Source organism: Canis lupus, chromosome 5, assembly GCF_011100685.1.
Source record: "Canis lupus familiaris isolate Mischka breed German Shepherd chromosome 5, alternate assembly UU_Cfam_GSD_1.0, whole genome shotgun sequence".
NCBI lineage: Eukaryota > Metazoa > Chordata > Mammalia > Carnivora > Canidae > Canis > Canis lupus.
Genome location: NC_049226.1, coordinates 10,220,607 through 10,281,554, shown reverse-complemented (window position 1 = coordinate 10,281,554; position 60,948 = coordinate 10,220,607). Strand labels below are relative to the sequence as shown.

Sequence of the window (60,948 nt, the reverse complement as noted above, 5' to 3'; positions counted from 1 at the left end):
GTATTACACTTGAGAACAACTTTTTATAAAAGCATCCCAAACATTATCTTATTTACCAGTGATGCTGCAGCTCTTTATGAAGTAACTGTAGGGTAGTCAAATATCCTGCTCAATTGTATCATTTTCATGTGGTTCATGTTCTTTTGCCCAATCATTTAGAGTTGCCATTTTATGTCAATTTTTTCTTTGAAACATCTCTTCTTTCCTTTCATATTTTGTCCTTCTGTTTTGGGACATATAACATCTTGTAACTATGGATTTACATAATATTCTAGACACTCAGTTGTCCTTTGTCTCTTCCCTATTCAGACCATCCACCGCATTATTGTTATGTCAATATTCTTAGGATAGAATGCTGTGTTGATATAACAAGTTGCAGTGTTTACCTATATTTTTAAAATCTAGGACAGAAATATATATATCTTTAACACCCTTGTATTCCATTATCCATTCATTTAATGACATCAAACATTCATTTTCAAAATCCTCATATTTATTATTTGACTTAATTTTCATCAGTTCTATGATGCAAGGGAAAATGGCTACAATTGCAACTCTTAGGTCTGACTCCTAGTCCAGTGCTCTGTCCAGTAGACACAAATGGACTCATGAAGTGCAAACAAAAGGAGTCCTAGTGGGTAGACCCTTTATTTATTGGAGCTTAAGCTTCTATATAAAATACAGATTAAGTTTCATCAAGAAAGAAGGGAAAAGCCTCTGTAAACCCAGAAACTCATGTCATATTTTGGTAATATGGTAGAGATATAAAAAAAGAAAAGTAGACAAAAGACTGTTCATGAATCACCTCTGGATGTATGTAAGACTTCACTCCTTATTTTAGTGACAGAAACCGCTAAATGTTTTTTAAGCAGGGAAGGGAAACAGTTTTGCATGTTAGTAGTATCATACTTAAGTTGGTGTGGAGGATGGATGGAAAAATAATAAGGCTGAATTAAGGCAAGTCAGCGACCATTTGTTCTTTTTTTTAAGAGATTTTATTTATGTATTTGAGAGAGAGTGAGTGAGCAAGTGAGCACATATAAGGCAGGGGAGGGGCAAAGGGAGAGGGAGAAACAGATTCGCTGAGCACAGAATTTGAACCAGGCTTGACAACGGGCTCAATTCCAGGACCTTGAAATCATGGCCTGAGCCAAAGTCAGATGTTTAACCAATTGAGCCACCCAGACACCCAACCATCTGATTGTTCTAAGCAAGAGGCTGCATGCAGTGACAGTGGGGCTAGAAAGGAAGGAGACTCTCAAGATATCTTTGAAAAGTGGATTGTTTAGACATCGCGGAACTGAGGTGAGCAAAGTACAGGAGATTATGAGGATGAACAAAAATTTCTAGTTTGGATTATTAAATAGAAGGAGAAAAAAAAACAAAAAACAAAGAACAAAAAAAAAAAAAAAGAAGGAAGAGGACAGAACTCTAGAGATGGAGCTCACTAACCCTAGGTAACAATTCATAGCAATACAATTGGAACACATATGTCTTGGTAACATTCAAACTTTGTCTCCCCGTTTCTCTTTCTTATATATGTATTCTCTCTGGAATCAGTACATATACACTCACAGAATGGAAACTGTAGCTTCTATGAATCTCAATAATTTTCATTATTGTACAATCATTTATGGAAATGTCTGTTCCTGCCCTTCCCATTCTTGGCGTTAACCAAGTTCCAATTCTTTTCCCACTTCTTTTATTCAGCACACTGAGGAAACAGCCTAGGTCTGTTCACCTGTAAAGTGGCTTTCCAGGCACATAGTATTTGCCCATAAATATCCCAAAATCCTACAGTCACTGCTATTCCAAAGCTAAAAGAAGCTTTGTGATGCATGGACATGTGAGAACTTGCTTGAATCTGAAAGAATTATGGTGGGAAGGATTTGAAATAGAGATCATCTAACACCTTGTTCCTAAGGCTGTCTATAGACCAGCTGCATTGGAATAGCCTGAGGATTTATTGAAAATGCATAATCTTAAACCATACACTAGATTCGCTAATTTAGAATCTGTATTTGAACAAGATTCTTGGGTTATTCCTGTACACATTAAAGTTTGAGAAGCTTTTAACAAATATTGATATTTGACCTCAGACTTTAAAATTTAGATTTAATTGATATGGAGTGCACCCTGGGTATTGAGATTAAAAATAAAAATCTTTTGATGTACTGAAATGTGCATCTAAAATTGAGAAACACTAATGTAACTCAATCTTAAGTTCCTTTAATGAGAATTGAATCTAATATATTTAGCCATATTTTAGAGTTCCCCCTCTCTTGTGAACATCAAATTTACCATGATTCAAACTGAGACATTTTCAAATATTCCTGTTTGTGAGGGAAAAAAAGTGTGGAAATATATAAGAAAGAAAAAGGAATATGAAACATAGATGCCTAATAATAAAATATTTTCTTTAAATAAACAATTTAGCATGTGGGATTATTAATAACGAGGACCTCAAAAAGGCATGTATTACATCAATATTCGGAATTCTTGTCCCTTAACCCTCAAAATTGAATTGTACATTCATTTGACTTTTGAATCAAGGAGGTATATTGCCTACTCATGCATAAAAAAATATATTTTCTGCAAGGGAATAAATGGTTTAATTCATTATCTTAAAAGTTGTAACCCTATCCAGAATAAGATACCTTGTTAGAATGTGCCTGCATCCTCTAAATCCTGCTATTCACAGTATGGACTATAGACCAAAAGCCCTCACTAAGCATTTGTAAAAAAAAATGCAGAGTTTCTGCCCTTGTGTGACATTTTTGCTACTGAACAACTTCTCATCTTAACCTCAGTGTTCTATTGCCTGTACCATCAGGGCAGAAATGATTAAAATATTACATCATCTGCTTAAGAGGCAGATTGAGGAAGGAAAGTTGAAGTATACAGTGATCATAAGGCAAAACCTAAACTTTTAAAGAAAACTAACCCAATTGACCTATGTGTAAAAACATTCCTTTTTTTTTTAAATTAAAAACATTCCTTACATTGTACAACCAATACTGTCTACAGTGTCAGCCAGCTTTCGTAAATAGCAAATAGATTACAAATCCTCCAGGAAAGTGATAGTATAAATAAAGGGCAGAAGAGGAAGAGACCAGTTTCTGGAATAACCACGTGGAGAATCATTTTATGTACTTCCATCTAAAAACATACTTACCACTTTGGAGACAAAAAATGTAAAAGAAACTTCCTTATGTATGGTAGGGACTCAATTTGCTTGACATATTAAAAAAACAGAAATTAAGCTTTGCACAGTGGCAGTATCATAGCCAATGAAGTTTATCCAAGGCATGATTATTGCTAATTAAAAAAAAGGAAATTATAGTGGACCTTTTGGTAATAGAAGTAACAGATTTCTGAGTATGGCAAAAAGTTTTAAAAATCCTACTACGGACATTTTTGTAGAAAAGTCTTATCCTTCAGAAGCCACTGACCATGTCCAACCTTCCCAACAGGTATGTAATTTAAAAGAACCTACAAATTAGTCCATTATAAAACAAAGCAGAGAGCTCATTTGGAAGCACTGTTAGTAAGATATTTCGTACATAGTAGTAGAGAGTTTTTTTTAAGTTTTTTGAGTTAAGGCCTTTGAAGAACCTAACTACACTGGGATATAAATGTTTTGTTTTGTTTTCCAGAATAATCTTTAAAATGCCGTATAATTTATGGCTTAAGAATACACTGACAGACAAAAATGCTAACAGGAAACAATCATTGTATACAATTTACCACTGTCTCAAGCATTCTGCTACCTTTATCTCCATAGCAGTAGATATCTGGAGTGTATTTTTGGAAATTGTGGGGACTTTTGGATAATACAGTGATGGGGGCCCACTACTGGATGTCAACTAATCCATGGGACAGTTCTGTCCAATAATGAACAAAGAAGAAAAAAAAAAGCAGAATCTCAATCCCGGGATCCCTGGGTGGCGCAGCGGTTTGGCGCCTGCCTTTGGCCCAGGGCGCGGTCCTGGGGACCCGGGATCGAATCCCACGTCGGGCTCCCGGTGCATGGAGCCTGCTTCTCCCTCTGCCTGTGTCTCTGCCTCTCTCTCTCTCTCTCTCTGTGACTATCATAAATAAATTTAAAAAAATGAATCTCAATCCCACTCAGATCTGCTGGATCAGAATCTGCATTAAAAACAAGAACAACAACTCAGGTGATCCTATGAACAGATTTTTATCATAATTAATAAATTCAGAACTGATAAAGAATCCCTCTGGAAGGAAAAAATTAAAACAACTGGGAAATGCTAATGCAAGTGCTTCTTTTCTCAAAGGCTTCTTTCCTGAGACATGGAAATCCTCGAGAGTATTTGTCTCCACGTTATTTGGTGCCTGGCATGCCTGAATCTAGAACCAATCTTCAGAGCGCAGCAATCAGAACTTGACTTTTGAATCAAGTAAATATATTACCTACTTATGCATAAAATAGATTAAGCATATTTTCTGAAAGGAAATAAATGGTTTATTTTTTTAATGGTTTAATTCAATATTTTAAAATCTGTAGCCCTATCTAGCATTAGATACTTTGTCAGGATGTGCCTTGATCTTCTATCATATGGAGATGAGGTGTTTGCTATGCTGAAGCTGGAGACCTACAATTAGAGATGCTGGCCTGTGACACAAACCAGCTTTGAAGGTGGCTTTGAGACCAGAGGCTGTGCCTGCCCTCCCAGCACTAAAGATATGAGGAATGCTGCATCCCTAGGACTCCCAGCACCAGCATTAGAGCATCCTCTAAGAGCATGTTATAAATACAATTTGGCAATGAGGTTTCCAGAAAGAATAAAGGTGAGTGTGCTCATCTTACCCTTGTGATTCGAGACTACTGAAGTCTGGAAGTAATTACTTTGGAATTCAGGCCAATGTCCCTTCATACATTGATTGATTAATTGATTGATTTATAAAATGCTTTTTGCAATCCTCCTACACTGTGCCAAACATTGTGCTATTTACTTGGGATACAGACAAGGCTCAGTTTGATTTGCTCCATCTGATGTATAGCGTAATTCAGGTCTGAAAATGTGCTATTTAGAAATGACAGTTCTCTGAGCATTTCGTTGAAAGGTCCTATCAATTACAAAGAATTGGAAAGCTTCCATAATTATTTCAATTTTAATGAGATTTGAAAAGAGAAATAATATTTAACAGATAACAGAGAGACAAAGAGTTGGTGAAACCATTTCATGTGAAAAAATAGAAAATGAAAAGGTAGGCAGTTAAGAAAACATGACATATAAAAAAAAAAAAAAAAAAAAAAAAAAAAAAAAGAAAACATGACATATTCCAGGAACTGAAAGAAGCCAAGTGTTTTGTAGCAGAGGAAGATGATACTCAAGAACTAAGAGTGGAGAGGGGCAAAAGAGTGTGGATTTTTGTACTTTATTCTAAATTCAATTAAGAACATCTTTTCTCCAATGTCCCAGAATGCGGATCTTCATCTGGCTTATGGTTGAGTATATTTTATCACTAACAATAAATAGCTCATTCCCTTTCTAATAAATGTTAGAATAGTTTTTTTCTTACATTGGCTAAAGGGAATATTTCTAAATGTTTTAAACATATATACAAAATAAAATCTCTTCCCATTTGCTTTTCTTAGGATATATAAAGATGCCTGCAAGTGATCCCATTACCTTAAAATATTTCCCAAACTCTTGATAGCTACTGTATGCCTTCCTCATAAAGGACGTCCATAACTAATGCAGAACTACCGATAAAAGTGTAGCACAGTGCTTCCTAGCCTCATGCTACACAGAGAATATTTAATAGTGATGTGGCCTAATGGGGTAAGTGGATGAGACACTTTGTGGCTGTTGGTGACCAGCTAAGAGGCTCTGTAAGTCTTAGCTATCCCCACTAACCCAAGGGCTAAAACCTATACCTCAGGACCATTGTGATCATTTCAGGACAATCCAATTCTATGGAACTTGAGCTGCACAGGGGGAGCTCAGTTATAGATCTTATGTGGATTATTCATTCATTATCATAGTCTAGCAGTTTTATAAGTGAAATCAAAATCTCCCATTTCCTTTTTAAAAAAAGAACTTTATTTATTTGAGAGAGAGAGAAAGAGAGAATGAGCATGAGCAGGGTGGGCAAGGGTAAGAGGGAGAGGGAAAAGCAGACTCTCCACTGAGCAAGTGCCCTGGCTCCATTCCAGGACCCCAGGATCATAACCTGAGCTGAAGGCAGATGCTCAACTGACTGAATCACCCAGGTGCCCCTCCTGTCACCATTTGTATCATCCACTATTCTATGGGCTTTATTGATTTAATAAGAAATATGCCTATTTTATGTTTTCATAGGAATTATACTCAAACCATGTATCTCGTATGTGAAGAATTTTTTTAAACTGACATTAGAACTTAACAATTATTTTCTCCACCAAATTTTAACTTGTTTGTTTGGACTATTTTCAGTGTCTGGATGCATTGTCCTGGTAATCCTTTAGGGCAGAAGTTATAGTAATGTGGGAGTATTGTTAAACCACAGGATTTACATGATACCCTGGAGAATTAGGAATTTCTAAAACCTAGCTGAACTCACAAAAGAAAAATTCCAGAGTTTAATTTCATAGTGCTATTTCCAACTATCTTTTCCACCATGACTACTATAGTTCAAGTAAGTAAAAGAGTAGAAGGAAAAGCTTTCAATGTTTATGATGTTCAGTGGCCTTATCTCATTTTTTGTTACATGATTTACAATCTTAGTTAATTAGCTCTGACCAGACTTTGCCACTGTCATATAGGCTCAATTTTTAATAACCAAACTTGAATATAATAGAATATCAAGCCTCATATGCTTGATTTGTCCTTTTGTTTATAGGGAGCCATAGTTCGTTCACAAGCAAATATGTTTTTCAGAGCCTCATATTGAACCTATGGACATAAGGTTATGATAAATAAATAATGGAAAAATATTTTTAAATAAATAAAAATCAAACATACCTTAGGTTCATAACTCTGAATCAGAGAAACCATTCAAAATTTTTATTTCTCTCTGACTTCCCTCTGATTTTTATGGCCACATTATGCTTAATTATAGTGACTCTTAGACCTCCTTAAAATGAAATCTCTATACAATATTTCTCTACCTGTTAGCACAGGACTTTTGGGTCGTGTTAACAATCAATTTCATTCTTGATTAGAGGCTATTCCTCCCAATTTTATTTAATCTGTAAGTTAGATGATCACAAAATTTACATCTTAATCTTTAGAAAGTGTTGAGAAAATATGTGCCAGAATAGAAATTAGATTTTGAGTGCTATTAGACCAGGATATGCATCATTTTATTTTTTTACATTTCTATTACTCAGCTCAATGTCTGACATTTTGTTGTCTCTCAGTAATGCTTACTCAGTTAATTTTTTAAAGAAAAGAAAGGGGGGGGGAGGGGAGAAAGTCCTGAAGTTCTCTATTTAAACCAGTAGGCTGACTTCAATTTCTTTATCTAATTATTTCCAAACAATTACCAGAATTACTTTGAGAGTTTTGTTTTCTTCTAATCTTATTTTTAGAAAGTTCAGTTCTGTAAACTTTCTTACCCTCAGAAATTTTGACTCACAATGCCTAGGATAGAAGTAGAAATTCTGTATTAAACAAACAAAATCTCTCCAGATGAGTTGAGAGAATTTTGGAAGTTATGAATAAAGAGTTTTGAGAATATTTTTAAAGATCTAAAAGTGATTAAGAAAACATAAAAAAGAGGATCTAACTACCAGATATCAGAATGACAGAGAAGGGGGTGGTCACCACTTTAACTTTTTAATAAAAAGTAATTCCATTTATAATCTGGAAAGTTTATTTAATGTTCAAAGTTGTCAAGTCTAGAAATAGCAATATGAACAAATTATTTAGAGCTGTGGAGGTAAACTTTAGAAAAAACTTTATCAGTGCTCTTCTGTAGAAATTAGGTCATCTCTCAGGAACAGGGCTAACAAGGAAGGGTGGATCAAAGAACTCCTGTTTTTCATTATAATCACATTTACATTCATCATTTTTTATTTTTTTTTTACATTTTTTAAATTTATTTTTTATTGGTGTTCAATTAGAGATCTCTGTTCAACCATATTGAGAAATCTCTGAACATTCTGTGTTCAAATATGGTCATCTATATCTGACTATAGAGCAACCAGCCCACAGAACTCTGTTACCTATGACCTCACTATTATTATTACCTGTGTCAATTGCTTATATGAAATAACAATAAACCATGTCTTTGTCATATTCAAGTGAACAACTGAAGTATTGACCTTGATGCAAAATTCCTTTGACTTGGACAAGTTGGATTCCAGAAAGGAAGGCATTTACTGATCCAATATGTGTACATCAAGTGAACACAGATACAAGGAGGAAGGGATACAGAGCATGAAAGCTAGCACATTAAAATGTGCTTGAGTCTCTAGAGTTTTAAGAAAACATCAAAAATAGAATCTAACTACCAGATATCAGAATGAGAGAGAAGGGGGTATAATCTATTGAGAATCAGTATCTTGATTGTCTTCCAATATCAGACTAAACTGATATTTTCTATAAATCTATGAGATGACCAGAAGTAGCCAAATGATGAATTGGTGTGTTAATGTATTGATTATCTGTTTAGAAGTTATATCTAAGAAATGAAATATGTTGATCTATCCCTATATTTGGGAAGGATATCTTTACACTATTACTAGTCTTCTAATCCATACATATGGTAAATCTCTCTCCTTATTAAGATTTTCTCTTGTTTTTCTCAAAGTTATTTAAAAGTTTCAGTAAGTAAACATTGCACACATTTTGTTAGATCTGATGCTAAGTACTTGATGCTTACCTGTTGCTATTTTATGTGATTCTATTTTAAAATAACTGTTTTATTTGTTGCCTCTTTCAACAAATACACAGAAATACTAAATAGATGTAAAATTATATGCTCTGCAAACACTAGCCAAAAGTAAATCTCATGATAATGTATTAATATCAGATAAAGAAGACTATAACCAGGACACATTATTAAATATAAAAGGGGCCATTCCATAACAATACAGATTTTAATTTAAGTCCTGAAGGGAAATATAGACAAATCAGAAACTTTGGTGGGAGACACTGACACACTTATCTCAATAACTATTAGAATAACAGATAATAAAAAATCACTATGCATATATAAGAGCTAAACAGCATTGTTAATAAAGTGGATATAATTGAAATGATATGCATGATAGGACCTACAAAAAACAAACAACATATTTTAAAATGCATTGGGAATACTTATAAAAACTGACCTTATGGGGGACCTGGGTGGCTCAGTTGGTTAAGCATCCAACTCTTGATTTTGGCTCAGGTCATGATCTCAGGGGTGTGAGATCAAGCCCCACATTGGGTTCCACACTCAGCACTGAGCCTGCTTGAGATTCTCTCCCTCTCCCTCTGCATCTGCTCCTGCTCATGTGCTCTCTCTCTTTCAAAGAAAGAAGCAAATCTTAAAAAAAAAAAAACTGACTTTATGCTTCAATATAAAAAATTCTGAGCAATTTGCAATACTTTAGATCATTCACAGTATGCTCACTGACCACAATGAAATTAAGACAAAATAATTAAAAGTAGGGCTAGCTAAAAACAAACAAACAAACAAACAAACAAACAAACAAAAACAAGCCTAACTTCTGGAAAGGTGACAATTCACTTCTCCATAATCTTTGCGACAATGAAAAAATGAAATAGAAATTATATTTTAACTGGATGATACTGTAAATTTGATATATCAAAGCTTGTGAGATGCAGCTAAAATGGGGCTTAGAGAGAAATGTACAACTTAATATGTACATGTCAGAAAAAAAAAGCTGAAGATATTGATGCAAGCTTCCATTTCAAGAAGTTAGGGAAAGAATAGGCAATCATGATAAAGAAATTAGCAAAGAATAAAATAGTTATTAGAAATAATCTAAATAGAGGGAGGAGCAAGATGGCGGAAGAGTAGGGTCTCCAAATCACCTGTCTCCACCAAACTACCTAGAAAACCTTCAAATTATCCTGAAAATCTATGAATTCGGCCTGAGATTTAAAGAGAGACCAGCTGGAATGCGACAGTGAGAAGAGTTCGCGCATCTATCAAGGTAGGAAGACGGGGAAAAAGAAGTAAAGAAACAAAGGCCTCCAAGGGGGAGGGGCCCGCGAGGAGCCGGGCTGAGGCCGGGGCGAGTGTCCCCAGGACAGGAGAGCCCCGTCCCGGAGGAGCAGGAGCTGCACCGACCTTCCCGGGGGAAAGGGGCTCGCGGGGAGTTGGAGCAGGACCCGGGAGGGCGGGGATGCCCTCGGGCTCCCCGGGACAGTAACAGCAACTGCGCGCCCAGGAGAGTGCGCCGAGCTCCCTAAGGGCTGCAGCGCGCACGGCGGGACCCGGAGCAGCTCTGGGGGCTCAGGGGCGGCTCCGCAGAGGGGGCTGCGCGGCCCCGGGAGCAGCTCGGAGGGGCTCGGGCAGAGGAAGAGGCTCCGTGCGGAGGGGGCTGCGCGGTTCCAGGAGCAGCTCGGAGGGGCTCCGGCGGCGGCTCCGCGGAGGGGGCTGCGGGGCGGGAGCGCGAATCCACCAGCGCAGGCTCCGGAGCACAGGGCGCCGGGACACAGCCCAGGATCCGGCCTCCCCCGGGACAGGCAGAGGCCGGGAGGGCCCAGGACAGCAAGGACGCTCCTGCCCCAGCTGAGCAGATCAGCGGCCCCGCCCGGAGCCTCCAGGCCCTGCAGACGGAGTTCCTGCCGGAGCTGAATCCAGGTTTCCAGAGCTGCCCCGCCACTGGGGCTGTTCCTCCTGCGGCCTCACGGGGTAAACAACCCCCACCGAGCCCTGCACCAGGCAGGGGCACAGCAGCTCCCCCAACTGCTAACACCTGAAAATCAGCACAACAGGCCCCTCCCCCAGAACACCAGCTAGACCGACAACTTCCAGGAGAAGCCAAGGGACTTAAAGAACACAGAATCAGAAGATACTCCCCGGTGGTTCTTTTTTTGTTTGTTTGTTTTTGTTTTGTTTTGCTTTTTGATTTGTTTCCTTCCCCCACCCCCCTTTTTTTTCTCCTTTCTTTTTCTTTCTCTTCTTCTTCTTTTTTTTTTTTTTTCTTTTTCTTCCCTTTTTTTTTTCTCTTTCTCTTTTCTTTCCTTCTTTCTCTCCTCTCTTTTTCTCTTTTTCCCAATACAACTTGCTTTTGGCCACTCTGCACTGAGCAAAATGACTAGAAGGAAAACCTCACCTCAAAAGAAAGAATCAGAAACAGTCCTCTCTCCCACAGAGTTACAAAATCTGGATTACAATTCAATGTCAGAAAGCCAATTCAGAAGCACTATTATACAGCTACTGGTGGCTCTAGAAAAAAGTATAAAGGACTCAAGAGACTTCATGACTGCAGAATTTAGAGCTAATCAGGCAGAAATTAAAAATCAATTGAATGAGATGCAATCCAAACTAGAAGTCCTAACGACGAGGGTTAACGAGGTGGAAGAACGAGTGAGTGACCTAGAAGACAAGTTGATAGCAAAGAGGGAAACTGAGGAAAAAAGAGACAAACAATTAAAAGACCATGAAGATAGATTAAGGGAAATAAACGACAGCCTGAGGAAGAAAAACCTACGTTTAATTGGGGTTCCCGAGGGCGCCGAAAGGGACAGAGGGCCAGAATATGTATTTGAACAAATTCTAGCTGAAAACTTTCCTAATCTGGGAAGGGAAACAGGCATTCAGATCCAGGAAATAGAGAGATCCCCCCCTAAAATCAATAAAAACCGTTCAACACCTCGACATTTAATTGTGAAGCTTGCAAATTCCAAAGATAAGGAGAAGATCCTTAAAGCAGCAAGAGACAAGAAATCCCTGACTTTTATGGGGAGGAGTATTAGGGTAACAGCAGACCTCTCCACAGAGACCTGGCAGGCCAGAAAGGGCTGGCAGGATATATTCAGGGTCCTAAAGGAGAAGAACATGCAACCAAGAATACTTTATCCAGCAAGGCTCTCATTCAAAATGGAAGGAGAGATAAAGAGCTTCCAAGACAGGCAGCAACTAAAAGAATATGTGACCTCCAAACCAGCTCTGCAAGAAATTTTAAGGGGGCCTCTTAAAATTCCCCTTTAAGAAGAAGTTCAGTGGAACAGTCCACAAAAACAAAGACTGAATAGATATCATGATGACACTAAACTCATATCTCTCAATAGTAACTCTGAATGTGAACGGGCTTAATGACCCCATCAAAAGGCGCAGGGTTTCAGACTGGATAAAAAAGCAGGACCCATCTATTTGCTGTCTACAAGAGACTCATTTTAGACAGAAGGACACCTACAGCCTGAAAATAAAAGGTTGGAGAACCATTTACCATTCGAATGGTCCTCAAAAGAAAGCAGGGGTAGCCATCCTTATATCAGATAAACTAAAATTTACCCCAAAGACTGTAGTGAGAGATGAAGAGGGACACTATATCATACTTAAAGGATCTATTCAACAAGAGGACTTAACAATCCTCAATATATATGCTCCGAATGTGGGAGCTGCCAAATATATAAATCAATTATTAACCAAAGTGAAGAAATACTTAGATAATAATACACTTATACTTGGTGACTTCAATCTAGCTCTTTCTATACTTGATAGGTCTTCTAAGCAAAACATCTCCAAAGAAACGAGAGCTTTAAATGATACACTGGACCAGATGGATTTCACAGATATCTACAGAACTTTACATCCAAACTCAACTGAATACACATTCTTCTCAAGCGCACATGGAACTTTCTCCAGAATAGACCACATATTGGGTCACAAATCGGGTCTGAACCGATACCAAAAGATTGGGATTGTCCCCTGCATATTCTCGGACCATAATGCCTTGAAATTAGAACTAAATCACAACAAGAAGTTTGGAAGGACCTCAAACACATGGAGGTTAAGGACCATCCTGCTAAAAGATAAAAGGGTCAACCAGGAAATTAAGGAAGAATTAAAAAGATTCATGGAAACTAATGAGAATGAAGATACAACCGTTCAAAATCTTTGGGATGCAGCAAAAGCAGTCCTAAGGGGGAAATACATCGCAATACAAGCATCCATTCAAAAACTGGAAAGAACTCAAATACAAAAGCTAACCTTACACATAAAGGAGCTAGAGAAAAAACAGCAAATAGATCCTACACCCAAGAGAAGAAGGGAGATAATAAAGATTCGAGCAGAACTCAACGAAATCGAGACCAGAAGAACTGTGGAACAGATCAACAGAACCAGGAGTTGGTTCTTTGAAAGAATTAATAAGATAGATAAACCATTAGCCAGCCTTATTAAAAAGAAGAGAGAGAAGACTCAAATTAATAAAATCATGAATGAGAAAGGAGAGATCACTACCAACACCAAGGAAATACAAACGATTTTAAAAACATATTATGAACAGCTCTACGCCAATAAATTAGGCAATCTAGAAGAAATGGACGCATTCCTGGAAAGCCACAAACTACCAAAACTGGAACAGGAAGAAATAGAAAACCTGAACAGGCCAATAACCAGGGAGGAAATTGAAGCAGTCATCAAAAACCTCCCAAGACACAAGAGTCCAGGGCCAGATGGCTTCCCAGGAGAATTTTATCAAACGTTTAAAGAAGAAATCATACCTATTCTCCTAAAGCTGTTTGGAAAGATAGAAAGAGATGGAGTACTTCCAAATTCGTTCTATGAAGCCAGCATCACCTTAATTCCAAAGCCAGACAAAGACCCCGCCAAAAAGGAGAATTACAGACCAATATCCCTGATGAACATGGATGCAAAAATTCTCAACAAGATACTGGCCAATAGGATCCAACAGTACATTAAGAAAATTATTCACCATGACCAAGTAGGATTTATCCCTGGGACACAAGGCTGGTTCAACACCCGTAAAACAATCAATGTGATTCATCATATCAGCAAGAGAAAAACCAAGAACCATATGATCCTCTCATTGGATGCAGAGAAAGCATTTGACAAAATACAGCATCCATTCCTGATCAAAACTCTTCAAAGTGTAGGGATAGAGGGAACATTCCTCGACATCTTAAAAGCCATCTATGAAAAGCCCACAGCAAATATCATTCTCAATGGGGAAGCACTGGGAGCCTTTCCCCTAAGATCAGGAACAAGACAGGGATGTCCACTCTCACCACTGCTATTCAACATAGTACTGGAAGTCCTAGCCTCAGCAATCAGACAACAAAAAGACATTAAAGGCATTCAAATTGGCAAAGAAGAAGTCAAACTCTCTCTCTTCGCCGATGACATGATACTCTACATAGAAAACCCAAAAGTCTCCACCCCAAGATTGCTAGAACTCATACAGCAATTCGGTAGCGTGGCAGGATACAAAATCAATGCCCAGAAGTCAGTGGCATTTCTATACACTAACAATGAGACAGAAGAAAGAGAAATTAAGGAGTCAATCCCATTTACAATTGCACCCAAAAGCATAAGATACCTAGGAATAAACCTCACCAAAGATGTAAAGGATCTATACCCTCAAAACTATAGAACACTTCTGAAAGAAATTGAGGAAGACACAAAGAGATGGAAAAATATTCCATGCTCATGGATTGGCAGAATTAATATTGTGAAAATGTCAATGTTACCCAGGGCAATATACACGTTTAATGCAATCCCTATCAAAATACCATGGACTTTCTTCAGAGAGTTAGAACAAATTATTTTAAGATTTGTGTGGAATCAGAAAAGACCCCGAATAGCCAGGGGAATTTTAAAAAAGAAAACCATATCTGGGGGCATCACAATGCCAGATTTCAGGTTGTACTACAAAGCTGTGGTCATCAAGACAGTGTGGTACTGGCACAAAAACAGACACATAGATCAGTGGAACAGAATAGAGAATCCAGAAGTGGACCCTGAACTTTATGGGCAACTAATATTCGATAAAGGAGGAAAGACTATCCATTGGAAGAAAGACAGTCTCTTCAATAAATGGTGCTGGGAAAATTGGACATCCACATGCAGAAGAATGAAACTAGACCACTCCCTTTCACCATACACAAAGATAAACTCAAAATGGATGAAAGATCTAAATGTGAGACAAGATTCCATCAAAATCCTAGAGAAGAACACAGGCAACACCCTTTTTGAACTCGGCCATAGTAACTTCTTGCAAGATACATCCACAAAGGCAAAAGAAACAAAAGCAAAAATGAACTATTGGGACTTCATCAAGATAAGAAGCTTTTGCACAGCAAAGGATACAGTCAACAAAACTCAAAGACAACCTACAGAATGGGAGAAGATATTTGCAAATGACATATCAGATAAAGGGCTAGTTTCCAAGATCTATAAAGAACTTATTAAACTCAACACCAAAGAAACAAACAATCCAATCATGAAATGGGCAAAAGACATGAACAGAAATCTCACAGAGGAAGACATAGACATGGCCAACATGCATATGAGAAAATGCTCTGCATCACTTGCCATCAGGGAAATACAAATCAAAACTACAATGAGATACCACCTCACACCAGTGAGAATGGGGAAAATTAACAAGGCAGGAAACAACAAATGTTGGAGAGGATGCGGAGAAAAGGGAACCCTCCTACACTGTTGGTGGGAATGTGAACTGGTGCAGCCACTCTGGAAAACTGTGTGGAGGTTCCTCAAACAGTTAAAAATATACCTGCCCTACGACCCAGCAATTGCACTGTTGGGGATTTACCCCAAAGATACAAATGCAATGAAACGCCGGGACACCTGCACCCCGATGTTTCTAGCAGCAATGGCCACGATAGCCAAACTGTGGAAGGAGCCTCGGTGTCCAACGAAAGATGAATGGATAAAGAAGATGTGGTTTATGTATACAATGGAATATTACTCAGCTATTAGAAATGACAAATACCCACCATTTGCTTCAACGTGGATGGAACTGGAGGGTATTATGCTGAGTGAAGTAAGTCAGTCGGAGAAGGACAAACATTATATGTTCTCATTCATTTGGGGAATATAAATAATAGTGAAAGGGAAAACAAGGGAAGGGAGAAGAAATGTGTGGGAAATATCAGAAAGGGAGACAGAACGTAAAGACTGCTAACTCTGGGAAACGAACTAGGGGTGGTAGAAGGGGAGGAGGGCGGGGGGTGGGAGTGAATGGGTGACGGGCACTGGGTGTTATTCTGTATGTTAGTAAATTGAACACCAATAAAAAAAAAAAAAAATAAAAAAAAAAAAAAAAAAAAAAAAAAAAAAAAGAAAACTTCAAAAAAAAAAAAAAAAAAAAAAAAAAAAAAAAGAAATAATCTAAATAGAAAATAATCATATATTTCACAAAATCAACACAGCCAAAAGTTGCTTTCTTTAAATTAATTAATAAATTTGAAAATCTTCTAGAATGAGAGATCAAGGAAAAAGAGAAGTACCACAATTTGCTGATTTCAGGAGTGAATAAGCAGAAATTTTCGCATAATCAAAAATATTTTTTAGAGATTTTATCTATTTCAGAGGGAGAGACAGAGTATGTGAGGAAGGGGAAGTTCCCAGAGAAGTAGAGAGAGAGAGAATCTCTAACAGATTCAGTGCTAAGCACAGAGCCCCACATTGGGCTTGATCTCATGACCCTTGGATCATGACCTGTGCCTACTCTACTTGATCTTATGACCCTGAGATCATGACCTGTGCCAAAATCAAGAGCAGGACACTTAATTCACTGAGCCACCCAGGCACCCCTGCAAAATATTTTTTAAAATTAAAGAATTATCACGAAAAACCTGATACAACACATTTGATCATTTTTAAAGTGTTGAAATTTCATTTTAGGAAAACTAAGAAGAAAGATAAAATCTGATATTTATTAAATAAATCCAATCCCTTGCTAAAAATTCTCACACAAAGAAAACCACTATTCTAACTACCCTAATGAATATTTCCAAACTTTAAAAGTAAATTTTATGCAATTTATTTCAAAAAACACAATGTTTTTGAGATTTGTGTTATTGCATGTATTTGTGATTTATTTCTTTTTAAATGCTGAATTGTATTCCATTCTATGTATGTATGTATGCACATATGCATATGTGTATGTATGTATGTATATGTGTATGGATGTATTTTACAACTCATTCATCTATTCATCGGTTTATGAACACACATTTGAGTTGTTTCCAATTTGGAGTTGTTAGGAATCAGCTGCCATGCACATTTTTGCACAAATTGTTGTGTATACAAATGCTTATAGGTAGGTAATATTATTTCTCTTTTACAGATTTAGAAGCCAAGACACAAAGAGATTGTTTGACTTATCAAAGCCAAAACTGTATCAGCTAGTAACTAAATGATCGTATCAAACTCTGAATTTAAGGCCTACCATTTAACCACCACTCATACAGCCTTTTCAAGCAAAGACAGAAGTACTTGGTCCAGGACACGAAACCACTAACTGTGGTCCAGTCTGGGTGGGAAACACCGTGGTACAATGATAGTTGCAGGTATTGTTTAATCTTAAGAAAAATATTTAAACATTGGAAGATTTTATATAGAAATTGGAATTTCCTGATAATTATTTTTAAAATTGAAAGGACTGAAATTAATAAGGCCTCTGTGCACTCCTACTAAAAGTTAATCGCAGACCATTACTCTTAAGTATCCTTTGTACCCAAGTTGTCATGAAGCCAATATTCCTCATTTACCTTGACTTCTCTAAATATTTAAGTTTCTAGGTCTTCACTTAGAAATATTGGCTTGATGATCATTGAAATGTTCAAAATAGGAAAATAGACACTTAGCAAGTTTTCAGTGATTAGAAACATATCTATTTTTACATGAAATATATTTATTATATTTGGAAATGAGGCTTAATAAACATTAAGTCACAATGAATCCTACTTAATGCAAATTAACCTCTGGGTCAATTACATGATCGTATAGACCAAGAGAATATCTAAGTCATGAATCATCTACACGGATGATTACTCTAGATAGAGAAGAATAATGAAATTTTCTCAACAACAATGGTTTTCTCTCTCTCCTTCAGAAACTACTCAGTGGAAAATGGTAGCGGGAAATCACTCCACAGTGACTGAATTCATCCTCGCTGGGCTAACACAACAACCGGAACTCCAGCTGCCCCTTTTCTTCCTCTTCCTAGGAATCTATGTGGTCACGGTGGTGGGGAACCTGGGCATGATCATGCTGATAGGGCTCAGTGCTCACCTGCACACGCCCATGTATTACTTCCTCAGTAGCTTGTCCTTCATTGACCTCTGCCATTCCACTGTCATTACCCCCAAAATGCTGGAGAACTTTGTGACAGAGATGAATGTCATCTCCTACCCTGAATGCATGACTCAGCTCTATTTCTTCCTTGTTTTTGCTATTGCAGAGTGTTACATGTTAGCAGTAATGGCCTATGACCGCTATGTTGCCATCTGTAGCCCCTTGCTTTACAATGTCATCATGGCCCATCAGGCTTGTTTCTCCCTGATTTCAGGAGTGTATATTATAGCCCTGGTTTGTGCATTTGTTCATACAGGTTGCATGTTTAGGGTTCATTTCTGCAAATTTGATGTGATCAATCATTATTTCTGTGATCTTCTTTCCTTGTTAAAACTCTCCTGTTCTAATACCCATGTCAATGAGTTAGTGATTCTAATCTTTAGTACAGTTAATATCCTTGCCCCCAGCCTGACGATCCTTGCCTCCTATGTCTTCATCCTCTCCAGCATCCTCCACATCCGCTCCACTGAGGGCAGGTCCAAAGCCTTCAGCACCTGCAGTTCTCACATCTCAGCTGTTGCTGTCTTCTTTGGATCTGCTGCATTCATGTACCTGCAGCCGTCATCTGTGAGCTCCATGGACCAAGGGAAAGTATCCTCTGTGTTTTATACCATCATTGTGCCCATGCTGAACCCCCTGATCTACAGCCTGAGGAATAAGGATGTCAATGCTGCCCTGAAGAAAATCTTAGAGAGAAGAATATTCTTGTGATCAGAAATAACAGGATCTTTTACTAGCCTAAGTCATTGTCTCTTAGGTTGTATGAATTGATATGTTTAATTTTAGCCCATCTGTTAGTATACATCCTCACTGAGTGGAATTCTATTGACAGGATTTCTTACTCCCATGGCTTTTGATGCCATTGCTCTCTCTGAATTTTGCTCTCATGAGTATCTCTGAGACACAGATTAGAAGTACTAAGGGTGATCTGGATTCATGGACCCACAAATACCATTGCCATCACCTCTTCCCCCTGTCCTTTGTACAACTGATAAACACTCAGTTCTCAACCATAGTGAAAGTATCTCTTAGCAGTGGTTAGCAATCTCCATTTTTCTGTGCAAAGACAATTAAAAATGACAGCAATATAATGATGTAATATTTAGCTTTTGTATATCTCTTGCCTAGGAAAGCTTCTTTCCCACCATATGTCATACCTAGAAAAAACCTAACCAGAACTTTAAAATATAAGCTACAGACTCACGTATGTGTTGTTGTTGTGCCCAATCCAATATTCTCCTGCTTTGACCTCTAGTATTCTAGTTTGTAATGGTCTATTTATTGTCCAAGTCCACACTAGACTGTAATCTCCATTAAGTAGATCCCTGTACCTATGGCTCACTGCCATATCTTCAAATAGCAGAATGTCTGCTACGTAGTAGGTCCTTGATAATTATTCTTGATATTCATTTTCCCTCTATAAAACATTTATATAAAACCCAGCATTTATTCCATGCGGTCTTCATGCATTAATCCCTTAAACTGATATCTGTGGCTTTCTGGCTTTAGTTTAAATCAATGAAATGGAACTTTGGAGAATTCTTTAAGGATCTTTAAGATAATTGGTAGCATCCTTTGTTGCAAGGATTAAGAAATATTATTCCTGAGTTTGTTCTGTTGTGCATTGCAACAAAGAAATGGTAGCTTGTAAATACCTGATTTTTCAAGTCATTAAGTCCTGTCAACAACTAAGAAGTCCCTGAATCAAGTCTAATTTATTCTTGAATTCAAGTATGCAGCCTTAGAGACTAAACAAAATTAAGTAGACTTGAAATCTGATGGGTCAACACAGGAAATCATTGGCAGAATGATATCTGGGACCCAAACAATCCCATCTAGGCCACTCTACCCAAAGAATTTCACCTATCTTGGCAGAGGGGATATTTATTGCTACTAAGTATTTAAATATAAGACCTTGATTACTGCCTCCAGCAGATACATTTTACTATTTTAACTTTTGTTCTTTGATCCCTTTTTTATTTATTTTTATTGTTGTTTCTTTTTTTTTTTTAGTATAGTTGACATACATTAGTTTCAGGGGTACTACATAGTGATTTGACAACTCTGTCCATTACGTTATGCTCATCATGAGTGTAACTATCATCTTTTACCATACAACACCAAAACAGCAACACTGACCATATTCCCCATACTGTACCTTTCATTCTAGTGATTATTAATTTAATAACTGGACACCTGTACCTCCCTTTCACCTTCACTCATTTTTTTCATCTGCCACCTTCTCCCCTCTGGCAACTATCAGTTTGTTCTCTGTATTTATGGGTCTATTTCTGCTTTGTTTTTTCATTTGTTTTGCTTTGTAAGATTCTACATATAAGTGAAATCATATAGTTTTTTTTTTCTCTGACTGACTTATTTCACTTGGCATAATATATCCAGGTCTGTCTATGTTGTCCCAAATGGCAGGATCTCATCCTTTTTTATGGCTGAGTAATATTCCAGTGTGTGTGTGTGTGTGTGTGTGTGTGTGTGTCCACCTAACTGCAAACCCCAGACCAGTTATGCTTAGAGGCCTCCTCTGCCCTGTAACTTACCTCCTAGGCCCTTTCTTTTTCATTTTCTTTTTCCTTTTTAAAAAGATTTATTTATTTATTTGATAGAGAAAGAGAGAAAGAGAGAAAAAACACAAGTAGGGGGAGGGGTAGTGGGAGAGGAAGAAAGAATCTCAGATTCCCTGATGTGTGCAGAGCCTGACACAGAGCTTGATCCCACGACCCTGAGATCATGGCCTGAGCCAAAATCTTGTGTTAGACACCCAATCAAATGAGCCACCCAAGCACCCTTCTCTTTTATTTTCTAAACTCAAACAATAAACATGTGGTGAAGTTAGGGAAAAATCCTAAGATTTCTGTTTTCTCTATTTTCATTCTTTCTGTTATAGCAATAACTTTTTGCTCAGTCAGAATTATGTTCTCTTCTGCTCTATATTACCATGCTGACTACTAAACCTCTGGAGTTCTTTGATTTTCTAAGCTTAAACGCACAGGTCCTTGTGTATGTTAGTCTATATACAAGCTAGAAAGTGAGAAAGGTAAAGAGGTAAGCTTCAGGAGAAACAGAGAACCTCCTTTAGAAAGTGATCCCTAAATATGAGACAGGAATCCATCAAAATCCTAGAGGAGAACACAGGTAGCAACATTTTCGACCTCGGCTACAGCACTTCTTGCTAGACACATTTTCAAAGCCACGGGAAACAAAGCAAAAATGAACTATTGTAACCTCATCAAGATAAAATCTGCACAGTTGGCAAATTGAATTTAAATTTAAAAAAATCTGCACAACAAAGGAAACAGTTAACAAAACTAAAAGGCAACCTGCAGAATGTGAGAAGATATTTAAAACGGGCATATCAGATAAAGGGCTAGTATCCAAGATCTAAAAGGACTTCTCATACTCAACACCCAAAAAACAAATAGCCCAGATAAGAAATGGGCAGAAGACATGAACGGACATTTTTTGAAAGAAGATTTACAAATGGCTAATAGCCACATGAAAAAATGCTCAGCATCACTTGGCATCAGGGAAATACAAATCAAAACCACAATGAGATACCACCTCACACCAAAGATTTACCCTAAGTATACAAATGTAGTGATCCAAGGGGGCATGCACACCCCAATGTTCATAGCAGCAATGTCCACAATAGCCAAACTGTGGAAAGAGCCAAGATATCCTTTGACAGATGAATGGATAAGGAATATGTGGCATATATATGCAAATGTAATATTACTCAGCTCTCAGAAAGGATGAATACTTACCATTTACATCAACATGGATGGAACTGGAGGGTATTATACTGAGTGAAATAAGTCAGCTGGAGGAAGACAATTATCATATGGTTTCACTCATGTGGAAATATAAGAAATAGCACAGAGGATCATAGGAGAAGGGAGGGAAAACTGAATGGGAAGTCATTAGAGAGGGAGAAAAACCATGAGAAACTCTTAACTATAGGAAACAAACTGAGGGTTGCTGGAGGGGAAGTGAGTGGGGGGATGGAGTAACTGGGTGATGGGTATTAAGAAGGGCATGTGACATGATGAGCCCTGGGTGTAACATGCAACAGATGAATTATTGAACTCTACATCTGAAACTAATGATGTACTATATGTTGGCTAATTTAATTTAAATAATAGAAAAAGAGGAAAATGCCCTAGTTTGAGTGAGTTTGAGACTCACAACAATCCCTGGAAGAATCTAGACCAATCCTGGAAGAGCAGATAAAGAGATACTTTATCTTATCGAATGGACAAATTTGGGATTAGCTGGATGTGAATGACACGACACCCATGCACATAAATCACAACACCACTGGGCTCATGACCAGTGAAACACTGAGAATCTCAAAGTCATCTGTTCGCAAGCCCAAGTGATCATTATCACCGAGCTTCCTTCAACCACCAGCATTCTTCAGCTGGTGCTCTGCTATCTGTGCAGCCATTTATATTATGTCCCATCCCAATGTTAGTAAAATCTTCTATGCAGTGACATCCAAAAAACCAAATACAAATGCTTATCTCGAGGATCTTCTGCTCAGACTCCATGACATGACCTTGTGCAAGGTGCCCTTTACTTCTCTGCTCAAATCTTCGCTTTGGATATCTCCCCTCCTCCACCCTATCCCACAATGGAGTCTTTAATCATTCTCCCAGTCATATCATGTTTTGGGAACTATTTAAAAAGGGGGCATAAAAGTGAAATGAAATGAGGTATCTAAAGTGCCAATTTATGGGGTAAAAGTGTATAGTCAGAGAATATTACAAACCCATACTTTGCTCACTTCCCTTACTTGAGTTTCCTAAATGGAGTTTATAACAAATAAAAATCCTCTGACCTACTATAATTCATTATCCAGATTTAGTGACATTCTGAATTTCCTTCAGTTTTAGGTCATTTTTAAATTGCGTTTTTTTCTTAAAGCTATGTGATACTTAGGTAATCTTGAAGTTTGCTTTATTTTTTATCTGTAGCTACAGTATATTCTAGAAAACAAGTATGATTTTATTTCATATGTTTGGCACCAAGATACCAAGAATGCAGGCTTACCATTATAATGTTAATATGCTCAGTGTTACAGGAGGAACAGTGCTATCTTCTTATGCACTGAATTTTGTATTTGGGCCCAGAACAATCATGCTCAGAGGTCTCTTCTTCAGGGATCTCATTTCTTTTCACCAGAAGAACCATTTGTTAAGCTTTATTGTATCTTCTCAGATATATTTGAAAAGATGAACAACGTAATAAAATCAAAGAATCTCAAAATTATAAAGGACATTAAGGATGTATGTAGGATAATCTTGCATTAAAATAAGGAGTACAAGGTCATCACAAACCTGCAAGAATGTCATCTTACTCATACTTAAACCCTAATAGTGATAGAAATTCAATCCTTCACAAGGCATCTTATCCCATTAATTTTTTTCTGTACTAAAATGAAATCTAACTTATTAGTTCCATTCTTTTTTTTTTAACTGGTTATTTATCATGGAAAAGCACACAAAAATTCTGTATAGCAGCTCCTATAGAAATGAGTTTCTGCCTTTCTAATCAAAATGTCCCAGGAGTTCTCTCAGCAGAAGTGCTTGAGGCTTTGGTCTGGAATCAGACTTGGGATTTATTCTCAGCTCAGTCCTTTTCTAGCTATGTGATTAAGTTCTAAATTCTTGGTGCTTTTATTTTTTTACATTATTTAAAAAATTTTTATTTATTTATTCATGAGAGACACAGAGAACAAGGCAAAGACATAGGCAGAGGGAAAAGCAGGCTCCCTGCAGGGAGCTGGATATAGGACTCCATCCCAGGACCCCGGGATCACAACCTGAGCCAAAGGCAGACACTCAACCCTGAGCCATCCAGGTGCCCCATGGGTGCTATTATTCCTCTCCTACTTAATAAGGTTGTTTGAGACTTAAATTGAAGCATAAAAGAACATAAAAATAAATTAGCAGAGTAGCTGACAAATGCTCAATCCATATCACTGTTATTTTTATTAAACTATTTTCATATGAGAAGGTTATAAAGACACTTTACCAATTTATAACCTTCCTTTAAATGTACTTAATTTATTAATGCTGTTTTGTAAGGTGCATTTGCTAGAAAAAACATATAATAGTTAAATAATTCCTTATTATTTATTACATCTTGCCTACAACAGTGATATTCATTGTAGATATCTACATAGTTCTAAAATGTTTACATACTAGAAAATAAAGTGTTGTCATATTACCACATGTAAGGATAGGCAAGTATGGGAAGCAAAATAAAAATAAAAATAAAAAAGGATTTAGCCTAAAGCCTTGAAGTCAGTATTAGAGTCCATTCTCCAGATAAGCACACTTGGAAGGGATATAGATATTTTCATTTCAAAGCATCTATTATTATTTTGCTTGGGGAGTCAATGTGATTAACTTTAATATAATTGCTCCCTCAGAGCTACCACTGACTGCATCATGAGAAATGCCCAAAGGGATCTGAAGCAGATGAACCAGAGGGAATGAGCATGTCCAATTCTTGATGGTATATACTCTTGGCACCTTCTTTTATAAACACCTAATCTCAGTTCCTGTGGCTGGGATATGCTGTGTTCTTCTGAGAACCAGAGAACAGGACTTGGGTTGTCTTGTTATACTGCAGAAAATTCCACCATGTTCCCTGTGAACAATGTGAGTGTTCAGATTTTTTCTCACCGGTCACTGACACTTTTTGCTTCTTACCCACTGAAGTATTGGGATCCACTTATTGGGACCCGCTAGATTTTCAGTTCTTAAAGATGATTCTTATTTGAAAAGGACTTAGAAATCAAGAGGATCATGGACTCGTTAGAGAAAGTACCTTTAAGGGCAAATTAATCATTGTCCCTGGTCACAGTCAAGAATCAATGAACTCTGAGTCTTCACTGACCAAAGGAGGAAGGTTACTAGGGGGAGGTTATGATGAACCTTCTTCAAGAACTGGGTCTAATTAAGCCAGAAGTTCACTCAGAGAATCTTTTAGCATGTCTAGAGTTTCTTGTTGCTCTAGTAGCAAGCTGCTGCTAGTAAACACAGATGACTTTTTATTTTTTTTTTCAGGATATCACTGACTCTTTGGAGTCTTCATTTTTCTCTGCATCTAGCATTGTAATTACATGTTGGTTTGGGTTATTTTTTCTCTCTTCCTTTCCTTAAGTTAATAACTTATTAAAATATAACAAACACTTTGAAATACATCATAAATATATATCCTGGTAAGTCTGTTCCTACACAAATATTCTATCCCTTTCTCTTTTCATGTGAGAATCTTCTCTCCAGAAATTGGAATTTGTCTCCAAATTTTTATTGCTCATACTGCTGCCATGTAATTTCCAGAATTGCCTTGGGGTTAGGCTGGAAGAAAAGAAGAAAGAGAGGGAAAAAACCCAGGTATTAACCTCACACTTTTTGAACCTGTGAACACCTTCTATTGGGTTCTCCAGTCAAAAAGATGGGTTATCTATTGGAATTTCCTCATTTGGGGCAGTCACCACACAAATCCGTAATTGTCACCCTTTCCCAACTCAAAAGCACAGGAGAAAAGAGGAAAAAGTAGAAACACATCAGTGTGGGCTTCTCCAGATTTTGTCTCCTTTTCACAATCTACTTCTTTCTATTTACTTTCCAGAGTTTTTAGGTAAACACATTTTGTACTTTATCTAGAGTTGTTTTTTTTTTTTAAGTTTTGTTTATTTATATAATCTCTACACCCAGCATGGGGCTTGAACTCACAATCCTGGGATCAAGAGTGGCGTGCTCTTCTGACTGAGCCAGCCAGGTGCACCTCCAAAGTTTTTAACTGTAATCTGTGAGAAAGATAGATACAGTGAACTTAATCTACTTTGGCCAAAACCAAAGTTTTCCAGAATACAGTCAAGAATTGTTATTGTCTATCTTTTTACGTCCTTGCATAAAGAAATGCAAGAAATGTCCTTGCATAAAGTTGATTGTTGACTGTTAAAACATGAGACCTACCCATTCGTCAAAGAGCTTCTTAGTTTTACATCAGCGTTCACACTTTGGATACTTCCATTCTTTTGTGAAGTCCAACATCAGACAAAGATGAGGAATGCCTCAGTGGTGACCAAGTTTATCCTGCTGGGCATCCCACACACCGAGGGTCTGGAGACCACGCTCTTTGTCCTGTTTTTGAGCTTCTATATCTTCACTCTTATGGGGAACCTGCTCATCCTACTGGCGATTATCTCCTCCACTCGGCTTCACACTCCTATGTACTTCTTCCTGTGTCAACTGTCTGTGTGCGACATATTTTTCCCTTCTGTGAGTTCCCCCAAGATGCTCTTCTACCTCTCAGGGAACAGCCGGGTCATCTCCTATGCAGGCTGCATGTCCCAGCTCTTCTTCTACCATTTCCTGGGCTGTACCGAGTGCTTCCTGTACACAGTGATGGCCTATGACCGCTTTGTCGCCATATGTTACCCTCTACGCTACACGGTGATCATGAGCCACAGAGTGTGTGCCATCCTGGCCATGGGGACCTCCTTTTTTGGCTGCATTCAGGCCACCTTTCTAACCACTCTCACCTTCCAGTTGCCCTACTGTGGCGCCAATGAGGTGGACTATTTCTTCTGTGATATCCCGGTGATGCTGAAGCTGGCTTGTGCTGATACCTCAGCCCTGGAGATGGTGGGCTTCATCAGCGTGGGCCTCATGCCCCTCAGTTGCTTCCTTCTCATCCTCACCTCCTACAGCTGCATTGTGTGTTCCATCCTACAGATCCGGTCTCCTGAAGGGCAGACGCCGTGCCTTTTCCACCTGCAGTGCCCACCTCACTGCCATCCTCCTCTCCTTTATGCCAGTGGTCCTCATCTACCTGCAGCCCACCCCCAATCCCTGGCTCAATGCAACTGTTCAGGTCCTGAATAACCTGGTCACTCCTATGCTGAATCCGTTGATCTACAGCCTAAGAAATAAAGAAGTAAAATATTCTCTGAGGAAGGTGCTACAGCAAGTAGCCTTCTTTCCTGAGAAGTGATGGAGATTGGTAGCTACACTTTACTAGCATCACATTGTTTACAAAAGGTATTTCCTTTTGTGTGATATAGAGCACAGTTATTATCAAGGCCCCTTTTGCGGATACAGAAGCTAAGGTTTGAAGCCATAAAGTGAATTGTTCAAGGTCACAAAACTAATAAATTATCTTGCCTAGGATGAATTCTCTCTTCCCAGTTGGCAAGAACGCCTAGTCCTCTGTTCTTCACTCTGTTTTCTTCTCCTGTTTTTCTCCTCCCACATCTTCTGCTTCTTGTGCCTTTTCCCTTACTCTAGCACTTCTTCATTTTGGCTGGCATGATTATTTAATTATACTCTCAAACACCTGGATCAGATAAGCCACCATTTGTTTTAAGATTTCATTTATTTATTCATGAGAGACACAAAAAGAGAGGCAGAGACACAGGCAGATGGAGAAAGCCAAAGGCAGATGCTCAACCACTGAGCCATGCAGGTGCTCCATAAGCGACCATTTGATGGTCTAGGGATTGTTAAAAAAAAAATGTGCGCTTCAACCGCATGGGCCTAGGTGGCATTCTGTAACTATCAGAAGTAAAGAAGCTGTGTCAAGGAAAAGAGCTTCTGGATGAGACCTGAAGCAGGTTTATGGGTGAATCAGAGGTCACCCCATGAAACCCGTCTGTTAGTCTTGGACCTAGAAACAGCCTATGAGGAACTGAGGCAGTAGATAAAAGAGAATGTAGAGAGACTAAACAGGCAGTCTGTGAAAGGGTGACTAATTCGGTTGTTTTTCAGTATCTGAGTTTATCTTTGAAATGCACAGCACAGCCAATGATCAATGCAAAGTCCAAGCCACTACTGCTCTATGGTTTTGGATTCCCTGCTTACTGAAAGGCTGTGACTTGAATGCTTTTCCCTAACATTGCTTTGTTCCTTTGCCTAATGAGCTTAACATAAGAAATGTATCTTTCCAATCCAAACAATAATTTGAAGAAAAGAAAGAAAATGAGAAGGAGGTTATGGGAAGAGAAGGGGAGGTGCGAAGGGACGTGGTGGAAGAAAATAGAGGTAGAGATGGGAAGAAAAAAGGGGTAATGGCAATGGAAGAGGGTGATAGGAAGGAGGGGGGGTGATGGGCTGAGAAAGGGGGTGATGGGAAGGAAGGGAGCAGAGGCAAAGACAAGTCTTCTCTCCTCTTGCTTCTTTCCAGGATCAGAGTTCAGTCAGGGAATCTGCTAGACTTAATCAGCCATTACATTGTGTTTGGGGCCTCATGGGAGGGTGATGAGAGGTGGATGGATGAGATGGATGGATGTTCTTGAAAGGAAGAACATTTTTCTAATTTGTCTAAAGGACAAAGATTCAGTTGGGGATTGACAGTACCAAACTGACTGTTTGCTGAACAGATGAAGTTCTGAATCCCAGATGAGTTGTGGTAGTGGTTGATGAAGCAGTATCTGTCACTTATCTTGTACCTCTTAAATATCTCCAAGGTATTGAGAGCAGATCAATCTTCAGGCCCTTGGGATGAAGCTTCAATGATAGCTCTTGTCTTTTAAAGAGCTTTCATCAAATAGAGGAAACATGGCAATAGTCATATTTTCTATTTGTTCAAAAGATACACATTTATAGAGCCCTCCATTGGGCCAAAAGCAGTGCAGTTGTATAGTCAGGAATAGAGCATCACTCGATGAAGTGCGGTAAATGAACTCATCTTGACCTACTGAGGAGACCAAGACCCTTTTAATATACTCCTTTCTTCTCCTAGTTACTTAACTTTTGGTGCAAAGGAAAATGAGTTGTTTGAGGGTAAGGAAATCTTCAAGAAAACTTTAAATTACCACTTAGAAGAAAGAAAGCAGGGCACTTAGTAAGGAGGAGAAGGAAAGATCCATCTAAATTGTGTTCACCGTCCTTTACTAGTAGGGAGCTTTTGTTTACTTCCTCTGGAACATAAAGGTAGTTAATACTTTTCTTGCAAGTGCCATTGTACAGATTGAATGGCACAAAGCAAAGTACTCATCTGACTTATTGTAGGTACTCCAAAACCTTAATTATATGTATTTTCTTCTATTTTTCTTGCTATTTCTATAGCTTATTCCCTCACTTCACAAAGTCCTTAATGCTCAAATGCCACTACTACAGAGAGGACTTCTGCAACCACACTGTTAAAACGTTCACCTACTGCATCGCACATATATTTCTATTTATTGTTTGTCTCCCTAACTAAAAAAACATCATGAACGTAGGAATTTTTCTTATCCTGTTTGTTGCTGTAGCTCTAGAACCTAAAGTAGTTCCTTTTACATGGAATGTCTTTAAAAAGATGAATTTCTGAAAGATTACCCAAAATGCCTACTCCAAAACAATAGATTACTCTTAGCCTTTTACTAAGTCTTCTACTTAGTTGTAGCTCTTATTCTGATAGCAACAAGGTATTTAGCACAGCTGGTTAAATGAGGCATATAAAAATCTAGAAGTCACGTGTGAAATAGAACAATGGCATGACTATTAGTGTTAGAACCAATATACTGAAAAGGGAAAGACAGGTCATATTGTTTAATTTCTGACTATGTGCCAAGAAGTTCTCTTCGAGACTTTATATAGATTATTTTATTAAACTTTCGCATCAACATATCAGAATATATATTATAATCACCATTTTTTTCAGATGTAGAAACTGAATTCTAGTCTGGTCAAGGTAACATCCCTAAGAGAAATGTAATTGAAGGTAGAATCTACATCAGTCCAAATTTAAGATTTTCCTCATATATTTTGCTGATTATATCTAAAAGGCTATACATAAATGAAGTCAAGTTGAAGCCAGAAAGAATTACGTAAATTTTGTCCATAACTTTTTATTTCTGTAATTCCATGAGGTCAATCTTCTTAAGAGTTTGCAAAATAAATAAATAATATAAATATCAAAATAAAAGTACAGGATTACTTTATATTTACATCAAAGTCTTAGTGAAGCCATACATGGAGGTATATATAATTTCATAACTAGACAATTTTTTAAAAAGTAACGTTTTAGGGTATCCCTGGGTGGCTCAGCGGTTTAGCGCCTGCCTTTGGCCCAGGGCGCAATCCTGGAATACCAGAATCAAGTCCCACATCGGGCTCCCGGCATGGAGCCTGCTTCTCCCTCCTCCTGTGTCTCTGCCTCTCTCTCTCCCTCTCTCTCTCTCTATGTCTATCATAAATAAATAGGTAAATAAATCTTAAACAAAATTTTAAAAAGTAACTTTTTAAAGTACTTACTAGTATACTAGCCAATATTTCAAACACTCCACTTGGTTTGCTGATTTGATTTCATAAATACTCCATGAAGTTAAAATTATTGCTATTCAAATATAAGAGATAAGGACACCAACCTTTAGGAAAATTAATTTTAAAAACTCATCAGTGGTCAAAATTAGGAAGTGTAAAAACTTGTCAAACAAAGGTGTGTCTAAAAATAATGTTGAGTACACTGTAAACTGTCTTTTATACTGTACTATGTCTTATCTTAAATAAGCTGAGAGAAGAAAATCATCACCTTCATTTTTTGCTTTTTTTTTAAGGTTAAAGGAGGACAAATGTTTGTTATTAAATAGGAAAAGTCATTTTTCAAAATCTGATAGGTAAAATTAGAATGCAGCAGATGAGGTTTCCTGGGTGGCTCAGTGGGTTAAGCTTCCAACTGATTTCAGCTCAGGTCATGATCCCAGGGTCGAGGCAGAGCTTTGCAACAGGCTCTGTACTGGATGTGCAACCTGATGAGGACTCTCCCTCTCCTGCTGCCCCTCCCTGCTCATGTCTGCAGGTCACTATCTCTCTCTCTCAAAAAAGAATGCAACAGGAGAAATGATTAAAAACAATACATCAGGGATCCCTGGGTGGCGCAGCGGTTTCGCGCCTTTCTTTGGCCCAGGGCGCGATCCTGGAGACCCGGGATCGAATCCCACATCAGGCTCCTGGTGCATGGAGCCTGCTTCTCCCTCTGCCTGTGTCTCTGCCTCTCTCTCTCTCTCTCTCTGTGACTATCATAAATAAATAAAAATAAAAAAAAAACAATACATCAAAGACATCATATGAAATTTGAATAACCATATGTCAATGATATTACACAGGGATCAAAAGTAAAAGGAATAATTGCTACAAAACTCCTAAAACTTGCTCACTCTATAAGCTACAGAAAATTGAAGTGATGTGTATATATAAACACTTTTAATATACTAAAAGGCATAGGACTGTGATGCCTGAGAGAAGGAAAAACAATGAGATGAGACTTACACTCGTTCTGGCCTCCTGCTTTGAGACAATTCCTAGACGTTGGCAAAGAAGGATGTTAAGTCTTGCTGAATTGATGGGCAGAAGTCAGAGTTCCAGTTGTTAAAGTGGAAAGAACTTGTGAGGCAGAGCACTAGAGTGGAGGCAGCTATTCACAGAGATCAATAAGGGATCCTCTTTAGAAACGATAAATACCCACCATTTGCTTCAATGTGTATGGAACTGGAGGGTATTATGCTAAGTGAAGTAAGTCAATTAGAGAAGGACAAACATTATATGGTCTCATTCATTTGGGGAATATAAAAAATAGTAAAAGGGATTATAGGGGAAAGGAGAGAAAATGAGTGGGAAATATCAGTGAGGGTGACAGCACATGAGAGACTCCTAACTCTAGGAAATGAACAAGAGGTAGTGGAAGCGGAGGTGGGCGGGGGGGACAAGGTGACTGGGTGATGGACACTGAGGGGGGCACTTGATGGGATGAGCACTGGGTGTTATACTATATGTTGGCAAATCAAACTCCAATAAAAAATATGCAAAAAAAGATTTTATTCATTTGAGAGAGAGAGCCCACATGTAGGGTTGAGGAGGCAGAGGGGAAGGGAGAAGCAGCCCCCATGTGGATGGATCTACATGGGGGCTTGATCCCAGGACTCTGAGATCATTACCTGAGCCCAAGTCAGATACTCAACTGACTGAACCACCCAGGTGCCCCAGCATCGGATCCTCTTGCGTGTGTGGCTAAACACTAATTTGTGAATGCATAGGGTGAAATCCCACAAGGCCAGGCAAAGAAAAGTTCTGAAACAATTATTACAAGTAGGGGCTGTAAATAAAAATATTCAAGAACTTGCTTAGAACTAAAAATCATTCAAGTTCCTACCTTCCTAAGAAGATACAAGACATTTAGTAGAGATCTAAAAAGGTCACAGGTTAGGTGTGTGGGGGCTTAATTGGCCCTAAAGTAAAGCTAATTTAGGTACAGAATAAAGAAACCTGAAAACAAGACCTTTATTGATTAAGCTGATCCAGAATTAACATAACTGCCTGTCAGAACAAGAACTGTCTCTCTAAAGAAATACATCAAAATACAGCACTCCCTGGAAGACACTAGAGCTAAGAATAGTTTGATATTTCCACTCTCAAACGTGGAAAACCTTTGTGTTATACGAGGCATTGAGTAAAGTATTTATGAAGATTTTGTCTCAGTAGTGAAACAAAACTACCAGCAGAAATAAAGTTAATCAGAATCTACTCAAAAAAGCTTAAAAGCAAGTCTTGAAAGAATCAAGCTTTTCCTACTTAAGTGCATTATAGAATCAAAAATTTCCAGGTATATAACGCTTATCATGATGAATACTGAGTAATGTATAGAATTGTTGAATCATTATATTATACACCTGAAAGTAATATGACACTGTATGTTAACTATACTGGAATAAAAATAAAAATAAAAATTTAAAAAATTTCCAAACATACAGAGAAATAGAAACACAAGGCCCATAATTATGATTTATTTACTTTTTTTTTTAAAGATTTTATGTATTTATTCACAGAGAGAGAAAGACAGAGAGACAGTGGCAGAGACACAGGCAGGGGGAGAAGCAGGCTCCATGCAGGGAGCCCCACATGATCTTGGCTCTCCAGGATCATGCCCTGGACCAAAGGTGGAGCTAAACTGCTGAGCCACAGGGGCTGCCCCATAATTATGATTTAATAAGTCAATATTCAAATAACCAGAAAAGTAAAATTAGTAGACAAAGACATTAAAACAGTAACTTTTAATTATATTCCATATTTTCAAAAGGTAAAGAAAATCATAGGCATTATGAAAAATATGGATAAAAAATCACCTAAATCAAAATTCTAAAGATTAAAATATAATGTCTAAGATGAAAAATTCACTGGATTAGAGCAGTAACAAGTTAGGCACTGCAGAAAATTTGTAAATTCTGTCATAGCAATGGAAATAACCTAAATGAAATACAGAGAGAACTATTGAAAAACATTATGGGCAGAGCATCAGTGAGGCATGGGACAATTTTAAGCAGCCTAATAATATAAATAGTATTGGAGTCCCCAAAGGAAAGAGGAGAGGGAGAGAAGAGAAAAAATATTTAAAGGAATAATGACCAAAATTTTTTTTCAAAGTAAGATGGCAATTATAAGTCAAAAGAACCAAGAACTCAACAAAAATTAATCCAGAAAATAACTGAATATTTGGAATGGCTTAAAAAAGAAATTGAAAGAGAAAATAGAAAGTATTTTGAGCTAGATAAAATAAAATAAAATTGTATGGGATATAGCTAATGCAGTACTTACAATGAAATTATAGCACTAAAATCATACTAGAAAAGAAAGGTATCAAAGCAGTTACCTTAATTGCCAACAGAAGAGCATATTAAACATATGCAGAAGAAATTAATAGAGAAAAGCAGAAATTAGTAATATAATACAGAAAAACAATAAAGGAGGTCAATGAAAATAAAAATTAGTTCTTCCATTGCTTGGCTTCTTGTGGTTTCTCCAGTACAAGGGTGGAACTTCTTCAGAATTTGGCTACCACTCATTTTCTCCAACTTAACTGAGACAGTGTGGCATTGCCAGGAGTTTCAGATAGAAAGAACCTGCAACCCAAAACCAGATCACTGTTTCCCACACCTTCTTCTTAGCTGGGGGCATGTGCATATTTCCTGGGTGTCCCGCATGGTAGACCACCTAGCAGGCTGATTCTCAGTCTTTAACTCATGCAGCCAGCCCAGAACCACCCCAGCCCAAGATGGTCATGAAATTGCACTAGACTCCTACATAGGATGGCCTCTCCAGCACCTTATTTCACCAGTGTCCAGAAATGAGCAGCTTTCTCAGGATCTAGTGAGTTCTGAGCCTCAGTACTTCCCCATACTTGGCATCTTGGAGAGTAAGTTTCCAGCAGCTGGAGGCCCTTTGGTCATTTCTCCACCATATAATAAGTCAAGGCAATGACGTCACCATGGAGTTCTAGGTCTCAGTCAGGGAAGGGAAGGACTCTGTCTTTCATGTTCTAGGTCACCCCAGACAGAGTTTTGCTCATGTCTACTACTCATATTTTTTAGAATTCTCCAAAGCTCTCAAGAGCCAAATTCTTATAACTTTAATCCCTAATGAAAAAATATTTATATTAAACTCTTCCTGTTTAAATCATTGTGTGATTTCTCTTGATTAATATATGTTTTCCACCTAATATCAAGAACAAAGAAAGGTGCTTGCTCTCACTACTTCTCAATATTGGGCTGAAGGCTCCAGCCAGAGCAAAAATTCAAGAAAAAAGAATGAAAGGCATCCATATTAGGAATGAAGGCATAATGGTCTGTATTTCCAGATTTGATGATCATTTATGTGGAAAATCCTATAGAATCTACCAAGAAGCCACCAAAAGAAAGAGAAAAAAGAAGAAAGAAAGAAGAAAGAAAGAAAGAAAGAAAGAAAGAAAGAAAGAAAGAAAGAAAAGAAAAAAGAAAGAAAGAAAGAAAGAAAGAAAGAAAGAAAGAAAGAGAAAGAAAGAAAGAGAAAGAAAGAAAGAAAGAAAAAGAAAGAAAGAAAGAAAGAAAGAAAGAAAGAAAGAAAGAAAGAAAGAAGAAAGAAAGAAAGAAAGAAGTCAGAAAGAAGGAAAAATTTAACAAGGTTTCAGTTTTTCCACAGACATAACAACTATACCATAAAGTGCAATTGTGGTTTTTAGGGGGATATATTATTATTTTTTTTATTTTTTTATTGGTGTTCAATTTACTAACATACAGAATAACACCCAGTGCCCGTCACCCATTCACTCCCACCCCCCGCCCTCCTCCCCTTCTACCACCCCTAGTTCGTTTCCCAGAGTTAGCAGTCTTTACGTTCTGTCTCCCTTTCTGATATTTCCCACACATTTCTTCTCCCTTCCCTTATTTTCCCTTTCACTATTATTTATATTCCCCAAATGAATGAGAACATATAATGTTTGTCCTTCTCCGACTGACTTACTTCACTCAGCATAATACCCTCCAGTTCCATCCACGTTGAAGCAAATGGTGGGTATTTGTCATTTCTAATAGCTGAGTAATATTCCATTGTATACATAAACTTATGAAATATTATATGGACTTTATATATATCATAGTATATATTATACAGTGTACAGTATAAAGTACTAATATTTTTATATTTTATGAAAAGTAGAACACCATTAACTATAAGAGAACTGTGAAGGTTTAAGGATGTACCTACCAGTATTAAAGGCAAAAATTTGCACATGTCCCTTTGCAGTCAATCCTCAAACACCCCCAGCCCAGGCAGCAATTAATCTGCCTTATGTCACTATATATTTGTTTTGCCTTTTCTAAGATTTTATATGAATGAGATCTATAATGTAAACTCCTTGATGTCTGGATTCTTTCACTCAGTACAATGATGTTGACATTCATTTATGTTTTGGTCTATATTTGAAGTCCCTCCATGTTAATCGTTCAGAAATATGCCATCTCATGAATAAAATACAATTTATTTATTTGTTGATCACTACTATTTCAGTTGTTTCCAGTTTTTTACTGTTTTGAATAAACCTGCCATGAACATACACATACGTCTTTGTCTAGACACATTTTTCATTTTTCTTGGGTAAATACAAAGAGTGGCATTGTTGTATCTTATGTAAATATGTATTTCACTTTACAAGAGGCAGTCTAATTATTTTCCGAAGTGGCTATGCCATTTTATAACCCCAATGGCAATGTATGAGATTTCTACTTGCATACTAACAGGTGGAATTTTTTGTGTTAAGTGCTTAACATAATGCTTTGCAGAATGTAGGCACCATAAATGTTAATAGGATTTATTGTAATAGTATATTTTAACAGATGTATATGATACATTGTTTTATACCTCTTATATGTAAGTATAAAAAATGAGCAAAGTTCTGTTTCTTATTATAATCCTATTTATTTTTCAACATGTGATACTCTTCATCCGAACTACTAAAGTGCTAAAAATTTAAACATGATTCCACACACACAAAAATGATGTTGGGATTAGTTTATGTCAACATCAACATGTATTTGAATTTAGTCAAAATGTGCCAGTTGTAAGGAGAGAGAGTTTTAGTATGAAGCTTCATTAATTAAGGAAGAAGAAAGAGAAGGGAACATGTAGGATCCAATCCCCAATTTCCTGTAGTAAAATAAGGGCATAAAGATCTTAGGAAAGTAGAAGTGACCATGATGTTGTTGTAATTACTGCGAGGAATCAGGGCTCTGTCAAAGTAATTTAGCGAAAGAAAAAATATAATATGCTACGTTAAATTGAAGGCAAATTTAATAACAGAAGTCAGCTGACACACTTGTTTAAATTTACCTGTATTTTTTTTAAAGATTTATTTATTTATACATGAGAGACACACAGAAAGAGAGAGGCAGAGACACAGGCAGAGGCAGAAGCAGGCTCCATGCAGGAAGCCCCATGCGGGACTCGATCCCAGGACTCCAGGACCACGCCCTGAGCCAAAGGCAGACGTTAAACTGCTGAGCCACCCAGGGATCCCCAATTTACCTGTATTTTGGGCACCTGAGTGCCTCAGCGGGCTAAGCCTCTGCGTTTGGCTCAGGTCATGATCTGGGGGTCCTGGAATCAAGCCCTGTGTGGAACTCCCTTCTCAGCGAGGAGCCTGCTTGTCCCTCTCCCTCTGTCATTCCTCCTTCTTGTGCTCTCTCTTTGTCAAATAAACAAGTAAAATCTTTTTAAAAAATAAATTTTTGCTGTATTTTGAAGCAAATAAACTAAAGATCTATCATTAAGGGAGAGCTTGAGATATGAAAAAAGAAGTAAAATTTTGCTATAATGATATGAGATGATAGCTAATCCTTATAGATCATTTCACTGTGTAAAGCTCTGCATTAAACTCTTTGCATTTATCACTTGTTTAATACTGTATTTTCATGAAGTAGGGATGGCTCTCATTTTACAGATTTGAAAGCAGAGGTTGATAAATTCAGGGATGCACTCCAAGTTATACTTCTGCTTAATAGTAAAGCTGATACTTGCCCCCAAATAGGTCTTATTTCAAAAAGCATAGTCTCTACACTGTTATGATAGCAACCACATACGACATGTGATATCTAAAGTTAACAAAGTATGCTTTCTAGGTTCATTTCAAAGTGACACACAAACAATCAATACCATACAGATTAATGCCGTGTCAATAAGACCAAGAAAAAGTTCCTTGTTTCTTAAAATTACAACCATGCAAACCTTTACATGAAAAGTAAATTTAACATAAATCTGTTACCAAATATCATCCTATAAGAACTCCCTAAATTAGGTAATCTCTGAAAAACTAACTTTTTGGTTAACTAATTTCAGAGGTCTTCATTCATATGTCATACAGAGTTTTGTAATGGCACAAAGTGGATTGATCACCCTGGGGATTGGGTGAGGCAATTTTGGGATTTTTGTTAAAATGATGCACTGTTGACTTCTCTCTGGTAGTATTCTTTTTTTTTTTTTTTATGATAGTCACAGAGAGAAAGAGAGGCAGAGACACAGGCAGAGGGAGAGGGAGAAGCAGGCTCCATGCACCGGGAGCCTGACGTGGGATTCGATCCCGGGTCTCCAGGATCGCGCCCTGGGGCAAAGGCAGGCGCTAAACCGCTGCGCCACCCAGGGGATCCCTCTCTGGTAGTATTCTAAGGCAAAACTGAGCATCAGTATAACACACACACACACACACACACACACACTCACATTTAACTCAGTCATTACAAATAAACACATACACCATTCACATTAATTTCCCTAGCACCTCCAAGGTGGAATTGATTCCTTCTAATCGCCACATTAAAAAGGAAAGGTGAAATCTTGTGGCATTTACCTCTCATAGGTGTTAGTAATAAAAATGCCTTACATAAATTTCAACCACCTTTTATTGACTTTGACTAAATGCAATGGCGAAAAGGAATTATTTGATGCCAGGGCTCCAAATGGTCACATGTTCTGAGTTGTAATTTCACCACCAAAGAGCATCAGTGAAATCTGCCAATCACATTTTTGTTAGGCATTCTTTTTGTTCAGAGCAGCCTGTGCCCAGTGCATAAAGAAAAATAAAATTAATAAAGAGGAAGTTAATCTGAGCAACAGAGCCAGGGTGAACTATGTGAGCCTCAGAATGAACTTGGAAGAGGATACAGAGCACTATATTTATCAACTGGGCAACACATTCATCTTATATTTGCTGGTTCTATCAGTATATGTTGTGCGGACATAGCTCAGCTCATCCTCAGTCCTCTGAAATATATAATTCAGGCACATATTGTGTGTTTAGTGATTAAAAAGACTTATGGGGTCTTTTCTTAAAAGTATTCTACCCCTATAACTATTACCTTGAACAACAATGACAAAACCACACACAAACTCAAACATACATACTCATACAGGCAAACTCACTATACCACAGCAGAACTGGGAAAGAGAACAATGTTTTTAATAATATATCTATGAAATATCCACTTTAATAAAATATCATAAAATCCTATAAAAATCAGTGGAAAATATGCCATCTGCATGAAAATAAATGATTTCTCATATCCTCTTAGCAAACTGGAGGTGCATGGAGCTTGACTATCATATAAAACAGCCCCTGTATATTTCTCTAAGGAATTAGAAGATCCGGGGAGGCTAAATGGCCTTTATAATATAACATGGAAAGCCGGCAGAAGTAAGAAAATAAAAATGAGATCCCCTTTCAGCCATCCAGTGTTATTCCTCATAAAAATTACTATCTAACTTTAGAGTAAAAATTCTAATGATCTTGTCTGTTTTAAGAAATGGATGCTTAATATTAAACAGAGTTGATGCCTTTTAAACATTTTTTTAAATTGAATTATGTATGCCCAACTCGCCGAAAATTACATCATTTGTGAGCTGAATCTTACCAACTTAGCAGCAGTAGGGAGAATGCTCAAAGACCAATCTCTGCCAATAAACTTAGCTTACATGGACCTTAACTATATTGCGTTTCTATTTTGGACAAATACACATATTTAGTATTTTAAATCAAACAGTTCAGTGGCATTTAGTATAGTCACAAATTTGTGTACCCATCACCACTCTATTTTCAGATCATTTTTTTTTTTCACTCCAAAATACTCCCCATGACCTCTTTCCCAGCCCCTGGCAACCATTAATGTACCTTCTGTCTCTATGGTGTTGACTGTTCTGGGTATTTTATGTAAATTGAATCATGCTACATATGGTCTTTTGTGTCTGGCTCCTTACACTTAGCATAATATTTTCTCTTTTTCTCTTTCTTCTTTCTTTCTTACTTTCTTTCTTTCTTTCTCTTTCTTTCTTTCTTTCTTCTTTTTTAAAATTTAAATTCAATTAATTAACATATTATTAGTTTCAGAGGTAGAGTTTAGTGATTCATCAGTTGTGAATAACACCCAGTGCTCATTCCATAACGTGCCCTCCTTAAAGTCCATCACCCAGTTACCCTATCCCGCACCCCCTTCCCTCCAGCAATCCTCAGTTTGATTTCTATGATTAAGAGTCTCTTATGATTTGTTTCCCTGTCTGAGTTTATCTTGTTTTATTTTTCCTTCTCTTCTCCTATGCTCCTCTGGTTTGTATCTTAAATCCCACATATGGGCGAGATCCTATGATAATGGTCTTTCTCTGATTGACCTGTTTTGCTTAGCATAATACCCTCTAGTTCTATCCATGTCTTTGCAAATGGCAAGATTCCACTATTTTTGATGGCTGAGATTATATACAGATATTACATCTTCTTTATCCATTCATCTGTTGATGAACATCTGGGCTCTTTCCATAGTTTGGCTACTGTGGACATTGCTCCTGCTGGGGTGCAGGAGCCCCTTCAGACCACGTTTGTGTCTTTCACTCAGCATAATGTTTTCAAGGTATATCTATGTTCTAGCATGCATCAACAATACACTTTTTGTTATTAAATGGAAACTTGGAGTTTAAAGGAACTTAATTTATCACCTTGTATCTTTGACCTAAACAAAATTAATAAAAGAGAACCTATTTAGTCCCATTGAGTGTTAGTGCAAGGACACATGATCTTAGGAGTTCCAGACCAGTCTGGGTTGCCAGATTTAGAAGTAAAAGTAGAGAAAGCCCGATTACATTGGAATTTCAAAAAAAATAAATGATTTTTATTTTTATTTTTATTTTTTTAAAAAAATAAATGATTTTTAATGTAAATGTGTCTCAAATATTATTTATTCAAAATTCAAATTTAAGAAGTTTCCTCCTTCCACTTGTTAAAGATGAAGAATAGGAAGAATGATATGAAACCATCACCACAATCAAGGTAATAAACTTACCTATCATGTTCAAAAGTTTCTCCTCCTGCAACCCTCATTTTTTTATGGTACGAGCATTAGCTGATGTGGCTCTGCAAGGTAGAGAAATGGCACAAATCCTGAGGTTTATCTTCCAGGAGGAAGACAAAAGAGTGGAGCAAGTCTCCACAATCCTTGGCCTATCAGTTGTTCATAGTGCTCCTCTATTATCCTTTTAACATTTGTAATGTGTGTACTGCTATTCCCTTTTTCCTGATTTAAAATTTGTGTTTTCTCTCTTTATTTCTTGATCATTATGTCTAGAGTTTTTATTAGTTTTATTAATTTTAAAAGATAACTCACTTTTAGTTCTTTTTTTTTTAATTACTGTTTTTCTCATCTAAATTTCCTCGATTCTCTTCTTTTCCTTACTATTTCCTTCCCTTTGTTTACTTTGGCTTTCATTTGGTCTCGCTTTCCTCTCTCTCTTTCTCTCTCTCTTTCTTTCTTCCTTCCTTCCTTCCTTCCTTCCTTCCTTCCTTCCTTCCTTCCTTCCTTCTTTCTTTCTTTCTTTCTTTCTTTCTTTCTTTCTTTCTTTCTTTCTTTCTTTTTCTTTCTTTCTCTCTTTCTCTCTTTCTCTCTTTCTTCTTTCTTTCTCTTTGTAAGTAGGCTCCATGCCCAGCATGGAGTCCAGCTCAGAGCTTGAACTCACCACCCTGAGATCAAGACCTGAGCTGAGATCAAGAGTAGGACACTTAAACAACTCAGCCACCTGGGAGCCCCTGGTATCTCTCTTTTTGAGTTTATAGTGGTAGCTTAGATTATTGATTTGAGAACTTTCTTCTTTCTTGATGTGATAGACATTTAATGTTCTAAGTTTCTAAGCTCTTTCTTCACTATATCCCATAAAATTTGTATCCCATCAAATTTCATTGTCATTAAATTTAAAATATTTTTTGTCTAATGTCCCTGTGATTCTCTTTTCCCATGCACTATGTAAAAATGAATTGTTCAGTTCCCAAATATTTGAGGATTCTCTGGATATCCTTTAATTCCTCTATTTTAATGTTTATGTTCTGATAATACATTTTTATAATTTGAGTCATTTTAAATTTATGAAGTTTACTTTCATGGCTCTGACTACATTCCATCTTGGTAAATAGTCTATGTGTTTCTGAAAAGTAAGCGTATCAAATTACATGAATTGTTCTATTACTGTCCACTAGGTCAGGTTGATTAGTTACCATTTTTCAACTTTTTTGTCTTTACTGATTTCCTGTCTACTCTCCTATCAATTACTGAATGTAGAGTATTGACATCTCCAATTATTACCGTGGATTTGTATATTTCTCTTTTTTATATCTACTAGTTTTATATTTTGATACTGCCAGGTGCATACACATTTATGTTTTTATATCTTGTTGGAGAATTGACCTCTTTGTTGCTAAACAATGCCCTTTTTATTCCTGGTTCTGAAATGGATTTCATCTGATATTTGTAGAGCCAATACAGCTCTCCCATGTATACTATCCTTTTACTTCCAAGCTATTTATGTCATTAAATCTAGAGCGTGTCTCTCATAGACAACATATAGTTGCAACTTATTTTATACAATATGACAAATTCTGTCTTCTTACCTGCATATTTTATGTGTTCTACTTTTTATCATTAGTTTTCTCTTAAATGTTAAGTGAAACAGTGATGTAACCTCTAAGCCTTTGTACTTACTTAGCTTCACACTCAAGCCTCTCTACAGGGAAAGAATGAGTCATGCAGATGGCATTATGCAAGTTCCTGTAACAAACAGAGTTCTCTTTTTGAATTAATACACTGGCCTTCAGGTAATGAACTGATCTCCCACGTAGATGACTGCATCAGAAGACTGGTAATATCTCCAAGTGTCCTGATTTTATTGTAATTTAAAAAAAAAAAAGGTAGCATTCTGCTTGCGCACATCAGCTTGTTAAGCTTTGTTATTGTGAAATCCATTCCCAAAAGAACAATTTCCTGTCTGCCCACAGACAAAATTAGGTTTCTAAGCTGGCAGGGCTGAAGGCAGATTCTAGACCATGATTAATACACCAGGGTCGTGACTATCACACTGTAGAGCCTCTTGGAACAGCCTGTCCCTTCTCCTAATGATGCACTTTATCGATACAACAGAATCTCTACACAATTATGTTGATGGAACAGTGGACAAAGGCTAAGGCATTTTCTGATGGAGGCAGATTTCAGATCCAAGTCTTCTAAGTCTGGGTCCTATGCTCTTCAGATAAGTCTTAAAATTTTCCACTAAGTAACTCTGCTGGCAGACGAGAGAATACTAGCGACATGGCGTGAGGAGAGGAAGGTAGTTTAAGGTTGCTGTAATTTTTAAGAAGTTTCATATTCTATTTCCTACTAGATCTGCAATTTTCAATATAAAAATTCCTGTTTTTTTTTTTTCACCATCACATTTTTAAGCAGCTAGGTCTTCAAGAAAATGAGTCCTGTTTATTTTTTACTTAAAGCCTCAAATTGCTTATGACCCTCAACATGAGAAGCATGTATTGTTTCTCCCTGGACATTAGAAAAGATACCCTTTGTGGGTATGTTTGTGAGCGATACATGACGTGGGTGATGTTACCGTTCCTAAATAGATCGTAAAGGTGCATGTGGAAATGTATGTGCACTCTACATATATTTGATGTGATGTTCCACTACCAGTAACTGTTTCCCAAAATGACAATATATTGAAATTCTTCTGTAAACTAAAGAATTATAGTCATAAAACAGATTTTAATGAGAGATGAGTGCCCACCTTATTTGAATCTTTTTATTTTATTTTAAGATTTTAATTATTTATTTATGAGAGAGAGAGAGAGAAAAAGACAGAGACACAGGCAGAGTGAGAAGCAGGCTCCCTATAAGGAGCCTGATGCAGGACTCGATCCCAGAACCCCTTTGACTCAGGTCATGATCATGACCTGTGCCAAAGGCAGATGCTCAACCGCTGAGCCACCCAGGTGACCCATTTTGTATCCATTTTAGATAAGAAAATCCAAGCCTCTCAACAGAGGAGAAATAACAAATGACGATGTGTCAAATTGGTAGCAATTCATGCACACTCTAGCTCATTTTACTTTGACAATTATCTTAAAATGCAGGAAGCATTGGAGTTATATGCCTTCCTCACTGATAAGGACATTCAGGAGTAGCATCTCACCAGTGAATCTCACCAGCCAGATTTTCCTGTCTCCCAATTTACTGAGGGCATTTTCCCTAAGAAAGTGGGAGACTAGAATGATGGCCAGCATAGCACGGAGTCCTTGAAATCTGGTATCCTGGGCACTTGTGTCAAGCTAATTCTGTAAAGTTAAATTCTCTGCATTTGTTTATTGGCCATTGGGTTTCTTGTTCTGAGAAATCGTTGTTTTTATCCTTTGCCTGTTGTTATATTTCATTGTTGAGCCCTCTCCTGTTAATTTGTGGAGGTTTTTTTTTTTTTTAAAAAAAGGTTTTATTCATGAGAGACACGCAGAGAGAGGCAGAGACACAGGCAGAGAGAAAAAGAGGCTCCCTCTGGGGAGCCTGATGTAGGATTCAATCCCAGGACCTTGGGTTCACACCCTGAGCTGAAGGCAGATGCTCAACCACTGAGCCATGCAGACGTCCCTATGGAGGTTCTTTATAATTCTGGTTATGAATTCTTTGCAGGTTATATGCGTATCAATTAATCTTTCCCAGTTAGTAACTTGTCCTTGTCCTCCGAAAGGCACTATGCCTTTTGTTATGTAGATTTTTATGTGACCATATTTATGAGTCATTTTCTTTAAAAATTATGCTCACTGAGGGTCATGTACCCTTCTATATTTTCTTATTTTTATATAATACCCATTTTTAGATAATTACAGTAAAATAAGCAAGTATTTATACAATTCAATGAATTTTGAAAAATGTATTCAGTTGAGAAACTAGCACATCTATTAAGATACAGTGCAGATGGGGTGCCCAGGTGGCTCAGTGGGTGCCATAAATGATATTGCCGGGTTCAGCTTGCCTACTGTTTGTTAAGGATGTTTCTTTTTTCTTTTTGAAATTGTCCTCATCTGGTTCTGGATAGGGTGATTCTGGTTTCATAAATTGAGTTGGAATATGTTCCTTCATCTACTGTTTTCTTAAATACTTAGCTTAAGATTTAGCATTATTTCTTCTATAAATGTTTGCAAATATCTGCACACTAAATCCTGTAGGGCAGGATATTTCTTTGACAGAAGGTTTGTAATTACAAATGTAAATTATGCGTATAGAACTGTCAAGTAAATCTATTTTTTATTGTCTATTTAGTAAATAGTGTCTAAGAAATTCCAGTAACTATGTCAATAGCTATCACTAGCTGGTAGTGTGGAAGACTGGATGTTCAACTAACCTGAGGTCAGTTCAATTTTCTTAAACTTACGGCTTAGTCACATATGAGGTTAACACTTGGCAGAGTCTAAGTAATCATCTCTCACTTTGACTGTGAGATGTAGGAGAGAGCTCCCACAACTGGGAGGAAAATACAGCAGGAGTATCCCTCAGTGTCTACTGTTCTAAAGAGTATAACTCTCCGGTATAACTCCTTCCTAAATAAATAAGTATATATAATTGTGTGTGTGTGTGTGTGTGTGTGTGTGTGTGTGATGGAAAAAGCAAGAAGATACTCCATTCAAGGAAAAGTATCACCAGGAATGGATCTACAGAGAAGCTGTCTATTGGAACTATCAGAAAGTGATACAAAAATATCTAATAAATATATTCAAGAATTTGTAGGAAAAGTGCAAAAAATAGTTGAACCAACACGGAAATCTTAGGAAAACATATTTATATAAATTCACTTTTACCCTGAAGATTCCTGTCTTTTTCCAATTTTGGAAAATTATCATTAGCTATCTTTTCAAATCCTGTATCATCAGTCCCTCCCTCCATCACCTTCTTCTGGCATACCTATTAGACTAAAAAATGGGCATGAGACATGATTAAACATTTATCAACAAAAGACATACAGATGGCCAACAGGTTCCTCAGAGAGTTAAAAATAGAATTACCACATGATCCAAGAATTGCCCTACTAGGTATTTACCTGAAGAATAGAAGTGGAGGCTCTCAGTGTATCTTCTCTGTCTCTTAACTGCCTTTTTTTGTTTTTTTTTAATCATTTTTTTTTCTCTCCTTTATGCATTCTAGGTGAATCCTCAGGACTCATTTTCCTGATTCTCTAATTCCTCAGTGATAATGTCTAGTTCTCTAAATATGTCTTCAACTATATCCAATCTAGAGTTTAATCCAAACACCAATTAATTTCTATTTCAGTGACTATATTTTCATCCCTAAGCATACAGTTCACATTTATTTCTTCTAGTTTTTATTACGTTTATTATGTTTTCTTTTTTATTTTTTTTTAAATTTTTATTTATTTATTTATGATAGTCACAGAGAGAGAGAGAGAGAGAGGCAGAGACATAGGCAGAGGGAGAAGCAGGCTCCATGCACCGGGAGCCCGACGTGGGATTTGATCCCGGGTCTCCAGGATCGCGCCCTGGGCCAAAGGCAGGCGCCAAACCGCTGCGCCACCCAGGGATCCCATGTTTTCTTTTTTAAAATGGAAATTTAATTTTTATATATTTTAACAGCTAGTACGTTTACTTTAAATCTCATTTACTATAAATAAATTACAATGTCTAGTATACAATATTCTAAAAAAATATTAAGTAACCCACAGGAAATCAAGAAAGGGAATCAGAGGAAAGAGAAACAAAAGAAAAAAACAACACAAATAATAAAATAGCAGATTTAAGCCCTAACATACCAATAATCAGTTTATTTGTAAATGGTCTACATTTGACAATGTCCACTGAATGGCTAAAAAAACAACTAACTCAACTCTATGCTGTCTACAAGAAACCCACTTCAATGTTAGGTAACATAGACTTCAGAGTAATAAGGGAAAATATCAACACTAATACCAACAAACTAATACAGTTCATTTAGTTCAGAAAGGGAAAAGTAAAAATTTTTAATGATACGTGATTGTGATTGTCTAGGTAGGTTGGGGAATGGGGTTACTGGGTGATGGGTATTAAGGAGGGCACTTGATGTAATGTAATGAGCCCTGGGCGTTATATGAACCTAATGCATCACTGAATTCTACCTCTGAAACTGATAATACACTATATGTTACTAAACTGATTTTAAATAAAATTTAAAAGTAAAAAACAATCATTATATAAAAATCCATCATTTTCAATAATTAAAAACGAACAAAAGGAAACTAAACTTTAAAATACCATTTGCAGGCACGCCTGGCTGGCTCAGTCGATTAAGCACTAGCCTTCAGCTCAGGTCATGATCTCAGGGTCCTGGTATGGAGCGCCGCATCGGACTCCCTGCTCAGTGGGGAGTCTGCTTCTTCCTCTCCCTCTCCCTCTGTGCTCTCTCGCTCTTTCTCTCTCACTCTGTCAAATAAATAAAATCTTTAAAATAATAATACAATAAAATATCACTTGCAAAAGCACCAAACACATGAACTCCTTAGTGATAAATCTGGCTTAATATGTGCAAAATCTTTATAAACAAAACTTTATTGAGAGAAATTAAAGAAAACCTGAATATACTGTATTCTTGCATTAGCAGACTCATTAATATGATGTTAGTTTTCCTCAAATTTGTTCATAGATTCAATATAATCTTATTCAAAAGCCCAGTAAGCATTTTGTAAAGATTGATAAACTGTTTCTAAAATTCATAAGGAAATACAAAAGGCCTGGAATGAAAGAAAAGAACTTTGATATAGAAAAACAATGCTGGAGGGTCTACATTACAAATTTCAAGACATGTTCTGAAGCTACAATGAATAAGAGAGTGTTCTATAGGCATCTAGTTAGATGATAGATAAATGGAGTAAAATAAAGAATTAAAAAATAGATCCACACATAGACAATTGATCTCAACAAAATCATATGCCAAGGAAATCTGACAGTGCCAGAAAAATTAGACATTCTTATGCCAAAAGAAAAAGAAGAAAAGAAAAGAAAAGAAAGAAAAGGAAAGAAAAGAAAAGAAAAAAGAGAAAAGAAAAAAGAGAAAAGAAAGAAAGAAAAGAAAAGAAAAGAAAAGAAAAGAAAGAAAAGAAAGAAAAGAAAAGAAAAGAAAGAAAAGAAAAGAAAAGAAAAGAAGAAAGTAAGAAAGAAACTATTGAGGGGATCCTGGGTGGCTCAGTGGTTGAGTGTTTGCCTTTGGCTCAGGTTCTGGTCTCAGGGTCCTGGGATCAAGTCCTACATTGGGCTCCCAGTGGGGAGCCTGCTTCTCCCTCTCCCAATGTCTCTGCCTCTCTGTGTCTGTCATGAATAAATAAATAAAATCTTTAAAAAAAAAAAAAAAGAAAGAAACTATTGATACACATAAGACCATGAGCGAATCTCAAAATAATTATGCTGAATAAAAGAAGTCAAGCAATGAGTATATATAGTATGGTTCTGAAGTATAATATTCTTGAAAGTGCAAGCCTCAGTAACAGAAAATAGATTCCTGGTTGCCTTGGGAAGGGGTGGAAGAAAATTAAGAGGGAAGGGTTGCTAAGGGAGTGAGTATGTTCATTTTCTCAATTTTGGTGTTGGTTTCACAGTTAAATATTTGAAATTTACCCAATTGTACACTTTTTAAAAAATTATTTATTCATTCATGAGAGACACACAGAGAGAGGCAGAGACATAGGCAGAGGGAGAAGCAGGCACCTTGTAGGGAGCCAGATGCTGGACTCCATCCCAGGACTCTGGGGTTACGAGCTGAGTTAAGACAGACCCTAATTTTGCACTTTAAATATATGCAATTGATTGTGTGTCAGTCATACCTCATTAAAGCTGTGAAATTTTTGATAAATAAATGAAAGGACAATTCATGACAGTGTAGACTGGCAAAAATATCACAGATTTGAAATTAGGAACAACCTGGAAAATTGCATGGACATATGTTTTCCACACCCTTTGAAATCACAGAAAGGAAACAGGTCACTTATTCTTTTTAGAAGATATATAATCTTCTAAAATGGTTAGATGAGTTACAAATAAAAAATTCTTCTATGTGACAGATGATGAAATGGTTAGATAAGTACAAATAAAAATTTCTTCCATGTGGCAGATGATGAAATGGGTTTGGCTGGATGATAGAAAATCAAAAATGCTACAGAAAAATCTAATAAAATTTTGTGGTTTTGACAAGGTAATTTAATTTTTAACACAGCATTAAAAGTTTGATATCTGCTATGGAATCATTATTAATCTTAACACTTGCGAGAAAAGTTTGGTGTTTATCGTAAACCCCCATGGATCAAGAGGAACACTACTATATTGCCAACAAACATGTCCTTTGTAATTGTTTCTTCCCTATAGAGTCCAACCACAGGAGTGATAAGCCCCAAAGGGGAATTTTGCTTCAAATCATCTCCTTCAGATCCAAATAATTTCAAATAAATCTTTCCTTTAATAATAGAGGACTGAAGGTCAGTAGAATTACTTTCCTTGCTGTGCTTAGTTGGTCATAAACTGTTACTTTTCATCAATACTCCTTGTATTCTTATGCAGAATCAACTGTATGATTTTGACAGAATTAGAGAGATTGTGGGCCATTAGTGTTTGGTGATACAATTGTCTTGTAAATGTGTGTGTGTGCGCGCATGTGCACACATGAACTCTATGAGACACGTAGGTCCAGCATCACTTTACCTGGTGGTAATATTCAGGTAAGTTATAAAATTCTATCTACCTTTGATGAAATATTATAGTTGAAATTGAATTTGGGAGAAAGTTAAAAGTTCTCACTACCCATGTTATTTGAACAACACCGTAGGGGTGGGCAGTGTCTGCTTCAAGACAGGTGGCCACAGAGAGTGCAACACACAAAGACCATTTCTCCTTCCACTAGGTGTCTGCTCTTATAACCTCAAACTCTTACTTTTCTTCCCCAAGACAAGTCCAGCTCTATTGATATCTCTCATTTATATTGAATGTTGAAGTTTACAGTGCATTTGCACATGCATTAATAATGTAATATTACAAGGCATAGTCAGGAATTCCTCCTTAACTAAAAGGACATTGGCATTAACCTACTTGCTATCCAACATCTCTGGGCTAGCAACGGGTCAACCTATGAATAAAAACTCTAGCTCCTGACTCCTAGCCCACCTCCTAAAGTGCTATACTCAGAGTCAAAAACTATGTCCTTTCCTACTTTATGCTTTTCCAACAGTGGATTCACAAGAGTCCCCAAAACCAACCTTAAAAATAAAAGGAAAAAACTTCTGGTATTGTCTCTGAAATTTTTATTTATTTATTCTCCCTGTTTTTCTCTCCTGGTTGTAATTCTAGGATGAGAAACCTATTCCAGAGAAACCTATTCTAATAAAAAGAACATTGATTTTTTTTTGAGGCTTAAACATTCTGATCCACAAAACTCTTCAAACACCCATACTCCTCAGAGACACCATCACTCAGAGTTCATATTGTATTAGGAGTCAGCTGAAGATCTTTGAATCTACTTCTTAATCTCCTTCACCAATTTTGCCCATTCTCTCACTCCTTTCTCCTCTGGTAACCTCTAGTTTGTCCTCTGTATTTATGAGACTATTTCTGGTGTGTGTGTGTGTGTGTGTGTGTGTGTGTGTGTGTACTTACTACTTTGTCAAGGAAAGATAAATCAAATTATTTCTGTTACTATCAGTCCACACAAGTATATATTTGGGGTTTTGTTTATTTTTAGAAAGAGAGAGTGTATGTGTGTGTGTGTGTGTGTGTGTGTGTGTGTACATCTTGGAGTGGCGGGGGAGGGGAGATGAAAGAGGGAGAGAGAGAATCCCAAGCAGCCTCCATCCTGAGCATGCGGGGCTTGATCTCCCAACCCTGAGATCATGACCTGAGCTGAAATCAAGAGTTGGATGCTTAATCGACTGAGCCACCCAGGCATCACCCACACAAGTATATGTTTTTAATATTTATCTGAATTTTAAATTTGAAATAACACCCATCAACTCACATAGTTACCAAATCATTTGTGAGTGATGAGAACTTCTAATATCTATTGTCAACAACTTTCAAATATGTGACACAGTATTGTCAACTAGGGTTCACTGTGCTGTACAGTATATGATCAGGACTTATCTTATAACTGAAAGTTTGTACCTTTTGACTGTCTTCACCCATTTGACCTAGAAAGAAACTTTTATGCAGATACTGGCATGGCTGTCTGTCTGTTGGTTCACAAACTGGCCCCTGGGCGCAGAGGGCATGGAGAGATGGTAGAAAGAAGCAGACCACTCCAGATAGGTAGATGGTCATTTAATAAACAAAGGAGCTTACTAATGCGGCTTGCCTTGGGCAGCCTCCAGACACTGTGTCTCTGTACTTGCTTGCCGGAATCTTAAATTTATATAGAGACCTTAACTGGGTTCAGTCACATCTACTGTCCAGATGGTCCCAACAACATGTAACTCTTAAGGCTTCATCCTTAAAAATGACTTCCACTGGGAGTGGTGGACAGAACATTCCAAGGACAGGGCTGGGGGTCAGGGGCCACTGATTACTTGGCTCCACCTTGTTTGTCAACCAGCAGTCACATCTTCTCAATGACGTCTTCTAACAGACTCTCAGTTTATTCAGGACTCAGCTTAAATGTCACTGCTTAAGAGTCCTCCCTTGATTACCTCTATAATTATCAGCCTTTGCTCTAACATTGCTTTATTTGCTTCATAGTATGTCTCATCGCTTGAATCTAAATTGTGCATCTATTTTTTTGTTGGTTTATTGACCTCCCCAATTACAATGTAAGCTTTAGGAGAGTGTATGTATCTTCAGAACACAGAAGACTCTCAATAAATAGTTGTTGGGTGAAAGAATGAACTGTTTCAAAAATATATATATAGCAGGAATTATTTGTTTTATGGATGAAGAAACTGTAGTTTATGTAGGAGAAGTAACTTAGGGTCACAAAGCTAGGAGAGGATCATGCCTAAAAATGAATCCAGTTTGACATGATGTAATAAACTCAGCTCTTCATCACCTCACAATGACTAAACCACAACTATACTATAAGAAGTTACATTATATGCTGTGAGTCACAGAGTACCTTCAAGGAGAAAGAAGTCAGAGAAAGAGAAGTAACATGGAATCAGAAAAAGTTTCATGAAGGATGACATTTTTTTAAGCCATAAAATGAGATTTAATGAATTGCATGATAAAATTTTAAAATCCATGAGTTGATAAAAACAAATATAGCTATTTAAATTTATTTTATTTTTAATTTAATTTTGATTCCAGTATAGTTAGCATACAGTGTTATATTAGTTTCAGGTATAGAATATAGTAATTCAACAACTCCATACATGACCCAGTGCTCATCACTACAAGAGCACTTCTTAATCTCCATCACCTATTTCACCCATTTCCTCACCCACCTCCTTTCTGGTAACCATCAGTTTATTCTTTGTAGTTAAGAATCTGTTTCTTGGTTTGTCTTTCTCTCTGTTTTTCCCCTTTGCTTATTTGTTTTGTTTCTTAAATTCTACATATGAGTTAAATTATAGGGTATTTGTCCTTCTCTGACCGACTTAGCATTATACTCTTTAGCTCCATCTATGTCATTGCAAATGGCAAGATTTCATTGTTTTTTTTATGACTGAGTAATATTCCATTGTATAGCGATACCATCTCTTCTTTATCCATTCATCAATAGACAGTTGGGTTGCTTTCATATTTTAACCACTGCAAATTATGCTGTTATAAACATAAGGATGCATGTATTCTTTTGAATTAGTGTTTCTGTGTTTTTTGGGTAAATACCCAGCAGTGTAATTACTGGATTGTAGGCTAGTTTTATTTTTAACTTTTTGAGGACCCTCCATACTGTTTTTCTAGATCAGCTGCACCAATTTGCATTCTCACCAACAGTGCAAGAGCGTCCTTTTTTTTCTCTATTTCCCTGCCAACATCTGTTGTTTCTTATGCTGTTGATTTTAGCCATGCTGACAGGTATGAGATGATATGGTTTTGATTTGCATTTATCTGATGATGAGTGCACTCTACTCTCACCACTTTTATTCAACACAGTACTGGAAGTCCTAGCCATGTGACATAACAAAAAGAAACTCTGAAGATTCCACCAAAAAACTGCTAGAGCAGAAGATACTTTTAAAAATATTTATTTATTTATTAATTTCAGAGAGAGAGAGAGTGACAGTGACACTGTGGTGGGCAGGGCCAGAGGGAGATGAGAGAGAAAATATCAAGCAGACTCTCCACTGAGGGCAGAGCCTAATAATGCAGGGCTCCATCTCAGGAGCATGAGGTCATGACCTGAGCCAAAACCAAGAGTTGGACACCTAACCAGGCACCCCCAGATGGTACTTTTAAATTGGTTTTGAGAAAAGGTGGGTTTTCATCTTTCCATGCTCAAAGGAATAAGAGCAAAATTACAGATAAACATTAAGTGGTCTATAATTTATCAGTGAAACACTGATAAATCTGATTTGACCAGACAGAGCAACATTTTGGTTTGGTTTTGGAAATGGTAAAGAAAAAGTTGCTCCCATAACATCCAAGGAACCTAGAAAGGGCTTTTATATTTTTATGTACTTGCTACTATGTTTTGTGGCCCTCATGGAGCTTTAGTATCCTTGGCCCTGGTTCATTCCACCCTTTGTAACTGGAGGCCTATTGAAAAGCTAAATGGAAGGATTTGCATGGTCACACGGTTGCGGTTATTATCTAACAAGTTCATACTTTTAGGAATTGGATAATGGGACTTGTTTAAACACAGAATAACATGTGTGTTTGTGTGTGTGTAAGTGTGCACATGCAAATCTTTCCTTTCTGTTTTCCAACTTAAAGCTATTGAAGGAGCAAGATCATCTTACTTACACATGAGGATAATATCCTTTAAATGCTTATCAAAAGCTACAGCATATTGCTCTAATTTTCTCTTTAGAGGAAAATATCAGAGTAAGGGATTTAACAGTAATAATAATAATAAAATAAGAATAACAAAGCTGCATGGAAGTTACAAAAATGTCAGAAAAAAAATGATTCATAGGGGACATTGTTTTATTTGTAGTAAAACAGACAGAGATAGGAGTTCTGACTTCAACACTTACTAACTGTGTAAGCTTGGAATAGTTGCATAAACTCATTTGTACAATAGTAAAATAACATTGCATTCATGTTTGGTGACTTAGGGCATGTATTTATTTAACTTCTTTGTCTCTCCGTTAATCTACAAAATGGATATAATAACCATATCTATTTCATGAAATTGTTATAAAGTGTAAATGAGATCATAAATAAAATGTTCTTAACATTGTGGCTGGCACATGATAGGGACTCAGTAAATGCAAGCAACTCCTGCTGTTACCACTCTTCCTTCTCCTCTTCCTCCAGCCCATAATAACAGCTTCCCTTCTAGCACTGCCCTGTTCCTGCCATCTCCAACATGCCTTCATTCCTCTCCTATCTGATTAATAACATGAGTAGCAAAAAGAAAAGTCAAAACCGGCAACTCAGAGGGAAGATGGAAAGCTTGGAGGAAACCAAAGCTTTGTGAGACTGGGGTCCAAGACTGAATGAGCAAACTGAAGATGCCAAAGCCACAAAGGGGAAATCCAAGGGATGCCAGCAAGGGAAAGGTTAAGCTCCAAGACATCTGAAGAGAGCACAGATTGCTGCAGACTGAAGACCAGCAAAGTCTGTGGCATCTCTAAAGCATTTCTCTAAAGGTGACTGAATAACACAAGAGTTAGTTTACATTTATCAGAGAGTCTAAAAGTGGGAGTAATGAAATGGAATGAAATGAAAACTGAAGCCAAATGAACAATCAACATCTTGAAAAAGGCTTCAACTAACAGTAGGTTTTAGTCTCTTGGTTTCTGGAAATTCTGTGTCACTTAGAAATTATCTCATTCATCAGATCTTGGATCACTAAATTCTATCAGATGGCAATGTTTGTCTATTAAGAACCTCTACCCTGAATCCCTCAGTCTATCATAAGTGGGAGAATGGATACAGAAAATCATTCTTCAGTTACTGAGTTTATCCTTGAGGGGTTAACAGACCAGCCTGGACTCCAGCTCCCTCTCTTTGTCCTGTTTCTACTTATCTATATGGTCTGCATCATGGGAAATATGGGCTTGATCTTTTTAATCAGAATCAGTTCTCAGCTTCATATGCCCATGTATTATTTTCTCAGTAATCTGTCCTTCATAGATCTCTGCTACTCCACTGTCATAATTCCCAAGCTGTTGGTGAACTTTGTTTCAGAAAAGAATCTCACCTCCTTTCCTGAGTGCATGGCTCAACTCTTTTTCTTCTGCTTCTTTGGTATTGATGACTCCTACATGCTGACAGCAATGGCATATGATCGTTATGTTGCTATCTGTAACCCCTTGCTCTATAATGTCACCATGTCCAACAGAATCTGTTTTCTACTGGTCACCAGTGTGTATACAGTGGGCGCCATTGGAGCCTTAGTCCACACCAGCTACATATCTAGTCGATCCTTCTGTGGAACTAATATCATCCACCATTACTTCTGTGACATCCTTCCTCTTCTGAATATATCTTGTTCAAGAGACTCCACCAAGGAACTCTTGGTAATGATTTTGGTTGGATTCAATGTATTTGCATGTGCTTTAGCCATCTTTATCTCTTATGCCTTCATTCTTTCCAGCATCTTATGCATCCACTCAGCTGAAGGCAGGTCCAAAGCTTTCAGTACCTGCAGTTCCCACCTTGCAGCTGTTGGGGTCTTCTATGGCTCCATCATCTTCATGTATTTTAAACCATCTTCCAGCAACATAATACAGGAGAAGGTGGCTTCTGTGTTTTATACCACAGTGATTCCCATGCTTAACCCCCTTATCTATAGCCTTAGGAACAAGGATGTCAAGGAATCCCTTAAAAAAGTCCTAAATAATGGGTTACTTTCTCAGTCTGCATAGGAAACAGCACTTTTAATCGAAAAGAAATGGCAGCTTTGAACATAGATCTTATCTGAAGTTTTATTTCTTCTTGTTTTTAAGAGGAACCAATTAGTTTAGAAACATGGGCCATCTTAAAGTAAAATATCTGAAGGATTTGGTTTTGGTGACCCTCATTTCTTCTTTAGGTGCCCCTACCTACTCCCAACACCCAGTGTTCTTTTACTATGTCTAGTCAAGCCATTCAAGAAACAGACTTCTACCCTACACTTTTGCACCCTCTAAACATATATACAACAGAAACCTTCCTTTCTGTAAATTGTCCTTCTAAACTGAAATCTCCTAATCAAACTTATTTTAAAGTTGTATTGTCTAATAATGGTTGAATGTGTAAATCCCCTCAGTTTATACATTTTAATACTCAAGAGAGTTGTATAAGCAACGGACATTTCTTTAATAGAATTTGAAGGGAATTTAGTCGCTAGGAAACAAGAAGTAGTATTTTCATATGACTTCTAGCTGTTGTTAGAATCATCAAAAATAATATCTGTCCTATGGAGGTGTCAAATGGGGTGACAGTTGGGTGGGGGATGGCAGAAAGGGACAAAATGATTTCTCATTTTTAGTTTTCACTATAATTTTAATCTACATATTATCTTTCCAATTTACTGCATACCTTGACTCCTTTCTGTTGGATCTCAAGATGACTTCCCTTTGGATAACTCCCTTATTATTCACTATTTATTCTCCCATCATTCAGAATAATCCCTGAGCCTCAATATACCATTAAAATTCATTCATTTAGTAAGTCCATCAATAGTACTTGCTGGGAAACTTTGTGACAGACAAAAAAATTCTCTCTTCATTAGGAGTATTTTGCTCCCATAAACCAGTGGACAAGAAAATACATACTATATCCAATAATGATCAGTGCTTTGGAATAAACTAAAGCAGAGGAGGGTGTTGGGACTGGAGGGAGGAGAGGCTTGCCCTTTAATACATGGAGGTCAGACTCTGAGAAATCTAATATTTACCGGAAACCTGAAGGAAGTAGGAAATCAAGCTATATGACCATGAGAAAAAAAGTTAAGGCAAAGCGAACGTCAAATATAATCTCTGAAAGAAGAGCATGTATGGGCACTGTTAAGGAACTGTAGTTTAAAGACCACTGTTTAAGGAGGGTGAAGGGGCAGAGGCATGAGAGGTGGTATCAGGGGAATGGTAAGGGAAGGAGGCAAAACCTGCCAGTCCTTAAGGCAAGTTTGAAAGGTCTAACTGTTTCTCTATGTGAAGTGGGAAGGAAGCCATGGAAGGGTTTGAACAGAAGAATGACATGATCTGATTAATAGATTATTCTTATTCTTTCCATCAAATGGGCCTAGAAGCAATGAAATCCAAGTAACAAAGTTCATGCCTATTATCCTATAATAATTTGGTTTCTATCACACTCCACTGACAGAAACCAGGACTTCATGGAGAAATGGCAGATTCCAGGGTGAGGGTACCTAAAATTCAGGATAAGCCTAGAATATTTTAGTATTCCACAGAATAAATAAGTTCCCTAAATTTACAAAAATGTGTCAAACAGAAAGACCTTCTTCTGGACAAATTTAGGACATCTTGAACATCAGAATGGGTAGTTTATGAAAATCTACAAGTCCTTACTGATACAAAAACAATAATGACAATTAAAATGAAAAGTAGTAGAAAAGGGAAAGGCCTTCACAGAAATATCAATTAATAAATCCAAAAGAATTTATATAATTAGAAACTCATAAGATTGCAATGACCATACTAATGATTGAATTGGTGAGTGTCATCGATGGAAACTCTTATGTAGTCTTGGTTATTCCTGTATTAGTAAAGAACTGAAGGAATTCTTATAAAGTAATTTTCTTCACTTAGATTATATGAAAATAAAGGACATGAAGTTTTCTAGGCCTACTTTATGCCTAAACACCTTAGAATTTCCTACCTAGTATATTAAATAAGCTGGATATTGTCAAAATACAGAAAATCCCAGAAAAATAATGCAGATCTCTAATGGTAGTGAGGTATATCTAATCCAATTTACCACTTTCTTAGTGATAAAATTTAAAACTCAGAAAGGTTATTCTTTCCCTCTCCATTTTCTCTTCTCCTAAGTTTTATTTCTATTTGTGTTTTCCCAACTCTGCATATTCACTCTCTCATAGAACTCCTCATCCCTTCTCACCCCAACAAGTTCTCTAGTGTCCATTTACATACTACTGAAAGAAAGAAACAAGAATGTGAACCTGATTTACCAGTAAGGATGACAAATAAACACAAATTACAGAATTACTGATCTAAGTACAAAAAGGAAAATACAATAAATGTATAAAATAAAACAAAAAAAATAATCCAAGAAATTAACATCAAAATATGGTAGTGATAAAAATTTGTATTTACAAAATTGTGGGAATTCTTACTAATGCCATCATTTTAGAGGTAAACAGACTGAGGCTGAGGACAAATCTATATTCCCCTTCCTTTTATGACTGAGACTACAAATCACCATTAGGAAGATATTACAAATGTGGAAGAGATTAAGAAGAGATATTACATACAACCAGTGCTGACTCTCTAGAATGTAAATGCTCCTAATCCCCTTTTTTGGATCAGAGATCATTTAGGTGGCCAGATGAAGAATTAGATTCTTTCTTAGAATAATGTTTCTAACTGCATAAAATGCATATGACTTAACATTATAATAAACTATTGAAATCAAAATAGTTAAAATAAATTTGTGATTTATCAGTGAATTAAGTCACAGGATCTAGTAGCAGATCTAATAATTACTATAATTTGAAGTAGTGATGGTTATAAATGTTCATGATGAACTCCATTATACCCTAAGAACCTTTTTGACATATGTACAACTTTATATGTTAGGAAAATATATGTGATTCTGTTGATAAGAAAGTCATAGATTATTACATATTTCAACATGATCAGTTACTAAGATTCTGACTTGAAGGTAATGTTAAATTTTAATTTAGAGATTAGAGACAATAAACTTTCTATCCAAGTTTCCAGACCCATAAACTCCAATTTAAGAAGTGCTTTTCTAATAGAAGCAAAGTCTCCAGAGCTTCATACCCAATTCTAGCAGTGAGCTGAATTCTAAGACTACCCAAATGGGCATAACTACCTCTCTTGAGTAGGTGGAGTGAATTTTGACTCAACACATAAAACAAAATCCCAGGAAAAAGCACAAGACCCTGTTCATCAAATATGAGGTACACACAAAATTCTCTCCTCCATCTGCCCCACACTCCCAAGTTAAAGAAAAGTGGTTAAAAACATAACAAGTCCTTAAATTATACCTCAAAGAAGAGAATGAACAGCTCTCAGATGATCTGGAAGAGGATTCCATGTGAATTCACACACTATATATACCAGAGATATACAGAACTGACTACATTGGGAATGAGCAAATGAAAAGATACCACATAGCACCTTCAGCCATTGCAAAGAAAATAAAGGAAGGAAGGAAAATAAGAAAAGTGAACAAAATAAATGAAACCATTATTTTTTTGTCAAGGACTACTGCACATATCCATGAACACCTCTTCTTTTTTTTTTCCAAAGATTTTATTTATTTATTCATGAGAGACACTGGGAGAGGCAGAGACAAAGGCAGAGGGAGAAGCAGGCTCCCTGTGGGGAGCCCGATGAGGGACTCGATCCCAGGACCACAACCTGAGCCAAAGGCAGACGCTCAAATGCCCCACCTCCTCTCTTTCTAAGGAGACAGCAGGTACCTTGTTCAGCAGAGGCATGAAACTCCCATAACACCACAGATACAATATCATATAGGTTATAATAATCAAAAGCTAAGCAATTTCTTCCATTTAAAATTAGGTTATTCTGGGTTGCCTGGATGGCTCAGTGGGTTAAGCATCTGCCTTTGGCTCAGGTCATGATTTCAGGGTCCTAGGATCAAGGACCTGGTTCAGGCTTCCTGCTCAGTGAGGAGTCTGCTTAACTAACTGAGCTACCCGGGTGCCCCCATCCTATGATTTTTCTTTTTCTGGTTTCATATTCCCTACTACCTGAAGCAAATGACCAGGTGCAATTATTCCAGCATAACTGAGTTTGTCCTTGAAGGATGAATAGATCAACCAGAACCCAAGTGGCTTCTCCTCCTCTCATTTCTAGGGATATATGGGGTCACTGTAGTGTGAAACTTTAATATATGATCCTATAGTCTCTTTCAGTTCCAAGCTCCAATCTCCCATGTATTTTTTTCTCTGGAATTTGTCATTCCTAGATCTTTTTCACCGCTAAGTTGTGACCCCCAGACTCCTGGGAAGTTTTGTATGGGAGCAAAAGGATGTATCTCCTATTCTGGTTGTATGATATAGCTTTCTTTTTCTTTGTATTTTTGCTCTTGCCAAGCAAAAAATCTCCTCACAATATCTCTAGGTGAATTCAATCTGTTGGCAATAGCTAACATCATCATCTCTTACACCTTCCTGTTCTCCAACATTCTTAAAAAAAAAATAGAAGACTTTTATTATTTATTTGAGAGAGAGAGAGCGAAAGAGAGAGAGAGAGAGAGAGAGAGAGCAAACCGTGGGAGGAGCAAAGGGAGAGGGACAAGCAGACTCCATGCTGAGTGCAGAACCTCACAAGGGGCTTGATCCCATGACCCTGAGAAGCTACCTCTTCCCTCATTTAATCCTCTTCTCCCTTGCAAGTGTTGCTTCTCTAAGATTACATCTTGTATACTATGCCTACTTTTTAGATTTTTTTCCTCTAGTTAATGTTCTGGTCTACTAGGTCTACTTTTTCAGTATTTTTTGTATGTAAGATAGACTTAATTCTCAGGGACCAATACCTTTGCTTGTTTCTAGTGTCATTTTTTTCTACTTACAGATAATTTGAAGTTGGTAGTGCTCTCTATCACCTAGCTGTGCTGAAGGAGAGGTGTTTATGTGGTTTTACTTGTTCCACTAGTTGATCTATATAGCTTTGAGGAAGGCAAACGGAGAGATTCAAATATAAGCAGGTATCATTACCTCAGCTACCCCCAAGTTCTGGACAAAATACTTTACAATGAAAAAGACATAGGCAAGTAGCCAAGTAATATATG

The 60,948-nt window shown here is 37.2% G+C and overlaps 3 protein-coding genes and 1 pseudogene across 3 annotated transcripts; all 4 read left to right on the top strand.

Moving 5' to 3' along the window:
* The first annotated feature begins 3,261 nt into the window (after positions 1-3,261).
* Positions 3,262-3,412, top strand: LOC119872084 (annotated as a pseudogene).
* Positions 3,413-17,999: 14,587 nt separating this feature from the next.
* LOC403898 (olfactory receptor 8G1) lies at positions 18,000-19,402 on the top strand. The gene has a single exon (XM_038535495.1). It carries the CDS (start codon positions 18,037-18,039, stop codon positions 18,970-18,972), a length of 936 nt encoding a protein of 311 aa, XP_038391423.1. The 5' UTR covers positions 18,000-18,036; the 3' UTR covers positions 18,973-19,402.
* A 6,952-nt stretch (positions 19,403-26,354) lies between these two features.
* Positions 26,355-27,288, top strand: LOC489331 (olfactory receptor 149). Its single transcript, XM_038535494.1, is given in 2 exon segments — positions 26,355-27,044; positions 27,046-27,288. Coding segments are annotated over 2 exon segments (933 nt in total).
* A 27,620-nt stretch (positions 27,289-54,908) lies between these two features.
* On the top strand, positions 54,909-55,850 carry OR8D6 (olfactory receptor family 8 subfamily D member 6). Its single transcript, NM_001388790.1, is given in 1 exon segment — positions 54,909-55,850. A coding segment is annotated over 1 exon segment (942 nt).
* The last annotated feature ends 5,098 nt before the right edge of the window (positions 55,851-60,948 follow it).

Excerpts from the sequence above, each read along its gene's own strand:
- LOC403898 (XM_038535495.1), top strand. The coding sequence starts at position 18,037 with ATGGTAGCGGGAAATCACTCCACAGTGACTGAATTCATCCTCGCTGGG.